This window comes from Mus musculus, chromosome 18 (assembly GCF_000001635.26).
Source record: "Mus musculus strain C57BL/6J chromosome 18, GRCm38.p6 C57BL/6J".
Classification (NCBI taxonomy): domain Eukaryota; kingdom Metazoa; phylum Chordata; class Mammalia; order Rodentia; family Muridae; genus Mus; species Mus musculus.
In genome coordinates, this window is record NC_000084.6 from 52450404 (window position 1) to 52522492 (window position 72089).

At 39.7% G+C, this 72089-nt stretch overlaps 2 protein-coding genes across 5 annotated transcripts in view; one reads left to right on the forward strand and one right to left on the reverse strand.

Moving 5' to 3' along the window:
- The first annotated feature begins 15227 nt into the window (after positions 1-15227).
- Srfbp1 (serum response factor binding protein 1) lies at positions 15228-41530 on the forward strand. Of its 2 annotated transcripts, none has more exons than XR_386008.4 (8): positions 15228-15382; positions 25193-25281; positions 25897-25969; positions 33230-33301; positions 37109-37204; positions 37848-38568; positions 39615-39652; positions 40041-41530. XR_386008.4 is itself a non-coding variant. In NM_026040.4 (8 exons), the coding sequence occupies exons 1-8, from the start codon at positions 15317-15319 to the stop codon at positions 40223-40225; spliced, it is 1326 nt and encodes a 441-aa protein (NP_080316.3). In that variant the 5' UTR covers positions 15290-15316; the 3' UTR covers positions 40226-41530. The 2 variants fall into 2 exon arrangements, 1 of the variants encoding a protein (NP_080316.3); NM_026040.4 differs by having other exon boundaries at positions 15290-15382; positions 37109-37190.
- Positions 41531-65656: 24126 nt separating this feature from the next.
- Lox (lysyl oxidase) overlaps positions 65657-72089 on the reverse strand; it is a 13808-nt gene continuing 7375 nt past the window's right edge. For all 3 annotated transcript variants that reach the window (NM_001286182.1, NM_010728.3, NM_001286181.1), the window contains 3 exons: positions 70840-70935; positions 70391-70506; positions 65657-68830 (listed from right to left, as the gene is read on the reverse strand). In NM_001286182.1, coding sequence (NP_001273111.1) covers positions 68824-68830; positions 70391-70506; positions 70840-70935 — 219 coding nt within the window. In that variant the 3' untranslated portion in view covers positions 65657-68823. The remainder of the gene's footprint in view (positions 68831-70390; positions 70507-70839; positions 70936-72089) is intronic.

Here is a 72089-nt window from a genome sequence, read left to right on the forward strand (position 1 = left end):
ATTGAAATTGTCCAATGTATCCTATCAGATCATCATGCACTAAGGCTGATCTTCAATAACAAAAAAAATAATAGAAAGCCAACACCCAAGTGGAAACTGAACAACACTCTTCTCAATGATACCTTGGTCAAGGAAGGAATAAAGAAAGAAATTAAAGACTTTTTAGAGTTTAATGAAAATGAAGCCACAACGTACCCAAACCTTTGGGACACAATGAAAGCATTTCTAAGAGGGAAACTCATACCTCTGAGTGCCTCCAAGAAAAAACGGGAGAGAGCACATACTAGCAGCTTGACAACACATCTAAAAACTCTAGAAAAAAAGGAAGCAAATTCACCCAAGAGGAGTACACGGCAGGAAATAATCAAACTCAGGGGTGAAATCAACCAAGTGGAAACAAGAAGAACTATTCAAAGAATTAACCAAATGAGGAGTTGGTTCTTTGAGAAAATCAACAAGATAGATAAACCCTTAGCTAGACTCACTAAGGGCACAGGGACAAAATCCTAATTACCAAAATCAGAAATGAAAAGGGAGACATAACAACATTTGGATTCCTGAAGAAATCCAAAACACCATCAGATCCTTCTACAAAAGGCTATACTCAACAAAACTGGAAAACCTGGACGAAATGGACAAATTTCTGGACAGATACCAAGTACCAAAGTTGAATCAGGATCAAGTTGACCTTCTAAACAGTCCCATATCCCCTAAAGAAATAGAAGCAGTTATAAATAGTCTCCCAGCCAAAAAAAGCCCAGGACCAGACGGGTTTAGTGCAGAGTTCTATCAGACCTTCAAAGAAGATCTAATTTCAGTTCTGCACAAACTTTTTCACAAGATAGAAGTAGAAGGTACTGTACCCAACTCATTTTACGAAGCCACTATTACTCTGATACCTAAACCACAGAAAGATCCAACAAAGATAGAGAACTTCAGACCAATTTCTCTTATGAATATCAATGCAAAAATCCTCAATAAAATTCTCGCTAACCGAATCCAAGAACACATTAAAGCAATCATCCATCCTGACCAAGTAGGTTTTATTCCAGGGATGCAGGGATGGTTTAATATACGAAAATCCATCAATGTAATCCATTATATAAACAAACTCAAAGACAAAAACCACATGATCATCTCGTTAGATGCAGAAAAAGCATTTGACAAGATCCAACACCCATTCATGATAAAAGTTCTGGAAAGATCAGGAATTCAAGGCCCATACCTAAACATAATAAAAGCAATCTACAGCAAACCAGTACCCAACATCAAAGTAAATGGAGAGAAGCTGGAAGCAATCCCACTAAAATCAGAGACTAGACAAGGCTGCCCACTTTCTCCCTACCTTTTCAACATAGTACTTGAAGTATTAGCCAGAGCAATTCGACAACAAAAGGAGATCAAGGGGATAAAAACTGGAAAAGAGGAAGTCAAAATATCACTTTTTGCAGATGATATGATAGTATATATAAGTTACCCCAAAAATTCCACCAGAGAACTCCTAAACCTGATAAACAGCTTCGGTGAAGTAGCTGGATATAAAATTAACTCAAACAAGTCAATGGCCTTTCTCTACACAAAGAATAAACAGGCTGAGAAAGAAATTAGGGAAACAACACCCTTTTCAATAGTCACAAATAATATAAAATATCTCGGCATGACTCTAACTAAGGAAGTGAAAGATCTGTATGATAAAAACTTCAAGTCTCTGAAGAAAGAAATTAAAGAAGATCTCAGAAGATGGAAAGATCTCCCATGCTCATGGATTGGCAGGATCAACATTGTAAAAATGGCTATCTTGCCAAAAGCAATCTAGAGATTCAATGCAATCCCCATCAAAATTCCAACACAATTCTTCAACGAATTAGAAGGAGCAATTTGCAAATTCATCTGGAATAACAAAAAACCTAGGATAGCAAAAACTCTTCTCAAGGATAAAAGAACCTCTGGTGGAATCACCATGCCTGACCTAAAGCTTTACTACAGAGCAATTGTGATAAAAACTGCATGGTACTGGTATAGAGACAGACAAGTAGACCAATGGAATAGAATTGAAGACCCAGAAATGAACCCACACACCTATGGTCACTTGATCTTCGACAAGGGAGCTAAAACCATCCAGTGGAAGAAAGACAGCATTTTCAACAATTGGTGCTGGCACAACTGGTTGTTATCGTGTAGAAGAATGCGAATTGATCCATACTTATCTCCTTGTACTAAGGTCAAATCTAAGTGGATCAAGGAACTTCACATAAAACCAGAGACACTGAAACTTATAGAGGAGAAAGTGGGGAAAAGCCTTGAAGATATGGGCACAGGGGAAAAATTCCTGAACAGAACAGCAATGGCTTGTGCTGTAAGATCGAGAATTGACAAATGGGACCTAATGAAACTCCAAAGTTTCTGCAAGGCAAAAGACACCGTCAATAAGACAAAAAGACCACCAACAGATTGGGAAAGGATCTTTACCTATCCTAAATCAAATAGGGGACTAATATCCAACATATATAAAGAACTCAAGAAGGTGGACCTAGAGAATCAAAGAACCCCATTAAAAAATGGGGCTCAGTGAGATGAAAGGATGGACCATGTAGAGATTGCCATATCCAGGGATCCACCCCATAATCAGCATCCAAACGCTGACACCATTGCATACCCTAGCAAGATTTATCGAAAGGACCCAGATGTAGCTGTCTCTTCTGAGACTATGCCAGGGCCTAGCAAACCCAGATGTGGATGCTCACAGTCAGCTAATGGATGGATCACAGGGCTCCCAATGGAGGAGCTAGAGAAAGAACCCAAGGAGCTAAAGGGATCTGCAACCCTATAGGTGGAACAACATTATGAACTAACCAGTACCCCGGAGCTCTTGACTCTAGCTGCATATGTATCAAAAGATGGCCTAGTAGGGCATCACTGGAAAGAGAGGCCCATTGGACACGCAAACTTTATATGCCCCAGTACAAGGGAACGCCAGGGCCAAAAAGGGGGAGTGAGTGGGTAGGGAAGTGGGGGTGGGTGGGTATGGGGGACTTTTGGTATAGCATTGGAAATGTAAATGAGCTAAATACCTAATAAAAAATGAAAAAAAAATGGGGCTCAGAACTGAACAAAGAATTCTCACCTGAGGAATACCAAATGGCTGAGAAGCACCTGAAAAAATGTTCAACATCCTTAATCATCAGGGAAATGCAAATCAAAACAATCCTGAGATTCCACCTCACACCAGTCAGAATGGCTAAGATAAAAAATTCAGGTGACACAGATGCTGGCGTGGATGTGGAGAAAGAGGAACACTCCTCCATTGTTGGTGGGATTGCAGGCTTGTACATCCACTCTGGAAATCAGTCTGGCGGTTACTCAGAAAATTGGACATAGTACTACCGGAGGATCCAGCAGTACCTCTCCTGGGCATATATCAAGAAGATGCCCCAACTGGTAAGGACACATGCTCCACTATGTTCATAGCAGCCTTATTTATAATAGCCAGAAGCTGGAAAGAACCCAGATGCCCCTTAACAGAGGAATGGATACAGAAAATGTGGTACATCTACACAATGGAGTACTACTCAGCTATTAAAAAGAATGAATTTATGAAATTCCTAGCCAAATGGATGGACCTGGAGGGCATTATCCTGAGTGAGGTAACACATTCACAAAGGAACTCACACAATATGTACTCACTGATAAGTGGATATTAGCCCAAAACCTAGGATACCCAAGATATAAGATACAATTTCCTAAACACATGAAACTCAAGAAAAATGAAGACTGAAGTGTGGACACTATGCCCCTCCTTAGAAGTGGGAACAACACACCCATGGAAGGAGTTACAGAGACAAAGTTTGGAGCTGAGATGAAAGGATGGACCATGTAGAGACTGCCATATCTAGGGATCCACCCCATAATCAGCATCCAAACGCTGACACCATTGCATACACTAGCAAGATTTTATCAAAAGGACCCAGATGTAGCTGTCTCTTGTGAGACTATGCCGGGGCCTACCAAACACAGAAGTGGATGCTCACAGTCAGCTAATGGATGGATCACAGGGCTCCCAATGGAGGAGCTAGAGAAAGTACCCAAGGAGCTAAAGGGATTTGCAACCCTATAGGTGGAACAACATTATGAACTAACCAGTACCCCGGAGCTCTTGACTCTAGCTGCATATGTATCAAAAGATGGCCTAGGCGGCCATCACTGGAAAGAGAGGCCCATTGGACACGCAAACTTTATATGCCCCAGTACAAGGGAACGCCAGGGCCAAAAAGGGGGAGTGAGTGGGTAGGGAAGTGGGGGTGGGTGGGTATGGGGGACTTTTGGTATAGCATTGGAAATGTAAATGAGCTAAATACCTAATAAAAAATGGAAAAAAAATGGGGCTCAGAGCTGAACAAAGAATTCTCACCTGAGGAATACCAAATGGCTGAGAAGCACCTGAAAAAATGTTCAGTATCCTTAATCATCAGGGAAATGCAAATCAAAGCAACACTGAGATTCCACCTCACACCAGTCAGAATGGCCAAGATCAAAAACTGAGGTGACAGCAGATGCTGGCGTGTCTGTGGAGAAAGAGAAACACTCCTCCATTGTTGGTGGGATTGCAAGCTTGTACAACCACTCTGGAAATCAGTCTGGTGGTTCCTCAGAAAATTGAACATAGTACTACCAGAGGATCCCACAATACCTCTCCTGGGCATATATCCAGAAGATGTTCCAACTGGTAAGAAGGACACATGCTCCACTATGTTCATAGCAGCCTTATTTATAATAGCCAGAAGCTGGAAAGAACCCATATGCCCCTCAACAGAGGAATGGATACAGAAAATGTGGTACATCTACACAATGGAGTACTACTCAGCTATTAAAAAGAATGAATTTATGAAATTCCTAGCCAAATGGATGGACCTGGAGGGCATCATCCTGAGTGAGGTAACACATTCACAAAGGAACTCACACAATATGTACTCACTGATAAGTGGATATTAGCCACAAACCTAGGATTCCCAAGATATAAGATACAATTTGCTAAACACATGAAACTCAAGAAGAATGAAGACTGAAGTGTGGACACTATGCCCCTCCTTAGAATTGGGAACAAAACACCCATGGAAGGAGTTACAGAGACAAAGTTTGGAGCTGAGATGAAAGGATGGACCATGTAGAGACTGCCATATCTAGGGATCCACCCCATAATCAGCATCCAAACGCTGACACCATTGCATACACTAGCAAGATTTTATCGAAAGGACCCAGATGTAGCTGTCTCTTGTGAGACTATGCCAGGGCCTAGCAAACACAGAAGTGGATGCTCACAGTCAACTATTAGATGGATCACAGGGCCCCCAATGGAGGAGCTAGAGAAAGTACCCAAGGAGCTGAAGGGATCTGCAACCCTATAGGTGGAACAACAATATGAACTAACCAGTACTCCCCCAGAGCTCGTGTCTCCAGCTGCATATGTATCAGAAGATGGCCTAGTCAGCCATCATTGGAAAGAGAGGCCCATTGGTCTTGCAAACTTTATATGCCTCAGTAAAGCAGAACGCAGGGCCAAGAAGTAGGAGTGGGGAGGGGGGGAAGGGTATGGGGGGACTTTTGGGATAGCATTGGAAATGTAAATGAAGAAAATACCTAATAAAAAAATTCATAGTCCATAAAAAAAGAATAATGTATTTTAAAATTCTTTATAAAACCTGTTCTACTAATACAACTGTGAATTGTCACTTACATTACTCATCTAATTTCATCTGAATTCATTTAGTTTTTTAAATAGATATCCTAAACCCTCCTTCAAATCTGAACTCAAATACAACCTACTCTGAAGCCCTGTATTCACATTACTCTTGCATCCCTACAGTGTTGTTTGCATGACTCTTCTTGGGGCAATGTACAGAAATGTCTAGTCACTCCAGAGAGAGCCTGCACAGACAGACCAAAGAAAGCATTCCACCGATGCCCAGCTTAGTTCGCTGGGGATGCTTACTGAAGCAGGAGAAACTTGAAGGCAGCTACCTCTCTAGAAAAGGCCCAGTCCCCCACATGATGGAACCACAGGCAGAGGCACTGCTGAAGGCAGTCCCACAGGCAGTTGTCTACTTCCCACAGTGTCTGGGAGTAGAAGAGACTTGTGAGTCTTCTGGTCATGAGTTAATAGGACTGGTTTCTACATGGTCTCCTTTGGGCGACCACAACTGCTTTATTTCAACCCAGAAGAAACAGCTTCCTTATACTGCACTGTTAGAAAATTATTCTCCTCTCACACATGATAAAAGCTCTCTTAACACCACAATTCTTAAAGGATATCTTTATCAGTTTTTTTATCTACTGAAAAGAGCCAATCTCTTCACAAATAAATGCTTAAAGTATTTAATAAATTGAATCAAAGCCCACTACTTTATTGAAATTGAATTGAAACTGAGCTTAAATGTTTTCTAAGCATTACTTTGGATTACGATAGGCTTTTGTTACAATAATCTTGAGCTTATAGTAAGCTAATGTGTAAATAATAAAAACTACATGTCACATATATGAAGGGATTTACAGTTATTAAATGCATTATGTCTCTAATGGTTGATCAGTTAGTAATTAGGCAGATGAGAAAGAACAGGGTGACATTCACAATTTATTAAAATACTTTAAATGCGGCTAATATGTCTGTTACAAAACTGCCACCAATAACTTCATGTCAGAAGGCTTGAACTACCCTGCTAGCACTATGACCATTCGCTTATTTGTTATTCATGAGACAGGAATCCCTCATATGTCAAGAGCAAGTGTAATGATGAAAATAACAGCTGCTCATACTCTTGAGAAGCAAGCTTTCTTCCAGTGTGTGCTGTGTTTTCACTTGCTCATCACAACCTGGAAGATTATTATGCCCATTTTTGCAAGTAGAAATGTTGGCATACATGATTTCTGAAGAGTGGAGACCAAAGTTGTTGAGAAGTGAAACTGAGGGTTGGCATTTTAATAATCTGATTCCACAGATAAATCACTTAGCTACAATTACTAAGTAGGTGTTGCTAAGTAAGTGTTTGCATCCTCACTTTATATATTGTAAAACTAAGTTTTGTAAAATATTAATTAGCTTTTTCAGAATATTGTGAAATATATCTTATAGTATCGTCAGTAAGACATTTTTAGTTTACCAGCAAGTATAAGTCCACAAACTTAACCAAATTATTCATTACAATTCAAATGAAATTTAAGCAAGAAAAAAAAAAACTTCTGGAAGATGTTAATTTGCAACTTCAATATTTCCTATGCATTAGTGAATTCGTTACTTATTATTTGAGTGTTCAATATATCTAGATGGTTTGCTGAGGTTTTCTAGCTCATGTAAAATAAAAATCAAAATGTTATGCCTTCTAAAATATAGACTCTGAAGACACATCAAGTTTCTTTTTAATTTGGGGATGCTGTTTCACCAATCATCTACCTAGATTTCTTCAGCTTTCCAACTTCAGGTTCAGTGTGCAATTCAGAAAACAATACTGCCACCCAGAGGCTATGAGGTGGAAAGGCAGAGTCAAAAGGAGGAGACAGTTGTCTTACAATCTGTTACTTGGGGATTTATTAAAATAGTCCAACTACCAAAGGCTGCAACTTGCATGTGTAAGAAAAATTATACTATTCTTGATACCTTATGTTTTCGAGTTGTATAGATTCAGCCATCTTCTTGGCCAAAGCCTGTAGCTTCCTAATAGCTGCAAGAGGATACAGAAGTGTATAGGAAACATCCTAAGTCGGCAATGGCAAGAACACTCAGAACACCTAGCAACCCGTTCTAGTCCCACCTACAACAGAGCAGGGATTGGAGAGATAGCTCGGTGGTGGAGAGCACTGGCTGCTCCTGCTGAGGACCTAAGTTCAGTTCCCAGAACCCACGTGGTGGTTCACAACTGCCTGTAACTTAAGTTATAAGAGATTGATGCCCTCTTCTGGACTCCAGAGTGCACCTAGATACATGTAGACAAAACAAACACTCAAACATATAAAACAAACAAAAGAAACTTCTAAAAAATAAACTATCAATCTGTCCAATTCGTTAATTTTGTCAAATATCAATGATGTCATTTTATCTAGTCGTTGCCATATATATTTATCTTCTAGTCATTATTATAAGTATTTTCCAGAGGGAAGGATTTTCTGCACAGGCAAACATCTTACCAGTAAGGCAATCACTTAGTTTTTTCAGTCTTTATAGAATTTAAATCTTCTATATTGGTATTTTCCCTCGAACTCCCAAGGCAGTGTTAACTAATAACAGTGTGTGCATGCCTACCCTGTTCTTGGTTTTAATGTGAATTTATTCAATGATAGAAATGAGAGAGCATATTTAATTCCCATTGGAACAAAACCATAGAAATGTTTTTAAATCTATTTAAGATGTTAATACTCTTGGAAAAAATTAAGTACACAAAGAAACACTATACAAATAATTTACACAAACCTCACCCCTAATTTTCTCTTTTAGGAGCAAATAAGTGGGTATAGCATGTACCTGTATATGCTTTCTAGCTTCTGTAATTTCTGATAAAGTATGATTTGAATGACAAACTATAAGCCAAGTTTACATTCACACAGGCATGATACTGTGTTGCTCTACATCTAAAATACTAATTTGCAAGACATTATATTTGAGACTTGATTTCAGTATTCCAGCAAAGTGATCAAAGAATGGTATAATATATCTGTATAACAAATTGTGGGAGATGAAGACGGATACAGATGTATATGCACACGTGTGCATATGGACACCCAGAGTGAATGTCAGATGATTTCTTCCATCATGATCTACCATATATTTTGAGATAGGGTCTCTCCTTGAATCCAGAGCTTGCAGTCTCCACTACCCATGCTCTAAGATCCCATATGGAATGACAAGTTGTCTTATTTCTATTGCTCTGATAAAACACAATTACGAAGAAAACATAAAAATATGAATTCATTTGGGGCTTACAGTTCCAGAGTGTTGGAGTCTGTAACCACCAAGGCAGTGAGGCATGGCCAGCAGTTAGGAAGCTCTGTAGCTGAGAGCTCACATCTTGGTCCACAAGGATGAGGTAAAGAAAACTAATTTGGTGTTGAGTGGAAGTAGAAAAGGAAGGACTATTTCCAAGTTATTTCAGAAAGTCAATATCACCTTGATATTAAAAGACAAATACCTAACAGCAAAAGAAAATTATTGTGAACATGGATGAAAATTTCTGAGTAAAAGCCTTACAAACTAGGGGAGGCTCGTTGCTGCGAGTGTGGTCTGGTAGGGGCAGTGATGTGTAATGAAAGAGGCTTTGGAAATGTAGAACTGGAAGCCAGAGGTTTAAACAGAAGAAAGTCCCAAGGAGGAAAATGCACTGCCTTAGTGCACTGCCTTAGTAGGAAAACAATGTACCACACAGATGAATATGAACTCAGCGGCTTAGGGAAGAAAGGGGTTCATCCACTGTTGACCCAGCAAAGCTCATCTTGGACCCCTACTTATGTTTTTATGTCATGTTTCATAATAACTTTATCTTGCTTTTTACAGAAAAGTGTATGAACAGTATTTTTTAAAGCACCCTCAAACCCCATCACGTTTCTCTGGCAGTTGCTAAAGTAGGTATCAAGTATATCAGCAACTGTGGGACAGTGAGCTGTGCACAGAGAGCCTGGTCCCAGGTCAAGCACAGGTCTTGAACCCCGGTGGCCCGAAGGGATGATAGGTGTTTGGCCACATCTCCTAGGCCTCTGGCTGCTGTCGCAGCTACAGCCTCCCACAGTGTCCGCTTCACCTTCCATCCCTGCAGAGAGGTGTGTGACCATCAGTCATGTAGACAATGCCCCATGCTCCTGGTATTCTGTCTGGACTCCACCCCTACAGTTACCTGGCAAGATCTAGGTAGATTCAGCCCACTATAAAAGGGGCTGCTTACCCCCTTCTCCATCTCTTACCCTCTTGCTTCTACTACCTTACCCTCATCTCTAGCCCCCTTGCTCCCCCTCTCTTCTCCCCTCCCCCACCCACCCCCAATGTGGCCACAGCTGGCCTCTACTTCTCTACTCTTTTCCCTCTCTCTGCCTTTCTACAATAAACGCTTTAAAACCATGGGCTGCCTCTTCTCATAGGATACGTGGTACTAGAGCAATGGAGCAGTTCTCCCTCTAAAGAGCCTCGTCTAACCTCTGCTGGGAGGCTTCCCTGCACTCCAGCCATGGCAGCTGGCGACCCCCACCCGCCCACCAACCAAGTCAAGGACTCTCATCCTCTGCAGTAATCAGCCAGAGCCTTCCTCCTGCCCTTTTCCCTTCAGCCTTGCTGGAGGGGCCCCTACTCCTTCCCCAACTCTTCTGCAGCATACAGCTGCTAGTAATAGCCTGTTGTTCTTCGCTTCCCATGCAGACCCAGGGATCCCAGCCAACTCCAGCAGGTTCTGTGGGGACCTCAGACTGCGCCTTCCCCAACCCTGGAGCAGAGTCCTGCAGTTCCCTCAGCCCGATGGCCGCCCAGCAGTGCCATGAGGGTGCACACAGTCAAAACTTCCTGTGTCCCTCCTTGTCCAGCAGCCCTAGCCCCAAGCAGACATGGGACCCCATTTTTAACCCACAAGTAACTTGATTATTGCCGTCTTGCAAGTATTTCAGGTCAATACCAAAGAACTTGGCAGCTTTTCTGTCCTGTTTTTAACACAATAATATGCCTTCTCTGATGGTAAATCTACCTATCAAATCTTCACTACACATTGTGGAAAATCAGAGGGGAATGCAAATTACTTTGCTCGGCTTACTTGCTCCTGACAGTCAGGAAGCCAGTTTTGATACTGGCTACAGAGCATCAGGAATCTGCAGTATTGGGTTTGGTGATCAGCGTATTCCTTGATACATCTTCTCAAGACATTTTGTCTGTTTCTGTTGGAATCATCTTATAACTAAAAGTTGATGATTCGTGTGGGTCTGTGTTTCGCCTCGACACTGGGGTGTCAGGAAGCAAGGATCAGAACACCACTCAGGGAGGCGAAACACAGAGGCACTAGGCTATAATTCTTTTCTTGCCCGTGGGGCTCATGTGACATGCCACTGGGGGAGTCTAAACACAGCCTAAGACTGATGCCCCAGCCTGTGTTTCTCTGGATTAAAAAAAAAACAGCATGGGCTGTGGCCGAAGCTGTAGTTCTCAAGCTCCAGTGTCCCCAGACACTGCTGGGAACAACCAAGATTAGGGAACGGGGGCTAAGAGCCTGAGATGATCCTGGCGGGGTGGCCAGGGATCAGGCTTAGCTCAGGATGAGTTCCAGTATTATGGAGAGGCCTTCTGTGGGAGGCTTAGACCTGGCTCTGTATGATGAAGGCCTCCCCCCAACAGCAGTCCTTAAGGAAGAGACAGCCCTTGCTTGTGTAAACTGTTTGTTCATAGTGGAAAAGGTGCGTGTGACTTATTCACGGTGAACCAGAGATTAAATGCCTTTTACAGGAAGGAGTGTCCAGGATGAGAAATTTATTGGCTACACCCCTTGGGCCCATCTAGATATCTCATTAGTATGGAGAACTCTGAGCTCAATGCTACTAACCAGTTGTCGTGATCTTCATAGTGGGGTGTCGTGGTCATAAGCTCCAGGACAGGAATCTGTTCCAGAGCAAACTCAAATGCCTACCATTCTCAATAATGAGAATTGCCCAGGTTTCTTAATCTGCCTGACCTTACAAGTTTTACAATCTGGTGACCCAGTTCCACTTGCCCCACTGTTCAGATTATCTTTGTTAATCATAAAATTCACAGAGAAAAACCAATTCCACCACTTGGGGCCAAATTTAAAGCAACTTTATTAAATATTAAATACTGACCAAGGACAGAACTTTGTTCAACATCATTCACTGAAATTTCTAAGTCTAAAATGGCCCTGAGACATGTGTTGTAATGATTTATAAAGGCAAACCTATACGCCAAAGTATTTTTCCCGTGAGACTTTATTTTCCGAGAACTATAACTCCCAGCATTCCAAGAAGTTGCCTGGTCCTTGGGCAGGTGGAACTTACAGGTTAATTTGGGGCAATACATTCCCTCTTGAAATTGTGTTTCCAGTCAGATTCTTGGCTCTGTGGTGGGTACTTGTTTATTTTTGAATCTCATAACCATTGCTTAATGGTACCCAGATAGGGATTGCTTTTTAGTTAATGCATCCATGTTGTAAAAGCCAGCTGTTATCAGCAAGAAGCAGGAGAACCAAAGACTCCGTGATGGCTGACGTAAGAGTTACTATCTAGAAGGAGTCTGGAAGTGGATGGAGAACCAGGCATTTATTTCAGGTTCCCTTTTTGTAATGTTTCCTGAGTACTAGCAGATTGTAATCCTGGTAGTTTTTAGAGAAACAATATCTCTAAAGCCATATAATAATTTTTATGTTCTGTATAAATTAAGCCAATCATCCTATCATGTTGTAGAACCATTTTAGCTAATAAATCTACCAGCTGACAAATCTAGGCCTACCTTTTTGTTCGGTCAGTTGGCTTGTAGGTAGCCATTTTGACCCCTAGGCTGGGAGTTTCCTTTTGAGTTAGGAACTTATGGAGGTTTCATAACAAATATCCCCACCTCCACAGCAACTGCATCTAATTTTTTCTCTCTGTTAAACACTAACTTTAGTAACTCTTTGCCTGTGTAGTCTCTTCCTGAGCTTGCCAAGGCAAGACCTAGTCTGGCCACTGAATGAGAAAGGCCTTCTGACTGGCATGATTTCTTCCATCTTAACATGTATGCAATCAAAGTAGGGACAAGAGAGCACAATATGGAAACCTGTCAGTGGACCTCAGTAAGGTCAACTGAAAGTTGAGTTTTTCTAGATGAAATCTGAAAGTTGGAGTGAAATTTTTAATTCCACTGAAATCTCAAAAATTTGCCAAGGATGAAGTTTTCTTGGGAGACTTGGTCATGAAGATTCATGAGTTCATACCATGTGGTGGTGGTCTTTCTTTGCATGGGTGTAAACTATGTAACAGTACTTAAAGGATTTATCTTCATAAATCACTATATATCATTATAAACTGGAGTCCACTAAAATACCATCATAGATCTAGCTTATAGTTGTTAAAACATGCTGGCCTAACTGCTTCCTCCATTTTAATTTTGGCATGTTACCTTCAACTCAGATATGGATTTGGTTATGAAGTGAATGCCGGTGGGTCTAAAAGTGACCTACGGAGTCATCTCTCCCTAGAGTACTAATTGCGAAGAGTTTATACCACAAAACTCGTGCTTATAGCAGAAGATACTGACTAGTGAAGTCATTACGTAATTTGCAAAGTTCTTCTCTCCACGTGTGCTTTCCTTCTTCCCCTTATGGTGTGCTTTTGAAAGCAAAAGCTGTGACACCGACTTCATCAATCTATTACTGTGTGGATTGTTATATTTTTGATATCTTAGCAGTCATTGCATAATACAAGGTCATAAGGTCCATAGCCTATGTTATTTTCTGTAAGTTTAAAGTTGTACCTTTTGGTGTATGCTGGATCTTTGGTTTTGGAATGGTATAATTCAAGGGTTTCATACAGATGTTTCCATTCTCTCCCCTTAATTACCTTCACAATTTTGTAAGAGTAAAAATAAAAACTGTTTAGGGATGTGTATCTAGTTTTTTATTCAATTCTGATGTTAAATATCTAGCTTTATATGTGTGTTTGCAAACATGACCTCTACTTTCATGTTGAGGAAAATGATATAATTGACAAAATAAGGCCTAAAGACAAGATTACCTTGAGATGAATCTAGAAGTGTGCCTTCTGAACTCAACCTTGACTTTCTCTACTCTCCATCCATATATTCAATACAACCCCTAATGCGATGTACTTTAGGGATAAAGCATTTGTGGAAGTAATTAAGGCTATATAAGATCATTGCTGTGAGATCCTATTGCAGTAGGATTGGGGATATTAAAAGAGACACTAAAAACCACTGCACATGTGCACAGAATAAAACCCATTTTAGAGGTCAGGCATCTGCAATTGATGAGCCCGGAAACCAACCCTGCTGGCAACCTAATCATGGACTTCTAGATTACACGAGTTTGCAAACTTAGTTCGGTCATGTACTCTTCCCAGCCTGTGGGATTTTGTTAGAGCAGCCCAAGCCAAGCATTCCGTGGGATCTGAGAAATGTTGAACTTATGACAGGGAAAGCGGAGTCTCTGTTTGAGTGCGTTTTTGGATCTTTAGTTTCGCTAAGCTCAGTTCATACTCTGACCTGCCCTAGCTAGTCTGACCAGATGGTTTCTCTATCTTCCTCCTTCAATATCGCCACGTTGCTTAAGCACAAGTACTCGAGTCTCAAGCAGGAATCGCAGACACTTTTAGGGGGCCCATATAACACCTCTGAACCTTGCAGTTAAGAAAACTGAGGAGGAATCACGGTAGTTTTGCATTGTTTTGTCTTGATTTGATTATAAGTAGAGACACAAGGCTGTAAACATTTTCCTGCCATTTTTAAAATCGGGGCTGGTGTTGTCTTTGCATATCTATTTTGCACTGGACCCCATAATCTATGCAGTGGTTCCTGTTCCTGAAGTCTTGTTTGTAGCCAGCCACAGCGAGAGGAGTTTGAACAAACCAGTTTATTTCACTGTCAGGTCTTCTTCTTGTTATTGTTCTTTGTTTTTGTTTGTTTGTTTTATAAAGATTCGATTTTAGGATTAGATCAAGTGAAGCATTTGGCCCAGGACTTCACCTTCTGTAATGGCCTCTACTAAAATTTGTAATTAATAGTTGGTCTAATTCAGACCTGTCCTTTACATTTCTTCTGCCTACAGTTAAGTTCTTCAAAATAGTTCTTAGAGGCAGTAGCAAATGCTCTTTTACTTCAAACATCCCGTTTACCAAAACTCAACCTTTCCACATTCACGCTTCAGCCAGTAGACAACAGAAAAGCTTTGTGGCTCTCATCTTTTTGATGTTTTCTTGAAAGGGCAAAATTTTTCACAAGCGCTAAATTTTAGAATCGAGCAAAATCGGCAACCCAAGTACTCGATCTGTTTCTTTAAAAAAAAAAAAACAAAAACAACAACAACAACAACAACAAAACATTCGCCTCTCCTTAGGTCCTTCCAGCACAAGGGAAGAGTCCGGGAAATTTTTCTTCTCCTCATATCAACTAAAGCAACGCCCACTGCAAAGCGCACTAGCTTGGTTTCCAAGGAAACGCTCAATTCCGGCTAGTCGTACACGCGCCGGAAGTCACCGTTCCCACTTGCGGCACTGCCGGAAAATCCCAACGTTTGGGCGGAAGAGGCCTCCCGGGGGGGCGTGCCTACGCAGCCGCGGTGCAATCGCCGGTGCTCACGTGCTGGAGATGGCGGCTGACCCTCTTCCTCCGTCCGCAATGGTTCAGCCGGGGACTCTGAACCTCAATAACGAGGTGAGCGCGCGGGCCGAGACCGTGGGGTGTGGGGCGCCCTCTCGGCGTCTCCCGCCGCGCGGGCAGCGGTGGGGTGCGGGGCTCCGGAAGGGCGGAGCGCGGCCGCCGAGGGCTGGTCGCCGCGCGGAGACAGGGTCCACGCGGGTCGGTCCCCGGTCTCAGGCGACCGTGGGGAGGTCACGCATTGCACAATCACTTTTAATTGTTCTCTGTAAAATGAATCTCAGGGTAGCATCTTCCTCATAGGGTTGCAAGGTTGAAGTTTTCTGAGATGTTTGCTTAGTGCCTGGCCCTGAGTAAACTTTTCATTTATTAATTGTCAAAAATGAAGGGAAGAGAATTCAAACTGAGGCATAAGTTGTTCTAACAAATTCCAGATCTTTAGCGATCGTGTACGCACGCCCGGCCTCATTTCTTTTTCTCCTGGTACTGTCCGTCCCATTTGTCCCCTTCACAGTTTTTTTTCTGCACTCTTATCTCCGATTTCTCTAACCTGGTTTGGCGCTTTTACCTTCACCACCACCTCCACCGTAGTGTGTTACTGTCACCAGGCCACCTTGAGCTTCGGATATATGTTTTTCCCCAACTTTTATCTGGCATCCTAAAAAAAGTTAAGTTTTGCAGAGCAAGGATCGGAAAGAACATCTCACAACTACAGACATCCAAAGAATTGCCGTCCATATGCAGCATGCTGTCCATATGCAGGTCACTGTTAAGGTTACACAGCCATGAATGATGGTCTTTGTGCCTTTTTTTAAAAATCTTTTCTGGTAACCTATAATAGAAAATAAACAAAGATTCCTATCCCTCCAAAAAAACAGTGCAGAAGTTTTTGAAGGAGGCAAAGTCAGATGTGAGATAGAGTCCTTAATCTTCTTTTGAGGATATATGGGAATTGCAAGCAATAATTCCCTAAGGTAATTGAAGGCCTTATAAACAGAGAAAGGTTGGTGTGAAACTCTGAATAAAAAGGGCCTAGAAGCCGGGCGGTGGTGTCTCCCAGCACTTGGGAGGCAGAGGCAGGCGGATTTCTGAGTTCGAGGACAGCCTGGTCTACAAAGTGAGTTCTAGGACAGCCAGGGCTATACAGAGAAACTCTGTCTTGAAAAAAACAAAGGGGGGGGGGCTAGAAAACTAATGAGAATTAACAAATATGCTACTACTGTCTGCTTGCCAGATTGAGTCTTCATTCAGTAGGAAGTGGGGTATCAAGGAGGTATTTAGAATTTATTGATTTTTTTTTTTCCTCATTTAAACTTCTGTTTTGTGCAAGAAAACTGTTGGTTGGTGTCTTAGTTAGGGTTTTACTTCTGTGAACAGACACCATGACCAAGGTGACTTTTATAAGAACAGCGTTTAATTGGAGCTGGCTTACAGGTTCAGAGGTTCAGTCCATTATCATCAAGGTGGGGACATGGCAGCATCCAGGCAGGCATGGCGCAGGCATTGCTGAGAAGTGTACATTTCATCTGAAGACTGCTAACAGAGTACAGGCTTCTAGACAATTAGGATGAGGGTCTTATAGCCCCCCCACACAGTCCACAGTGACACACCTACTCCAACAAGGCCACATCTTCTAATAGTGCCACTCCTTGGACCATCACTGTGGGGTATTTTTTATTAGGTTATATATGAACTATGAAAGATTAAATTATCTTAGGTTAATTGTCTTTGGAAATTACAGAAAGGGATAGTTACACTTCGGTCCAGTATTGATTTCAATGGTTTTTAATGTCTGGGAATCAGTCGAGTAAGACTCCTATTCCACTTCATGAACTTACAGGCTTTTTTTCAAAAATAGCCTAAATATGACCTTTAGGAAGCATTTACTAATTGATTTGAACTGAATGCGTCCCATGCTGTGACACGCTGTTTCTGTCATGTGCGCATGTGTCTCCTGGAACACTGATATGCGGTAAATGTTTGCTAAGTGACTGGATGAACTTATCAAGTCAGAAATCATACAGATCTCAAGTTTAAATTTAATGTGTCCTCCTAGAGGATAAAGAGGACAGAAAATGGTGGAAATGCTGATGTTACCAAAGTTAGTGAGGAAAGTAGGTATATAAATATAGTTGGGAATCACTTAATGACAACAGGGTCTAAGAAATGTGGCATCTGGTAATTTTGTCTTTGGAAACCTGCAAACAGAAATGACTACAGCATCACTGTCCTTTGAATTATTATGGGACCACTGTCCTGTGTACATCCCTTCAAAGTTTATGAGGCATATAAAACAGCAGACCAAAAGAAGGATTAAAGATGACTGCCTAGAAAAACTCATCAAGCAGACATTTTTTTCTTTAGAAACTTGCCAGAAGAACAACTTTCACATAAAGGAAGCGTATCTGGAAAAGCTAAAATTCACTCTTTCCCATCTCTTCCTCTTTCTTGTCGCTGCTGTTCTAGTGGTCCAGATTACGTCCCCATATCCTCTTCTGCTCTCCTTCTAGTTACCAAATTGACATTTCTTGACCCTTAATTTGGTCATTTTAGCTGCTACTGAGTTATTTCTTCAGCACAGATTTAATCAGGTCATTTCCTTGTTTTAAACCCACGAGTTTGCTTTTGGATAAAATTGAGCAGCATAGGGGCAGCCTGTCTGTGTTCTGTTCTATCCTGCCACTGTCAACCCATGCTCTGTAGCTGCTGGCTTCCTTCTGGCCCCACTCTAGCTTCTTTGCGCTCTGGAATCTCCTCTCCTTATAACTTTTTTTTTTTTTTTTTGATTTTTTGAGACGGTTTCTCTGTGTAGCCCTGGCTGTCCATGAACTCACTTTGTAGGCCAGGCTAGCCTCGAACTCAGAAATCCGCCTGCCTCTGCCTCTGCCTCCTGAGTGCTGTGATTAAAGTTGTGCTGCGCCACCACGCCTGGCTCCTTACTCCTACTTAACACTTTCTTAAGCCCATTGCTAGCTTTTATTGTGTAAGTTCCGGAAGCACCACTTAATGCTTGTCAGTATTTGTAATGGCTCTTACTTGGGACTGTATGTGTGAAAGGTTGTGTGTCCCTACTACCTGTCTTTAAAGTTTTGCTTGTATACTCAGTGTATATTTTATAAATATGTCCTAATTTAACAGTTGTTTATTTTGTATAGGAGTGAGGGTGTTGCACATCTCTACCACAGTTCCCATGAGGAACTCAGAGGATAGCTCCTGGGAGTCAGTTTTCTCCTTCTACCATGTGGTTCTTCGGGATGGGACTCAGTTTTCAGGCTTGGATCTTCAGTATCTTAAATAGTTCTTCTTAAGTTGCTTCAGGGAATAGTTCTGATCTTCTGTATGTGACTGATACGCATGTGTGCAGTGGTGATAGTGACTGGGGTAATTGCTTTAATATTAAGACTGAAAATATTTATAAACCTCTGTGGTTTTGTCTTTGAGATAATAATCACAGCTGTGATTTGATCAGTAACCCTTGTATTATAATTTTAATTTTGGGGGTATATATATACACATATATATAGTTCAATGATAGAGTGCTTGCCTAGCATGCACGATCCCCAGTCCTGTCACAATACATGAATTGTATTAGTATTATGTTAATATTTTAACTTAACTGAGTTTTATGGTGTATTAGATTTACGTACTGTCCTGTGAACAGTGAAACCTACCTGTAGTAGTGCTCCTTAGGCAGTAACTTCAGTGTGTCCCGGCTTGAGAACTTCCTGGCATTGTTAATTGTGAATAGGGACCAATTTATAAAACATATCTTAGCTCCTCATTCTTAAAATACATTTTAAATTTTTTTAGGTTTATTTATTTTGTTTGTATGAGTGGTTTGCCTACATGTACACACACACACACACACACACACACCACATACACCACATGTGTGCCTAGTGACCAGAGAACAGAAGAGGGTATTGGATCTCCTGAACTGAACTTGGAAGTGCTTGTGAGCCATCTAACATACGTGCTAGGAACCAAAACCCAGGTCGTCTGCAAAAGTGAAAAGTGTTCTCTCACCTACTGAGCTATTTTTCTAACCCTCTTGAAATACATTTATTATTATAAAGAATATTAAATTTTACCTTTACTTAAAAAATAATAAGCCAGCTGGGCAGTGGTGGTACACACCTTTAATCCCAGCACTTGGGAGGCAGAGGCAGGTAGATTTCTGGGTTCAAGGCCAGCCTGGTCTACAGAGTGAGTTCCAGGACAGCCAGGGGTACACAGAGAAACCCTGTCTCGAAAAAAATAATAATAGTAATAATAATAATAAGCCATTGCTTTTTACTTTATCTTATCATTGAGTGTTTTTTCCTTTATCTGTTTATAGGGTTTTGGAGAGATTATTCTGTTGGCTTGCTATAACCACTTTTGTAACCTCTAGCATAGGTCCTTGACTAGAAGTAGTATGTGAGCATATACTGAGAAAGTTCATGCCTTCCAAAGTCATGTTAACTGGTGCAGAGATGAGAGGGAGATGGAGTCTCCTTCCATCTCGTTAGAGCTGGAGAAGCAGGGCTGCGCCGTAGACAGTGCCTGTCTGTGGGCATTTAGTGAGTGAAGAATGTACAGAGCTACAACTGGAGCCATGCTGCTCATGTCTTTCCTCCCCAGGAGGTATGTATAAGACTGGGGTTGGAAGTATGACAAGTCTTGTAGAACTTTCTATTTAAAAAGAAAATGTAATTTTACAATATGATAGAAATGTGAGTTCATTAGAACATTTCCTTTGAGCTAGTACTGTAGTGTGAACTGCAGTTGTAGCTTTGGTTTTATTGTTTTGATTATCTGAGATAACAGAAACAACTGATAAGTCTTGTGCTGCCTGCTGTTAAGAGCAGCATGTGAAGCTGTGTGCTGTGTTGCCCACCTTGAAAGGACCCCTTCCTCTGGGTATCTGCATTGTACATTCTACCACCATTAATTGATCCCTGAGCTCTCAATCTCCAGGTGGGCTGTCAGGCATCACAGTGTGAGCAACCCGTAGTTAATAACAGCCATGACGTAGACATTTTCACTATGATGAGCTACTATTGATCTATTCTATTGCTTTTAAAATGTTGTCTACTTTATAAATAAAAAATAATACAAATTTTCTTAGGCATATATAGTGGAAAGAACTCTTACAGGATTTTGAACTACCTGTGCTTTCATATATCCACTTTGGATATCAGAAAATATTCTCCTCAGAGGAGGTAACTTGTAAAGGTAAAAGCTAAAATGCCTAAGGACAAATTTATTTTCCATTATGAATGATAAGAATACCAAAAGAAACCTTTGTGTGTTTATATGAACTTGTAAAACTTTTATGTGGTGGTATTTTTGAGATTGACTGAGGTTATAAATGTGCTCATCCTTGGACCAACCCCAGCCTGCTTGTCCTGGCCAGAGCCTGCTCACTTGTGCTGTTCTCACGAGCTTTGCTAGGTGGTAGCATCAGCTTGGCAGTGGCTACCTTACAGGCAGGCACCGGGGTAGGGTTTTTTTTTTTTTAGAAATTCTTGTTGATTAAAAAAAACAAAAAGCACTCAACAGTGTAACTCTAATAGTGAGTTGTAAACTAAATGACCAACCTAGAATTTCCTTATAAAGGCATAATAATACATATAACTGTGGAATACTTGAAACACATGGAAAGTACTAGGACATAGAACATATGTCCTTGTAACCTACTTTTATTTAAGAATTCTCAGTATTTTGCAGTATCATACTTATTTCTAGCTTAGAGATAATTATTAACGCTTTTGGTGTACACTTTTCTTACCCATATGTCTCATTTTGTACCATTTCTGCACCTAGTGTGTAGTATTGGTGTATATTTTTAAACTTAACATGTGAGATACTGTACTGTAAATGTCCTTCTGTGTGCCCTTTATACATGTGTTTTATGAAGCTAGTGGGTGGGTGGGTGTGGAAAGCATTGTGTGTAATCCTTTGTTGTTACAAGTATACCTTCTAGATGGTCTCTCAGAAGGAGGATTTTTAATAAAGATCGCCAGATTCCTTCCCTATGAACTACAGCAGTGTATGAGCATGCCTGGTTTCCAGTCTTCTCATCAGTGTTTTATGATTTTTATATAGGAAGGAGTGAATCAGTGGAAGGTGTATTCCAAAAATGCAGAGACACTCAGCGTTTGCTAGTAACCATCTATGTTGTTAGAGGTTAGTCTAGTCCAAGTACATGGCAAGGTAATGCATTACTTGGGTATTAGCTGGTTGATGAGCTAGCAGATAGTGAGCAAAAGTCAGCTTAAACCACTTAATTTTGTCTGTAGACCATAGTATCAAAAACTTTTCAATGTTAATCACAAAATATAGCTCTTTTGCTCACAAGCGAATTGTCAGTAAACATTAGCTTTAAAAGATAGTATAGCTGAGTAAAATGGCCCATTACAGAATATGTGACATCTAGAGAGGGCACTCACATAGTAAAACACTGGTATTTTTGTCTGCTGATCACTAGCAGTGGATTATTGAACTGCAGAAAGGGCTCAAGTCCATAGCTAGATAGCCCTTTGGACATAGTGTCTTTTCTTTCATGGTCAGTTTTTCCCTGTTTGTGCTTCCTTTTCTTTGTTTCTCATCTTTGAGTTGACTTTCTGTCTGTTCCTTTTTCACGGGGAGTATTAGGTTTTGACTTATTATATTTTATAATTTATCCAAGAAGCGATCGAAGTTGCCTAGATTCCAGGTGGCCCCTCACTGTCAGCACAGGTTTACTCTGGGGTCTGATCTTTGCTTCTTCTAATGGGTTCTTTGATGTTCACTCTTTCGCTGCTTGGAATCAGGAGCCTGAGTGATGATGAGCTAGAGACTTTTACTTCATTCTCTCTCCAGACTCTCTACATGTCTTTCATTTTGTTTCTACTGTTATTTCTTTACCTATTGTACCTAGAATCTTCTTTCACCCAAACAACATGGAAATATAGTTTTTCGTTCGTGGTCTTTGTTTCTCTGTCGCTCTGTCTTTCTCCTTTTGAGGGAGGGTGCAGTGAAGTTTATTGATGTGAGATGCTCAGTGTGAGGGGCTGAGTTGGGAGATGGATTCTGCAGAAGCCAGGGGCCCCTCTTCCTTTTGTGTCCTTGCTGGGGTGGGTGGGCCAGGGTTTCTTATTCCTTGGCAGCCATATAAACTGTGAGGTCATCCACCCTGTTGCTATAGCTCTATTCTTTGTCACACCCAGGAAATGAGCTTTCCATTTGTCCTTGACAGCAATGCCAGTCTCAAAGATGTACGAGTAGGCACCAGTGTTGGTATAGCCCAGGATGCCCTTCAGTGGGCCTCAGATGCCTGCTTCACTGCCTTTCTGAGGGCAGCTTTTTCTAGGCAGCATGCAAGATTCACTGTGGGCACTTGGGAGGCGTGCCAATGAGTTTTCTGTACTGCTCTGTGCATGCCGACAGCTTTGGCAGCACCAGTGGATGCAGGGATGATGTTTTGACAGCCCCATGGCCATCATGCCACATCTTCCCAGGGAGGGGCATCTACAGTCTTCTGGATGACAGTGATGACAGTGTCATGACATGGACACTGTTCATGAGTCCTACAATGCCAAAGTTATTATGGATGTCCTTGGCCAGGGAGACTAAGAAGTTGCTGGTACAAAAAGCAGTTTTGACAGTCTTGGTGAGTTGTTACACTACTCTTGGTTCACACCCATCACAAAATTGGGGCATCAGCAGAATGGGCAGAGATGATAACCCTTATGGGTCAAGTGGTCTCTAGTAGCCTCCACAACATACTCTGTACAAGCGTCACCCCATTGGATATTACTCACTCCAGGATGATGGGCTTTCCGTTGGTGACAAGCTCCCTGTTCTCAACTTTGTGCTGTTGGACGTGCCATGGGTAGAGTCATACTGGAACACGTAGACCATGTAGTTGAGGTCAATGAAGGAACCGTTGATGTCAACAGTCTCCACTTTGCCAAACTTGAAGGAAGCCCTGGTAACCAGGTGTCCAATATAGCCAAATTCACCCATTCTCTTCCAACCTTAATATTTGTCGCAGGGGAGACTGGCACTGCATGAGAAGAATCCAGTATATCCACCACCAGCAGCCTCAACCTGGGCATCTTGCTGTGTAGTCCATTCTAGGCCCCAAAGTCCACATTCCCCAGCCTGAGCTAGTAAGTGCCAGGACCATAGGTGCACCTCTGAACCCAGAGAATCCGCCCAAGTGTGATGATGCACTCAGTGTGTTGGCCTTCTGCCGCTCACATGAAACGTGTGCCAGCTTCTGGCTTTTTGCCAACAGTGCTGTAATTCCTGGTTGACAAATGAGTTGGTAACTTTTAATGGCCTAACAAAAAGGCTACTAGTAATGTTTTACAAAAATACAGCTAAGTATTTAGAGTAAGCAGTTATGAAGAAAATTAAAATTTCATGTTTATTATAGTGAATGTTGCTATACATGAATTTCTCTGTTGCCTGTACACAGACGCTGAGGAAGTTAGAAAAGAGGACGTGTTTGGTATTGATGTGAGGAGAGTATAGGAAGCATCCCCCTGCTTTGAGAATTCATTATCAAGTGATGCCGAGTATGCCTGTTCTTAAATTGGAGTTTTAAAGTTGGAGACGAGCTTTCCTGTGACTGGAATGTAACCAGGATCCAGCTCTGCCTGCTGTGATTTATTAGCTAAGAGTTGTTAATACTTAATAGTGAGTGGTATATTATCAATTTATAAGCTTGCAAGGGTAAGCCTTGGGTTACACTAACGTTTAAATGTATAAATTGTCACTTGGCAGTACTTTGTTTATAAATGACTTAATTTTACAATCCAGCATAACCTATGTGATTCTGTTTCTCGATTCTTAATTAGTTTGTTTTGTTTTACAATAGTCTCATTCTGTAGCCCAGGCTTGCTACTGGCTACATGGGCCATTTTCCATTCCCTTCACCCAAGCCTTGGGTCCCAGATGGGAGCCACAGTGCCTGCCTTCTGCTCAGGGCTCAAGAAATACAAGACGTGGTGTTAGGGACAGTATTTTTTTTTTCCTCAGAGTTTTACAGCTAAAACAAATTCCAAAGATGTTGCTGTATTCTAGTGGGAAAGAAAAATAGTTATTCTCTTTTAAGCCATCTGATACAGTGCATCTGAGGCGGTGAGAACAGAAGGTGGGCTGTGTTTCTCTGTTGAGCATGATCTATCCACCATGCTCGGTTTAAGCATTTAGAACCAATGTTGAGTAAAATAAGGTTATTGACTTCCATGGAATTTGTCTGGAGGGAACACATATTAATTATTATTTTAACCGAACATAATTGGATTAGAAGTAAAAGACTTTGACTTTTGTGGTAAATTGTAGAGGTACCCTTTAGATGCAGAAAGGATGTTGAGTCATCAGGAAGGATAGGTGCTAACAAGCCCATGGGAAGGCATCTTCCTGGAGAAACTCCAGTAAAAGCTGGGATGGTGAATACTGGCATGCTAAGGCCAAAGAACACAAGACAGCCCCGTAGCATCCAAACATTGCCCGGGACTGTTGAAGAAAGTCAAAGTGTGACATCAGAAATGGTAAATGTGGGTCCCAGATCTCTGAGGACAAAGGGGTTTCTCATTTAAAAAAAAAAAAATCATAATTTAGTGTGTTCCAATCCCAACAGAATATGAGTAAAATGCTAATTACTGGGAAAGCTCTGGCTTTAAAGTCCGAATCCTGACTTGGTTCTCCTTCCGCCCCACACATGCCTGTTCAGCCTTGTCGTATTCCCACAGTATGGAAGAAGCTTGCATTGATCAATCAGAACATGATTAAGCAGACATTTGGTTAAACACAGACCTAAGTGTGCGATAGCGTTCAGAATGTCTTTGTTTCCATTATGAATCTATTTATTGTGTCTTCTTTTTCTCTAAGGTTGTAAAGATGAGAAAAGAAGTGAAGCGAATCCGAGTTCTGGTCATCCGAAAACTTGTCAGGAGTGTCGGCAGACTGAAGTCCAAAAAGTTAGTCCCGGGAAGTCAAAGTGCTGTATCTGATAATGTCAAAATATGTTCACTCTTTATAAAGTGAGAGGGCTGAGTCTGTGCTCAGCACGTGAGTTTCTGTGTATCAGTGACGGGGTGGGAGAGAATGAGCTGTGTCAGCATGCCCTACACTGCTTTGAACCGCTGTTCCTTAAGAGACAGAATGGTTTCTTCCATGTTTAAAGAATCCTCCCCTTTCCTCTTTGTAAAATGAAATTACCATCAGTGTTCTATGTGTGTTTTCTGTAACTAGAAATAAATGATTTCAAGGTGTTAGTAAGTCTAGGATGTCTACCTTGAATCAGTTAGGATTTTATTTCATCAGCCTTTCTTTGGCTTAGTATTTTGAAATTTTCAGTATCTGGAAGTATTTATCAGTTTTTTATAATCTGTGCGATACTTTTGAATAAAAGAATATTTCTCGCTTCCAGTATTAGCCGTGTCCAGTTTGCAGTGCAGTGACATCAGTGTGTGCTGCTGTGGCCTGAGAACAGTGCAGAGTGTAGCGCTTTTCACATGGGCTTCTCTCAAACACTAAATGCTGTTCATCTGACGTGGCTCTGAGCTAACGCTCCCCTTGCTAATCTGTTGTAGGGGCACAGAAGATGCACTGTTGAAAAACCAAAGGCGAGCCCAAAGGTTGCTTGAGGAGATCCATGCCATGAAGGTAAAGGGCTGTGAGTGCATCATGTACTTGTGTGTCTCCTGGCAGCTCGTGCCAGTCAGTGATGCCTCCTGCAGGTCGCCTGAGTCGCTCCAGGCTCGTCCCTGTCACTGAGGTCTATGAGGACTGGCATGTTTGCAGAACTGCACTGTGTGTGTGTGTGTGTGAGCTTGTGTGTCTCCCTGGTTTGAAGTGCTGGACAAATCTGAGTCAAAGCTGCCAAACTAAACTCGTGTGTGTTTCATAGTGTCTCATGCCTGGGGCCTTTATTTCACCATGTCGAGGGCCCATTCTAAAGAAAGGCCAACAGCTAAGTGTCCGTGTTACTTGGGAATGTGGATGCTGATGCTGGGGGCTGACATCATGCTTCCCTTGCTGCCAACTCAATCAATTTTTATGGAGTGCTGTCAGCCTTTTACTGGGTTCTGTAGAACTTAAAATAAGTTTAGTGTTGGACCAACATGGTCCGTATTGTCGTCTTTCCAGCCAGACTTCTCACTGGTGTCATTTTTAGGTTCCCTCTCTGCCCTGTCTTTGTGGAAACTTTCATTTACCAAATGACATACCATTAAATGTCTGGAAGCCTTTTTACTGCAGAACTTAAAAACAACATTTGGTACCAGCAGTTATCTTAATTCCAGGGTAATTTTGTGTATACTTGACTTTTATAATTTGGTATAACATCTTAAGTTCAAGTTTGATAAAAGAGCAAGAGAATCCTCTAACAATATTTTAATTGAGTTAAATTGTCAGTGCTTTTTCACTGTTCCTTTTGGAGAGAAGGAAAACAGGACACAGTTATTCCAGTTAACCTGAGGAGAGGTACAGGAAATGGTTGTTTGTATGCAGTATATTTATTTGCATTTGTTACTCCTCCTATAGGACCATCAGATACATAGAATCCATTTGATAGATTGTTTTCGTGTGATTTCTTCTAAATATTAGTATTTGTCATTTTCGTTAAGCCCAGACTTTGAAGCTCGAGGTGACTGTTGGGTTTTTTGGAAGAAGAATGCAGTGCATACAAGGGGCATGCGTGCCATCTGTAAGGAGTGTGATATGTGTCTACATCCAGTGCGTCCGTGTGTACTCAGCTTTACTAGTGAGGAATCTTACCTGGACATGTGAAGCTTGGTTCTGTTCTTTAGTTTTATCAGCAGCAGGTCAGACCCAGTGCTAAAAAGTTACAGTGTGACTGTGTCTGTCTTCCCTGTAATCAAGACCACTTAATGTTGTCCCAGAGAGCCACAGTTTACTGGCTGTGTAGTGAATTCATACGCTCTATACACATATTTGAATTCCTGGCAGACATTAAAGTATTCTGAGTTTGCTAGCCTGATGTTATCTTGTTGCTTCCTTTAGTTTTTTCTCTCTTTTGACATTAACTCAAACATAGAGTTACATTGAAATACAAAAACTCAGAATAGGAATACTAAGTCAACTCTATGTTTACTTAGCTAAAGTGTTTCATTTTATTTACAGCTCATGTACTTTTACATAATCAGCCTTTTCTGAAATAAATATGTTTATTATTTTTCCAATTGAAAGGTCTTTGATCGTTTTGTAAGGAAGTGTTTCTTGTGCATTTGGGAGACAGTACAGTAGATTCACGGTCCCAATTCAATTTGGAGGAGAAACTCTACTTTGATATTTTTCAAAGGGTTTTTCCCTTTGGCTCATGCACCACTAGGTTTTTATAGCTGTCCTCCGGCCATACTGTCTTATACTCTCTTGGGATGATAACAGGGTATTTGGTTACAAGCTGCCATACTCATGAAGAAAATCCATATATTTTTAGAAATGGGAGTAAGTTCCTTTTTGGTCATGGCTAAGCGGGGCAGGGGCAAGGCCAGGTCTTTAAGGGTCTGTAGAATGAGAGGTTCTAATTTTATTCACTGTAAGTATGAGCCCCATCTTTGATGCTATTGCTAGTAATATTCATACTTCTAAGTGTTAATGTACATACTGGCTTCTGAAGCAGGTTCTTTCTTGTTGAGAGGTAGCTTATGAACCTAAAGACCCCCAAGTTATTTATCTGGAGACAGAAAAACAAAGGTTGAAGCTTTTTGGGGAATGCTGGGGATTGAATCCATGTCTTGGTACTTAATCACTACCCACTAAATCATCCATCTCCCAGTGCCCACCGCCTTTCTCTTCTCGTTTCTAGGTCTAAGAAACTTTTCATTGCACTACCATTCTAGTTGCAAAACTCTCCAGCCGCTCAGTACGGCCCATGGCGTGTCTGCTGTCAGCTTCCCAGCTGTCTGTTTTCATGATCCTACTATAACTCAGGAGGTGTCTTAGGATAATGAGTCAGCCTTCTCGGCTACTTTTCCTGGCATGGAGTGATGTCTTTGGCACATGGATGGCTGAGTGAGTTTTAATGCAGCATTTTTTAAAACTTATGTTGCTGTATTTATAGTATTGGGATTATTCTGAATCCCTAGACATACATAAAACGTTGCTAAACTGTTACTAAAGGGATTATGAAATCAGGTTTTGTTTTATTAGTGTTGAGTCTCAGAAACATAAAGTTCAAAAGCTAGTTCTTCATTGTTTAACATCACCTTAGCCAGTGCTCTAAGGCCACTATATATTTATATAATAAGGTCACTGTATATGTGTGTGTGTGTCTTTGTTTTTTACGTGTTATATATTGATGTGTCTTTGCATCTGTTAGCACATGCAGATGTGTGGAGATCAGAGGACATTGTATAGTCGTTGAATCTTATCTTTCTCCATAACATAGGTCTAGGGGATCAAAGTCTTTGGCCCTGGTGCTGTCTTTCATTTATTAGAAGGCAGAACTCGTCTTGCTTCTTAAAATGGTACAAGGTTCCCTAGGTCTTGTGACCTTTGAAATGGTCCACAGAAAATATTGGTGGAATGTGCATAGATCAGCATATACTGCCTCTCTCACACTCAGGAAACACCATTTGAAAACTATAATCTTTAAGTTGAAATCCCACATTGCTTTCTGGAGTATAATTTCTTCAGTTAAGAATCAGAGCTTTGAATAGGCCCCATTCCTGATCCCTTAATATTGTTTCATTGTAGGTCCTGTAATATAGACATTATGTCAAGCATATGATGGCCTTACCTTACTCTTCTAAATACAAGCAGATGTTGCAAATGTAAGTGGAGTCTGTCCTCTGAAACTTCTACCTATCTAGGGGCAGCAGGTCAGGCTGCAGGACGTATGGTGACTATGAAGCGAGCTGCTCTGAAGGCTTAGGTTACAGTGCACAGCGGACTCTGCAGAGAACTGATCTGGAATTGATCCATCCAGATAAGCCTCCTTCAAAGGCAACTGGGTGGGTTCAGAAGAGTTAGGAGTAAAGAAAGCTACGTGGGGCCTGGGGAAGGCTGTTGTTTTTGATTTTTCAAGTTTTGTAATTCTGGAAATGTGAACTTTTTACCCTGTCAGGATGTTTCCTAATAACCATGAAAGTATCCAAAGTACTTTCAACCATTGATGTAAAAAACTTGGACAAGCAGTACTACCATAACTTCAGTAAGATGTAACGGGTACTTGAAAAAAAAAACCAAAATATTACCAGCATATTTTATAGGAAATAACAGATCCTCTTATAAAATGGGTATGAGCTCAGTCTGGGGGTAAAATGGAAACAGATTTTTAAATGTTTGTTTCTGTATACTTTAAGCTGATGGGTTTGGTCTTTTGTTTTAAGATGTATTTACTTTTACTTTTCTGTGTGTGGGCGTTTGGCCTACGTGTTGTATGGGCCTGGTACTCACAGAGACTCGGAGAAGGCATAGATCCCCCGGAACTTGAACTGTAAGTTCTCGTGTATGTGCTGGGAACAAAACCTAAGTCCTCTACAAGAGCAGGAAGTGCTGCTGAGCACTGAGCCCTCTCCCCATCCCCTACACTGAGCTTTTCAAATCATGTTCTAACCTAAGACCTTTCTCACGAAGGACACAGTGTACTTTGCGCCTACTATCCTGAGTCTCGACGTCCCTTCCTTCCACTAGTCTCTTCTGCTCCTGCTCTGAAATCATGAGGATATATGTGATTCTATGTATCCGTTATTTGTAGGAGTCACAACTGAGAAAAAGCATGCAATAGTGAGATAAATTCATTTCAAATCAATCAATACATTGTTGAATTTTTACGATGAAAATCGCGTACTTTTGTTCTTTTCTGTATGTTAAGGAGCTTTAATAACTTTGCTCATGAAATTAATACTTTGTGGCGGCAAGAGAAGCTCAGTTGTATATCTTTTCCTTGAATGTGGAAGTTTATATGGTCTGAGGAGGTAGCTCAGTGGTTAAGAACACTGACTGTTCTTCGCAAGGACCTAAGTTCAATTCCCAGCATCCACACAGCAGCTGTAACATAGCCGTCTCCAACTCTATCCAGTTCTAGGGGGCGTGGCACACTCCCCTGGCCTTGACCAGCATGCACATGATTTCAAGTTTTCTCTTTCTGGAAACAAGGACTTTTTACCCTGTCAGCATGTTTCCTGATGAAACACCCATTCACATAAAAAAGTATTCCAAGGGGAGATAATTTTAATTCTTGGCAATTTCTAGTAAAGTCGTAGACATTTTCACGTTCTCCCTTTTAAAGGCAGCCAAATCTAGAATCTATCCTCTGTGTGTGTGTGGGGGGGGGGGGGGGGGTCCAGAGAGAAAAACTTTTGTTCTTAAATCCTTATGACTGTTGATGAAATACATTATGATAGAAGTTTCAGGTTTGGGGAGAATTTGTTCTACTGTCATAGTCTGTTTTTTAATAGTATTAAAATCTAGTTTTTAATCAAATTGTTAAAATCTAATTTTAATACTCATATCTGGTAAGTCATAAAATTGATTACTTTAAATTAAAATGAAAAATGTTGGTATCTCTAGAAAAGCTCTTAAAATTCCATAGCGTGGTTTTGTACGTTTTAGTTTAAACCATATGCAGGTTTTGTACGTTTTAGTTTAAAACTTAAGAGAATGTGTACACTCAATTTTTAATTTTGCTATCAGAATGTATTGTTCTGTTAGAAACAAGCGCAGGAAAACAATTGATTAGGTTAGTGTCTAACATGAATTTAGGAAGACTCCACAGAGTGGTGACCCAAACCTAGAACTAGAAAAGTACATATGAAGTACTTAGAAATCAGCACTGTACATATGAAGTACTTAGAAATCAGCACTGTGCACTGCACACAAAGCACAGCGTCTCTAAGTCCATGGCAGGTATGGACTTCTCAGCACTCTGCAGTTATGTTACACTACACTCCGTGGTCAGCTCTTGTCTCCATCTCTAGAAGGGATGTTGTCCTGTCTCAGTAGTTTCCATCTCAGTTCACTGATTGTTCTGTAACAATTAATGTCTGTCTTTAATAAAGTAACTGTCATTGCTGGGCTATGGAATGAGTGGAGATGCAAAGGTCTAAGTAGTGACGAGAATTGCAGGTGGTGTTCCATTTCACAACTTTTTTTTTTTTTTAAATATAGGCACAGCAAAGATTTTTGAGCAATTATGTTTTCTAAAATGGTGAAACTTAAAGCAGAGTAGAAGAATGACTAGCTAGAACAAGTAGATTGGAGAAATAGTGAGTATAAGAGATGGTGGTTTATAGGTCTGACATATGCATGCAAAACAGATATTTATTAAGCCTTTGTTTTTGCATTGTGTTCATGATGGCTTTGGTTATCTACCGTCTTAGTTGGGGTTTCAGTTGCTGTGATAAAACACCATGGCTAAAACAACTCGGAAAGAAAGAGATTTGTTTCACTTCAAGTCCCTCGTCAAAGGGCAGGTCAGGGCAGGATCCTGGGAATAGGACCACTGCTTCCTGGCATGTTCCTTATGGATTGCTCAGCCTCCCTTCGGCACCCAGGCACCACACCAGCCCAAGTGTGGTACAGCCCACAGTAAGTGGAGCCTTCCCACATCAATTACGAACGTGCAAATCAAGCTTGCCCACACGCTAATCTGGAAGGGGCATATTCTCAATTAAGGTTCCTTCCAAAATGATGCTAGCTTATGTCAAGTTGACCTAAAAATCCCATAGTCTTCAAAAGGCTTTAAAATTCCATCTCTAAAAGTTCAGTCTTTTAAACTGTGGACCCCCTGTCAAAATCAACAATAAGTTAAGTATTTTCTTATTTCAAAAGGGAGGAACCCAAGGCACAGATTTTGCTCTGAAGAAAGCAAAATCAATTCCCAACAGTGTAAAGAACTCGGTGTCTAATGTCTGGGCGTCACTCACAATCTTTAGGCTTCTTCAAGGGGCTTGGGTCATTTCTCCAGCTCTGCCCTCTGTTTCCATACCCATCTTGCTTTTAGGCTCGGGCCAGCTCTACTCCACAGCTTCTGCTTGGTGCTGTTCTTGGTGATCGTCCCTTGGTACTGGCATCTCTAAATTGCTAGGGTCTTTTGCAACTGGGCCACACTGTTGACCAATAGCCTTTCTTGGTCTCTGTTCAGGGACACTGATCCTGCCTAATGGTTTATTAATTTTAATCATGGAGATGCTCTGCATGTGAGTGCAGTTTCCTGAAGAGGCCAGAGGTATCAGACACACCTAGAGCAGGAGGTCTAAGCAGTTGTGAATCGCAACTGGAGTGACAGACGGTTGTGAGCTGCCATGTGGATGCTGGGAATAGAGCTGAGGTCCTCTGGGATATTACGTTGTATTGTCTGTCCGTTTTAAATGGTATCCTTTGGACTTCTGTCTGTGTATCTGATGTATAAAATAATAGTCTTCACATCTTTCTGTGTTCCTCTACTTTTTTTCCAGTTACAATCAAAATAATGAGGTTTATCTACTACACTTTAATTCTGTATCGCAGAGGTTATTGCTAACCTGAAGGTTCATACTTGACCTCAAATATTGTTAATAAAGCTACTTTTCCCAGGCTGAAGTTGGTCTTTTAGAGTACCCCTCTACAGAGGCTCGTGTGTACAGTGTTCCTTTAAGTTCAGAACTGTGTTTATTTATTGATTGTATTTATTTTTGAAGACTTGATACTTGAAGGCTTTGTGACTGCGTGTGAGTCTTGGAATTACAGACTATGCTCCTTGAAATGGGCCTGAACCTGATGCTGTGAGCTGCTGGAAGGGCAGTGGACATTTAAAGACATTCCTTGTTAGGCTTTCTAGTATCATGGGAATACCTTTACTGTGGCAGGGATTTATTTTCTAGAACTTAGCTTTTGTATTAAGTTTTCTAAAGCAAGACACAAAAAGAATTTAACTCCCGATGCTCGTAGATTAATTAGAATTGTTTTCCCTCCTCACAGGAATTGAAACCTGATGTTGTAACTAAATCTGCTCTTAGTGATGATATCAACTTTGAAAAAACTTGCAAAAAGGTATGTCTGTGATAGAGACAAGGTAGCAAGGCTGCAGGGGCTGTGGAACACTTTCCCGAGCTTCTCTGTAGTCTGTGATTGTCTCCTGGCACTCCGCTCCCGCGCTTCTAGCTCCATTACTAAATTTTAGTAGCTGAATACATAAAGTAATGGCAAGTATTATAAGAAAATAACTTACACCACTACTAAAAGTTTGGATTTGTTATTTATTTATTCATTTATTTATTTTGGAGTTTTCGGTGCTTAATGTTTTCCCTCTTCCTGTCATTATTGTCCAGTGGCTTTGCTGTATTAAAACAGCATTTTTAGAGATTGTTTTCTTGTTAAAAGATTTATTTTGCCATCAATTTGCTTAAAATTCATTTCAAGTATGTGATGATATGCAGATCAATTTCTACTTTTTGTTATTCCATTTTTTTAATGAATTTACTTTTTTAATGGTTGTTCTTCATGTGCTATATTGAATGTTGACCAGAGACATAAAGACATTCTGAGTTTAGAATGTACCCATTTCTTTTCTTATCTCCATTAAAAAATAGTAATATAATATAATTATAGTATAATAGTAGCAAATGGAAAATTAAATTTGGCTCAAAAATTCAGGGGTTATTGTACTGAGGTGGACTGCTGGGGTATAGAGTTAATTAACGGTGTAATCAATCCTGTGGTCAGTCAGCTAGGCAGATAGATGTGCAGTAGTGTGATGGAGTCTGAGGAGAGTGCAGACAGCATGAAGTGTCTCTTAAGAGAAATTAGAATCCACACAGAAATGGGGGAGTCTTACATTTTCTGACAATACTGGTTTCACAGTACAAGTCTAGAATCAGGTGTTCACATGATTCCCAAGCCAGAGTCGGGGGGAGGTATAGGGAGCTGGAGACTGGTCACTGATACATCCATTGATATAAATTTCCCCAGAGATGAGATGCTGTCACATAGGAGTCAGTTAGCCGGGGACTCACAGACACGGCCTCAGTAGCATTTAAGTGTGTAGAAGGGAAAGGCTGCTGCAGCCACGATTCTGACATTATATTATACTATCCAGCGTCATGGTCCAGACGGTGTGGTAGCCAGGGTTGCTCCATCTGTGGCAGTGGCTTCCCATTGAGGCTCAGTTACATTTTGGTGGATACAGAAGCAGGACAAGCTGGATGTGGGCAGGACTAATCTCCTACCACTTACTTAATTGTACCAGTTAGGCCCTACTTCCAAAGGATCCATAGCCTGCCAGAACAGCTCCTAGAAGGGACCAAACAAGCACCTGGTACTGGGAGACATGTCATATAGAAGATACAACCTAGGACCAGTAAAATAGAGGTTGGTCTGAAACTAGAACTAAGAAGATGTAGCTGGGATTTAAGGATAGACACCCACTCCTCAGTGCGATGCAGTTTTAGTGAGCTCCTCCCTTCCCGGCAGAGAAAATGTGCCAGTAGCTAAAAGTGCTAACCTCCGACTTTTAACAGTTCTTAGCTGGGCAAGGGCAGGCGCACACCTTTGATCCCCAGAAAGAGATGTTGTCACCCAGGAGTCTGTTAGCCAGGGAATCAGACACGGCCTCAGTAGCATTTAAGTGTCTAGAAAGGAAAAGGCGGCTGGGGAAAAGGGACTAGATAGCTTCTTAGGCCTATGGAAAGCTCTCTCTCTCGTCTCTCTACTGTACCCACCAGTGTGCTCCAAACTTGCCTTGACTTACGGTCTTCTTTGTTCTGTAAAACTATAAAACTTCGTCAAACTGCCTCCATGTTAGAATATGGAAATTGGGTAACCTTAATCTGTTTTCTTGGGATCAGGGATCAGTCAAAGCAGCTCCAGACATCAACAATCATGATCTGCTGATTTGTTTCTTTAAGTAGAATGAGGAGTTGAACTGAAGCCCAGTTTATTATTACAAGTGTTAATACTCATATTCTTGCTCTGTTAATGGGTTTACAGTTTGTTGAGGTAACATTTCAAAGAATTAGTGCTGCACATAAGTAATCTTTCTGTTTTAGACATTTAATCCATCCAGAGTGTATTTGAAGAACTGTTTTCAAAATTGAATAACAAATGCCTTTGTGTTGACAATAAATACTCAATACCAAAGTAAAAATTTTCCATTAAAAGATGAGGGTGTTTTCTACTTTTTTGTTTAATTTATTTGAAATGGAAGAAACTGGAGGTGTGTGAAAAACCACAGTTTCCTGAGAATTTTCCATGGCAAACGTTGTCAGTTTTAAATAAGGAAAGCTGTGGTTTCCGTCATCCAGTCTAACCTCTGAGGGCTTTGATGCAGGTGTCAACACTCTTGAGAGGTTAGACTGGATGACGGAAACCTGAGAGACTGCATAGCCCAAGCAGCTGCATAGAGACGTGTCAGTATCTGTCCTCCTGTGTGTCTCTGTGACGTTGTCTCTCGGATGAAGTTTATCACTTTCTGCTTAGATAGTCATTTGTTGAGATCCTGTAACACACCAGTTAGTCAGTGAATGTGCATACAGGACAGTGGCTGTGCAAGGGTCCTCCTTCCTTTGAGATCCTACACTAAACACATGATGTGCACAGGGCAGAGCAGCCAGGACACAGCAAGCCAAGCCTTGGTTTGGGTTTGGCTTTTTCACTAATGCTTTCATCTTTTTACAGAAACACTTAATGTGGACATTAAACAATTTAGTGCAGAAGTAATTCTCAGTTAAGTCACAAATAATTTGTGAATTAGAGGAAAACTTGTGGGGAAGTATTGGACTAAATTCACAAATATGAATTTGAGCTCCAGTTTGTTCCTTAATAGCTTAGTTAAATGAGCTTGAAATCAAGTCTAGATTGTTGGTTTGTATACAGAAAAAAGCTTTTTTCTTATTAGCATTTGAATTTTAAAATTTAAGTGAGACATTGTCTAAGAAAAACATCTTGATGTTTTAGAAGTTGGTGATGTTAAATTTGTTTTCTTAGGAATAAGATAAAAGCAATACATAACATGTTAAATTTTACCTTCTTTGGGACAGTCTGCCCTGGCACTATTTTTATTTAAGGAGTCATGTGGTGTATGAAGGAAGGCAAACTGGTAGCAGAATCTTGACCTGAGCGCCTAGAAGGGGAAACATGCAGGAACATGGAAATGGCTGTAGGAGACAGGGGCTCAAGAGGAGCTTTAAAGATGTCTGCTTAGATGTGCCAAGGGAGATCTATCTAAGCCCCAAGTGGAGCTAAAAGCTAGAAATTTGGAAGAGGTTGAGCCCAGTGGGTATGTGAAGCAAATAGCATGTGCTATGAATTTCTTAATTTGTAAATATAATAAATGCTGCAAAATTACTTGTTCCTATCCGATTATCAAATACTTGTAAAGTGTTAGTAATGAGCTGGGTACTGTGTTGGGTTCTGAGCATATATCAGTAATAAAAGGCATTTAAAATATTTAAAATAGGAGAGAACATTATATTATTTTAGGACTCCATTAAATGAGACTTCAAATGTTACTGTCAATCACAACTTAGAACTAATACAGTAGTTGAGTCTTTCTTTGCTTAGATCATTTACACTCTTTGAAAGTAGAAGATACTCTTTTTCAAATTTATAACCAATCGTATGTAGCACAATTCTAAGTTTTATAGACTGTTAAATGGTAACATTTTAATTACTCAAGATTGGCTATGCTTTTATCAGTGTGATTTTTGTCTTTAGAGTAGATGACATAGGTAACTTATCTAGAGAGAATATTTGCAAATTCTGTGCTCTAATACATACAAAAGATTAATAAGTTGTGATGTGATCATTTCCAGTAGTGGCAGAATAATTTTGATGCTCTGTCTTACTGCTTTCAATCTACAGCCGGATTCTACCGCGACCGACAGAGCGGTTGCCAGATTAGCAGGTCACCCGCTTCTGAAGAAGAAAATTGATGTGCTAAAAGGTCTGGCTCAAATGGTAGTGTGCTTAATTTTTTAGACTGTGTGGTTCTGGATAGTGATTTCATTTATTATAAATATTCATTTTTAATGTGTAGAACTGTGGGCATGTACCTGTAAGTTTGAAAGATGTTTTATGTCATAAAAGGATATTGAATTTGTATTTTTTCAAAATTTTAATATATATAAAATTTATGTAAAATCTATATACATAATCATGTTGAACAGCTGATGTTTTAAATACTGATGCGGTTCAGACTATCACATAATTCTTACGTATCTTTTATAAAATTATTTATGAAATTAAGTGCTTTGTCAGAGATTAATTACTGCTCATTTTGATGTCTGGAAACTTATTCAGTGCACAGGATAAGTTAACACAGAAGGTAGTGTTGCCATTTTATTGTTTCAGCAATATTTTTGCTGTTTTTCATGATTAAAGAGACATGAAGAAAGTAATTTTCTTTTCCTTTTGCAATCTCCATATCTTATAAGCATGGTGTTTAAGTATTGAAAAGATTTCTTTGTGACTTCTTACACACGTACTGTTGATTCCAGTTGTCCTCGTAAATGTTTCCACATAGCTGAAGCAGTACTGTACAGGACAGTGACATTTTGTATGTGCCCATGCTGAAACAAGTCTTGCACTGTCTTGCTTGCAGATGCTGTCCAGGCCTTCAAAGATGCAAGGCAGAGTGCTCCAGCGGCCGAATCATCTGAGAGTACTTCAGGAGAAGGCCGGTGTAAGGACATTGCAAGGTCAAAGGATGATGCACGTGAGTCACAGCATCCTGAGAGAACTGTTGTCAGGGAGCAGAAGGCAAAGGACACCAACACGGCAGCAAAGAATGCAGCAAGTGGTTCAAAAGAAAAACTGGCCAAGACAGAGCAGGCACCCAGAGCAGGGACCACTCCAGGGTCTCAGGGGAGGCCTTCAGGAAAGGGTGCTGGGGTTAACTCTGAACACCAGGGGGCCCCAGCCCCAGGGGACAGCAACCAGGGGAAAGCCTCAACCAAAACCCCGGAGGACAGCGTGTGTGAACCTGCTAATAACGGTGTCAGTGAGGAAGAGGAGAGCGAGGGGGAAAAGGAGTATTTTGATGACAGCACTGAAGAACGGTTCTACAAACAGTCTTCTGCATCTGAGGACAGCGACAGTGGTGACGACTTCTTCATTGGAAAAGTCAGACGGACTCGAAAGAAGGAATCTGGTGTCCATTCCTCGGCCAAGGAACTGAAGCCCCTCCCAAAGGTACCATCTAAAACAAGTACACTTGAAACCCCCTGGGATGTAAGAAACGATAAACACAGGCCAATTCCAGAAGCCAGGAAGTTCGAATCCGTGTTTTTCCACTCGTTGGCTGGACCTAAAAGCTCCAGAAGGTAAGGGCATATTTGTATTCTGACGTGGTTCTGTTCTTTCGTTTGCCACATGGAGTGGCTTCATAACCTCACACTGAGGGAATCTCCTCGTGGACCTGCTGTCTCAGCCACGTGGGCTTTTGGCCTGGTGCTCTCCCTTCACCTTGGTAAATTGTGTCGTGTGTAGACACATACGCAGCAGTAGCACACTGCCCAGCTTCATGGGAAAGGCTACTTTACAGCCCAGTGACATGCCTGACTAACTTAGGGTCTGTTCTTTCCATGATCAGGGTATTGATGCGTGTGTGATAGCGTACCACTACTCCAGGCTTTGCCCACTCCCATGGTTCGGTCTATGGGGCTGCCTTTTTCCAGACAGCTCTGTGTTGGGGTATTACTGTCCATGGACGCCTAGGGACAGGCATTTTTCACAGCTGGTCTGCTGTAGTTTCATTTCAGTTCTCAGTCTTAGATGGTAGAGAACTATGGTGCATTTTAACGTAGAGGCTGTGATTAGCTTTGTTTATAAAGCCAATCTAAATAAATAATCTGAAAATGGTCATTAAAAAAAAAATGACCTTTTTTCTGTGTATTTATTGGTTAGAGATAGTCTTTAATAAAATAATACAGCCAATATTTTTCCTAAACCTGGAGCATAGAGCCTTGAGTGAAATTAAAATATTTACCTATCTGACCCGGTCATGCCCGAAAAGTTTCTAGGTTTTTCTTGGCTCTACACCAAAAACAAAGACTTTAATTTTCATATTATATGTAATCATTGTCCCCTTGAAAACGTTTGAGTTCTTTATATAGACAGTCTGCTAGAGCAAGGGCAAGCTAGCCAAAGTGGATTACTTCTCACTGACCAGAGGTCTCTGTGTGGGTGGAAGGAAAGGGAGGTGGGCTCAATGGATTTAAATATCTGATTAGCTGAGTCCTGGATTAATAATTGGATATTAGAGCGAGCAAGTGGATGATGCATCATGTGGGTGAGTTTTATCTCCCACTCCATCATCAGAGGATTTGTTTTGTCTCTTAGGTCCTAATGTTGTTCTGTTTTCTTTTAGGGATCCCAGAGAACAGGCCCCAAAGAATAAAGCCCCAGGTGTGTACAGACTGCTCAGCCTGCAAGCAGACATTGCTTTGTCGCAGTGAGAGGACAAAAATTGTCATTTCCTAATAGTATTATTCCTGATGTGTGTACCCACACAAGTAGAAATGGGGTGTTGTATCACTACCAGTATCAGTTTTTATTGGTTTTCTGTAGCTTGTTTTGTCTCCCCATATTGGCAAGAGCCTGCATACAATAATTAGCAAATTAACTACTTGTGTAAGTTCTTAATTCGAAGCTGTCTTCTATTGGGATGCAGCTTTAATTGGTGAGATACTGTGTCTAAGTAAAATACGATTTCCTTGAATGCGTAGTGTAAAGAAATGAAAGCTTTCTTTCTGCTCTGGTATAGTTACTTGTCGTTTTTGCTTTCTCTTCCCAGATTTTCCAGAAAATGAACCCCCAGTCAAGAAGCAGTTTACAAAGAGTGCATACAGAGGCTTTGAGAGTGTGAAGCAGACGATGCAGGCACCTCTGCATCCGTCCTGGGAAGCGAGCAGGAGGCGGAAGGAGCAGCAGTCCAAAATCGCTGTGTTTCAGGGGAAAAAAATTACATTTGATGATTGATTTGATACTTGCTGCCTCTTTGCAAGCGTTCTGTCAAAATTTTTGGTTTTGTTTTTAACTAACATGTTATTTAAACTTGCATTTTAAATAAGTCTCTTTCAAAGAGTTATAAAATATATTGCTTGTTTTTCTTTTTTTATGTGAATTTAGGGAATATTTACATAATCTTTTCACAGATCTCTAAATTTATTTCATAAGAATGCTTGCCCCAAATTATTTCTTACATAAAGTAATTTAGATATTACGGAATTTTAGGTTTTCTCATTCATGATTACAAAATATATTTCGCTAGTTAAGCTTTCCCTTTTGCCTTCAAAATAAGGCAAACAGGGCTTAGGAGATGGCTCACTTCCTGGGGCCCGATGGCCTGAGTTTGACCCCTGTGATTCCCTTGGTATGAGGGCAGAACTAATTCACAAAGTCGTTCTCTGATTGCACATACACTGTGGCACATGCCTATGTACATACAAATATGTTCACATATAATAAATGTCATATAAAAAATGTTAGGACATATTTAAAATAATAGTGAGAAAAGAAAGAAATTAGGACTAAAAAATATTTTTATAAGCAAAACAGAAATGGCAATTTTCATTGTGGATATAGAAATAGTATATAAATAAATATTAATTTGTGATAGTTGCAGTTACTTGTGACTTATCTTTGCAGTGTTTGAGCAACTTGCTTATGTGTAGCAACACCTAAAAGTTAAGTTCTAAGTACCCCTGCAATGAGTATTTCCATTCATTGAAGAATGGATCAATAGAGCCCTAGTTTTTCTGTCCATGGACCAAGTCCAGGATATAGTGTTCATGGTACAGAAAAGTTATGCATGGTGTCTAGTCACTTAGGCAAATATTGGAGTACAACACTGGGAATTGAACCTAGGGCCTCATGCATTCTAGGTCTTATACATGCTCTACCACTGAGGACCTTGCTGTGTGGCTCAAACAGGGCTGGGTTTTTACTCTCACAGTACCAAGATGCAGGCATTTTAACTTGTGTTGAAATGTAGAAGAGGAGGGATTGAAGTGGCTAAATAGGAGTTCTTGGACTCCTAAAGAACCATGTACTCCATACAGTAAAGGAAAAGAGGTTTGTAAAAGATGCTTGCCTGTTTCATACAGTGCAGTGACTTGTGTTCAAAGGAAAAGAAAGAGGTTTGTAAAAGATCCTCGCCTGTTTCATACAGTACAGTGACCTTAAAGGAAAAGAGAGAGGTTTGTAAAAGATCCTTGCCTGTTTGCCTTTTATTGCTGTGGAAGACAAGAAAGATGGTTAGTTAATTAAACAGTGCTAACTGAATTCTATGTGGCCTGCATATATATTCTCTTAGAACAAGGTAACGCCTTCCACTCTGCCTTCAAGCGCCTAGTTAGCAAGTGTACGTTCTGTTTTACAAACTTAGGAATGTCAGTAACTAGAACAGTGGGTTCAGTTTATGGCGGAGATGTGGAGTTTTCTTGAATCTTCATTCCAAGCAATTCCCTGTAAACCCCCCAACCCCCCCAAAAAAAAGTAAAGAAGAGAGTGTGTGTGTGTGTGTGTGTGTGTGTGTGTGTACACCTAAGCAAGTTGGAATGCTCTCTACAGTTTTGTAAGTTTGCCTAAGAGAGTTCCTTGGGCCAGGAGTCCACCTAAAAGTTGGAGGCAGACTTTTACATCTACTGCTATAGTTTATTACACGGAGACTTTACAATGGCAATGAACTTGCTGCTGTGCCTCCAGATAGAACAGCTGGTAGGGCATTTGAGTTTCTGGTAACTTTGCCCTTAATGTCTGGAGAGGTTCAGATTCATGAAAGGCACCACAGCAATCGGATATAGTCTAGACATACTAACTCTCTAGCAATAAAGATTATGTTTTATCAGACTAAAATACAACTCAAAGGTTGAAAAGTCCTGGGTTTGTGCCTTTTGATTCTCTTACTATAGTATTGTCCTAGCAAGTCTTCCTGTTATATAGGATCACAAACTGCCTGGGCCTGTGAGTGCCTACACTGTCCCACCTGCTACCTGGTGATTTTTGTCTCTGTCTTGATATATTTAAGGATTGACTTTGCAGCAAATCCTTAAAGGGGCTCTGCAAGTCTTTCTAAATCCTTCCTCCCTGATATTTAGCATCACACGTTCTATTGACGTTCTATCTTACCTCAAACTTTAGTAGGAAGACATACCTGTATTCTGTATTATCTGCCTAAGAGTGCTCTCAGGGTTAGCTGACGCCTCTGAACCAGTCAGCTAGTTAGAGCTTGGTTGCTTCTTTTTCTTTAATCTTCAGACATGGAGTCTCAAAACTGAAAGAAGAAAGTGTCTAAGCTCCTGGAACCAACTTTCTCTGAACTCAGGAGTTAATCAGGCTTGCAGTAATCCAAGGAGAGAGAGAGAGAGAGAGAGAGAGAGAGAGAGAGAGAGAGAGTGTGTGTGTGTGTGTGTGTGTGTGTGTGTGTGTGTGTGTGTGTGTGTGTGTGTGTGTGTGTCAGAAACTACAGATTACTGATGAAACAGTGAGGGTTGTCGGCTTTAATTTCCCCATCCCCTACTCTAGATCTATGGTAGCCTTGAAAGCTATCAGGCTATTACCACAATGAAGACCAGCCTAGCAACTGTTGGAAATACGTTTGCAACATCTGTAGGGAACATTGATTGTCTGAAATGTGTGGTTAGTTCAGTGGAAGCCGCCCACTTGGCAAGGCTGCCTTTATTTGGTGTCAGTCCAAGCTTGCTTAGCTTGATAGCATTTTCCCTTAAGCTGCCTTTTGAGAAACACGGGCAGTTTGACATCATGGCCGCCATAAGCAGCAGAGAGCTGCTAAGGTAGGAAGTACACTAATCACAAAGCTTAGAGGGAAAGCTGAAGAAGATGCTGTCTGCTCACTGGGGCTTTGGAAATTTCTGACCTTTTCTAGAAGTCAGATAATGCACGAGTACAGACTGACTATCACTGCTCAGGACCTAGTTGAAGGAGCCTCATCATTCACCAGGGGTGTAAGTGATGAGAGCATGTCTGTTTAAGGGAATTTGTCAAATTAGGGCAGTGTGAAGCTATGTAGACTGCAAACGGCATTACACATGGAAAGAACTGAACTTCACAAAAGTAATTCAGAAACTATCACTAGCTGTAGACAGGCATAGGGTACTGATTTTATAAACACTTCATTATTTAATGTGTCTAATTTTCAACAAATATATACAAAATGTGACCCAGTGTACAAGGGACCAGCAATAAATAGAAACTGAGGAAGAACAAATGTTGAACTTATTTCAACAAAGACTCCGAGTAAGCTAAATTAAATATTTTCCAATCTGCAGGGCACTGTTTAAAAGAGACAAGAAAGTATACTGCCTGACCAAAAGGGGAGGAAGAGGAATTAGAAGTGGTATGATGCACATGACTGTATTGTAGTGTCAAGACAGATGTAGTAGAATTGAAAATGAGGTTAACCTACGTCAAGAAACAAAATTATAAAGAACCAAAGTCTGAAGTTAGGAAGTGCAATTACCAAGTTAAAAAGTTGAAAAGGGATCTTAATGTCAACTAAGATGATGCTGTTCGAAGAGTGGGAAATAAAAGAACGAGCAGCTTTGCGCAGAGGTTACGACCACTTGCTGTGGGATTCCGAAGACCAGAGTTCAAATTCCAGCACCCATGAAGTCTGGGTATCCTGCAAAAGACCAATAATTAGCTCCAAGGGATTTGACGCCCTCCTCTGATCTCTAAATGCACACAGTCACTTGCACACATTCATATATTATATATACATTTAAAAAATTAAAAACCTAGCACACTTGAAGACCTATGGAGTACCACTTAATGTACCAATTTAGAATAAATGGGATTTTTTTATATAACCAGTTTACAGTCAGCTAACTGTATTTCCCAAAGACTGGGAAAATGTGTTCTCATTAAAACTTAAGCATGGATGTTCATTGTGCAAATAATAGCTACACACTCAAAATACCCAAACAAAATGTGATCTATACTAGAAATGAGGTATATATATATAGCATGGGTAAAAACTATAGCATGGGTAAAACTTGAGAACATATTAAATAAAACCTCTTGGATCAGTCACTGTATGCATGTCACATTCTGAGCGTTGGTGTAATAGATAATAGCCATCAAACAGCTCTTGGCTATCTGGAAATTATGGCAGCCAGTCTGCCCAACGCCTGGTTCCAGTTTTGTTAAGCAAGTTCACTCAGCCTCTTTCGGTTTTCAACAACCTCCAGTTAGCCAGAGTATTCCATTTTCCATTTTGTGTCACCTCTTGGCTTGCATACCCAAAACACCAGCTCAGAAGACAAGAGTGCAAGAACGTGAAAGGGGTTTGGCATATGTCGGGCTCTTTGTCTAAATGAATTTTGTGTGCAATTTAGAAAAAGATTAGCAAATCAACTTCCTGTCCACCAAGATGAGGCTTTAATTGTAGCATAAATATCCATGAACAAAGACTTCAACTAAAATTCAACCAGGAGCTTGCCTCCTCTCGTCTGTCTCTTCTCATGCATGCCCAATGTAGGCTCATCTCCACTAATCCAGAAGAGGTTGTGAGCACTCTATTCTGATGGACCTTGAACTATATGATCTAAATTAGTACCCATTCAGCTGTAGTAATCTATCAAAGAGTTGAGCTGAATCCCTCTAGAACAGCAATTCTCACCCTTCCTAGTGCTGCAACCTTTTAGAACACTTCCTCATGCTGTAGTGACCCCCCCAACCATAAAATGATTTCCATTGGTACTTCCTAACTGTAATTTTGCTACTATTATGAGTCATAATGTAAATATTTTTGGAGGCAGAGATTTGACATATGGGTCATGACCTACACGCTGAGAACCACTGCTCAAGAGCACCCCCATCTCCTGTGCTGTTACAAGCAAGCCCGATCATACACTCTTAGAAAATGACTGAACTTGGCTAGGTCTGCTTTTCCCACTACCTTCCTCACTTCTCTGATGGAGTCAAGAAAAGTTTATTTTTCAATTTATCCAGTTCATACCTTTCAAAGACCTCAGCTTCCTGTGTTCTATGTCCCAGTTCCACTGTGGCTATAACATTTATGCTATGGATATACTTTTTATACGATCAAGTTTATAACTCATTGCAACCTTACACTCTGATTTATGCCTTGCTTAAGAAAGCCCACACAGGGTAGAGGGAAAAAAATCTGTCATAAGCTTTGAGCATCCCTGCCATCTTGTTCAGCATACCAAGGCCTATTAGCTTTTCACCATGTTCATTTCTCAAGCTATTTTTCTGCTGACCCATCACAAGGGATGGGCAATAGCTCCTAGCACAAAATGTTCCTGTTCCTTAGTAACAATCCACTGCATGTGCAAGAGTTGACAGTGGCTCATTGTGTTTCCTCCACAGGACTGTGGACAATATAGGCGTATAGGAAAGGTCAACCATTAGGCTTGGGCTACTCAAACTTTGCACATTCCCAAGATTTGCCTGTCTTCTGGACTGGACCTTTTGGGAAACAAGCTCTGAACTAACATTCCTGCCTGAAAAGAATTGTTTGTATATGTATGAACTTGGGCCATAGAATACTTGTTTGGTCAGATAGTGTGTTTAACAAAGTAACTTACAAATATCTGTGTACCCTGGAGAAACAGGATATGTACCAAACATCAGTCATGAAAATGTGTGTGTGTGTGTGTGTGTGTGTGTGTGTGTGTGTGTGTGTGTGTGTGTGTGTGACTGACCCAATAAAAACCCAAGACACCAAGGCTCCAGTGAGCATGCCTGGTTGGGATGTATCCCATGGACTGTAATATATCATTGCAAGGAGAATCAGCACAGTCTGAGAAAATCCTATTTAAGACCAGACTCACTGGTGCATAGCAAAATATCTTATACTACAAGTTGTCAATGTGATCGGTGAGTTACTGCTAGAAATGTGGTTTGTGTTTAACATTTCTTTGCTCTAGGAGATGTAGGCATTGGTTGTTGAGGTCAGGTTGGCAGTTTGCACCTATGTGACAGATGCTCCATTAAGAAAGGAAGGAAGGACAGAAGGAAGGTGAGAAAGAGAGAGAAAGAGGAAGGAGAGAGAGGAAGGAAGGAAAGAGAAAGGAAGGAAGGGAGTGATGAAGGAAGAAGGAAGGAAGGAAGGAAGGAAGGAAGGAAGGAAGGAAGGAAGGAAGGAAGGAAGGAAGGAAGGAAGATAAAAGCAGACAGCGCTCTGGTTACTGAAATTCAAGTGAACATCTCAGACTGCCATTATCACCTGTTGTGATGTCGTTATATAGAATGTGTGTCTGTGGCTCCACTAAGAGAAGATGCCTACACACTGCACCTATCATCTCTTGAATGTCAAGCAATGCCCCTTCTCCCTGTGCTAATTTTAATGTGTCCTATCATTGTAATAATAAGAGGAGGAGGAAGAAGAAGAGGAGGGGGGAAAGGAGCAGGAAGAAGAAGAAGAAGAAGGAGGAGGAGGAGGAGGAGGAGGAGGAGGAGGAGGAGGAGGAGGAGAAGGAGGAGGAGAAGGAGAAGGAGAAGGAGAAGAAGAAGAAGAAGAAGAAGAAGAAGAAGAAGAAGAAGAAGAAGAAGAAGAAGAAGAAGAAGAAGAAGAAGAAGAAGAAGAAGAAGAAATCACAAAACATTCAACAAGTACAAAAGTACAACAAATTTTTCTGAGTCCTTTGAGTCTAGTGAAGCATTGGGATTTAGGGTAGTCTTCAGGATCAAAATCTCCTGGGGAGCTGGCATAGGCTATTCATGCTGCGTGTCTTGTTTTCACTGTGAGTAATAAAATTACTTGGTTCTGATCCAGCATCTCATTCCTCCACTCAGCCATGAAAATTCTCATGCCCTGTAAAGTTTATGATATCCCCAAATAACCCTGCCATTCCTCCAGTACTTTAATAGCTTCATGTTGAAATGTGTACTCTTAATTCATCTGGAGTTTATCCCTCTGCATTCTGGAAGATTAGCAAGCTACTTAAACCAGTTATTATAGTAGTCAACTAATGTATATTTCTTAGTTTTCACTCTGTGTGTTTGTGTGTGTGTGTGTGTGTATGAGTGAGGTCTCATTTGTTTTTGTTTCTTCGTTGTTTTGTGTTTTTAAGACAGTATCTCGCTTTCTAAGCTGTTCTCAAAAGCACACCCATTCACCTGCCTCAGCCTCCCTATGGCTAACTAACCTCTCTTGAACTAGGTTTGAGTCAAAGAGCTTAAGAATGACACAATTCATGAACAGAAGGAGGAAGAAAATTAAGTCAGTCACTCCAGTCCTTGCCCACAAAACTTCTTTATCGTCTTTCGTCCCACAGTTGCATGTTCCCTCCCTCCCTTCCCTAGGTAGGAGCAGCTGAAAGAACTGAGAGACGTTGATCTCTGTACATTACAGACTCGAGTGTTCATCAAAATGGGTGTTAAGTTAAAGAGAAGGTGGATTCAACGACAGTCCATGTAACATATTCTATTGCAGAATTTGGTGCTGCAAGAGGGCGATCATGTGAGGAAGATAGGGAGACTGCAAAAGACCTAGCACGGTCAGATGAGAACTACTCTGAAGATCTGCAGAACAGGAGTTTTTTACATGTGGCAATTATTAAAGAGGTCATTCACAAGTGCTTGACATTGGACCTATGCCTACTGACCCCTTGTCTCAGGATGACGGTTGAAACTTAGAGTGTTTAATGAATGCTGTTATCTGTTTTCATCAAAGAAATGGAGTTTGGAAGAGACAGAGAGATGAGAGATGAGCTGTGTTAAGAGTTTTCTAGTTTGCAGATAAAACAGAACCAAAGAGGAAAGAAAACTTGATGTTTTAAGTTCCAAACAGTAAGTTAAATTGAGATTTAGGACTACATCCTAGATAATAGGAAAGGTACAGGATTACCTCCTAAATATGTCAGCCTTGAAATATAGAGACAAAGGGATAAACCAGTTGGCAGACTTGAAAGCTGCAATTAAGAAAAACTTAGAGAGGATACTATTTGCAAAAATAATCAACCACCTATCTTTGTACTGAATTATTTGTAATACCAAAAGCATTGCAAGAGTTAACTTTCCCAGCTTTTGAACTGCCTGTTAGAAAAAGTATGCCCAGGCCGGCCACTGCAGTTATTTAAGGACGAAGTATGTGACAAAAGATTGTGTAGTCCCAAAGAAGGGTAGAATTCCCATCATAACCTTCAAGTGTGACCTATGATGGTTAGTAAGCAAAGAAGACCCTCCAAGAGGAGGAAGGCAATAGTGGAATGTCCTCCAAGAGAACCACAAAGAGGAACAAAGAACTACTTTTTTCCTAAAAGCAAATTGAAGTCAAAGAAATGCCCTTCCTTCAGAGCAGAGGACTTCAAAATGCCTGCTCAAGGGGTATGGCTACCTCAGATGTGAACCTTCTCTGTTTCCTTTATTATCTTTACTAGACAGCAGTTATTGTTAAAAATAAACAAACGAACGGAAAGACGACAACAACAACAATAAACCCAAACCCTCTGTGGTCACTCTTGTATGTTGGGGGCTGGGGGCAGTGGCAATAACACTAAGTTGTGCTTGGGCAAGAGTCACTGTTCCTCAAGGGATCCTCTCCAGAGCTGACAGAATCACTCGTGACTCACAGATCCCCCACTTAGAGTTAGTGCCGAGTAACAGGATGGGATTTTGGACTGGCTCCCATGAAAAAGGAAGGAATCATTGTATTCTAAATGTGGTAGGATATTTAATAACAAAACATCTTATAATAGTCTACGAATGACCATTGGCTAAATGTTCATTGACTATTTCCACCCCATCTTGGCGCCTGGTTGAACTGCATTACCCAGCTTCCTTGAATGTAGGCAAATGTTAACCAATGGAATATGGATTAAAATGGTTATGTAGCTTTTACCTGTCTCTCAGAACATCAGAGGAACTCTTTCCTCTTTCCATTAGATATTGCTATTCTGGATCTAGCAATCTTGCAAGACAAAGTTTAAAGGTGGTGAGGTTCAGTTTGTCAGGGTCTTTCAACGATGACATCGAAAGTGTTCTTCTCCCAACCATATCCAGCTGCCCACTGAACTTCATTCACATAGGCAAAAAAGAAGTGGCTGATTTAGTTACTGGGAATATTTGTCGCTTTAGCTATGTTCTACCTCATGTTCTATGTGCAGTTAGGACTTTTTTCAAATGTGAATGCTGTTTTAAGGCTACTGTTGGGTGGGTCATTCTTTCACTATTAATTTGAAGTATCATCATATAATCATGGTAATATTCCTAGCTGGTTTCTGACTGTCTCTGTCTCTTACGCTCCCTGTGTGTTTCTTTGTTTCTGTGACTGTGTTTCTGTGTCTCTGTGTGTGTGTGTGTGTGTGTGTGTGTGCGTGTGCACACACATGGATGTATGGCCATCTCTATCCCATGGGTAATCACAGCTCTATATTTGTTTAGAAACGCAGTATCCTGGCTTACCCATTAGATTAGTTACTCATTAGTGTGACAAAGTGTCTGCTAGAAGCACTTTAAAGCAGGGAGGATTTGGCACATGGTTTGGCACATGGTACAATCCACCATGGTGGGGAAGCCAAGGAAAAAACGTGAGGTGGCTGATGGCTGCAGTCTGTAGTCAGAGATAGTAGTTTACCTGTAGGCTTTTCTCTTTTCACTTCCTCTACAGTGCCAGTCATGGGCACAGCTGCCCACACTCAGGGTGGACCATCTCTTCTCATTTAAAAGTCTCTGGAAATCCCCTTCTAGATGCACTCATTGAGTGTGTTCTCTTAGTGATTCTAAATCCTTTCAAGTTTGTGATGAAAATAAACTACACACCCATAAATCTTTTTTTTTTTTACATAAACACTCCCTTACGTACACAAATGCCTTTTTATGAGTAAAATTTAAAATCCACTTGCCAACTTTATCTTTAAAATTATGCTGGTATGTAACTCTTAGTTAACTTGAGAGATTATTAATAACCTGGGGGGTAACTGCATATCAAGCATGTTCTGTAATTAGTTTCATAAAAACTGAGCCTTCTGTGAAAAATAATAGAATGGAGGAACAAATAAAATGTGTGAAGACATGTTCAGTAGCTGAAGTATGATGTCATCCTGCAGAAATCAAGTAGCCTTAAGTTGGACACTGGAATGTTGTTTGTCCTTGGAACATGTGTTTCTCTTCATGAGTAAACTTGTTTTGAAAGAAAGTCGTTCTCCATGTTGTTTTCAGGATAAAATTAAAAGGATGTTTTTCAGTGAAGACAGCCAAAGCTTAGAGGGTCAATGAAGGGATGTGGGCTATTTGTATTTATTTTTAAACTAAACATGGTATGAATATTCCACAGCAAGTTTTGCTCCCTCTGTCACGGACAGAAGTTCATAGCCTCACGCATGCTAGCAAACAACCAACTGAGGTCATCTCCAAAGTTAAGTGTGAGATAAAGCTCATTGCTTTTGTTTTGATTTTGTCATAGATATCTCTCATGATAAAGGACAGATACTCATTCCTGTCTTAGTTAAGTTATCTGTTGCTGTGATAAAATACCATGACCATACATGAGTTGGTGTTGGGTCAGCGTACTTCACCTTACAGGTTACAGTCCATCGTCCGCAGAAGTCAGGGAAGGAACTCAAGGCAGGAACTTGGAGGTAGGAACTGAAGCAAAAGCCATGGTGGGATGCTGCTTGCAGACTTGGACTCCATAGCTTTCTCATGGTTCTCTGGGCCACCTGCTCAGGGGTGACACTGCCCTCAGTGAGCTAGGTCCTTTCTCATCAATCAGTCAAGAAAATACACTACAGTCTTCCCACAGGCCAATTCGGTTGGGGCATTTTCTCATCTAAGGTTCCCTCTTCCTAAATGACTCTAGCGTCTGTCAACTTGACTTAGAACTAACTAGCACAAGCCTGTTGACTCTGAATCTCTCAAGCATTGTCAGCTCATGATCAGTATGCCTAGAATATACGTTCATCCGTGCTGGACTTTTGTTCTGCATTTGATAGCTAGGACCCCCTTACACACTTCTGTTCAACTGTTAATTGGTTATTTCAATTCCACTTATTTATCACTTGCTTATCTACTTCCAACAGCTTCCTCCAGAAACTTTGTGAGTACAAAGATTATGTTTTCTTTTTCCCCGTAGCCCACCTTTGAAGAGTGTTTGGTATATAATAGGTACTCAGTTAAACTCTTTTTTTTTCTTTTTGACAAATGTTTGCATTCTATCCGTTGGGATTGAATAGCTGCAGCTATGAATTAGGAGCTATTAAAGTAATCTAATGAGAGAGAAGGTGAATTGGAGCTAGTTAACAGCTGTGGAAAATAAAAATAGAAGAGTTAAGTAATGGTGTGAAGGATTGCTGGGCAAAGTTATTCCTGCAGGGACCACCCAGTTGAAGGCTGAGTAATAAGAAGGTGACCCATCACATCAGGAAGCCATTTAAAGTTTGCTATCAATACAATGAAAGTGGTCATCCTGACCACTTCTTTTCATTTCTGTGAGCTGTGTTGTTTTGGTTACTTATTTTGTGTTCTTGATCTTTTTTATTCTTAGTCTGTAGGAGTTTTTATGCTGACAGACTTAACCCTTTTCTTACCATGAATCACTGTCAACTCTCCTGGACTTTGGTTTTTTTTTTTTTTTTTTTTTTTTTTTTTTTTTTGCTTTTTGTTTGATTTTGTTTAAAAAAATTGTTTTTTACTTTTATCATGTCATATATGAGTTTAATTTTTTAACTCTTAAACTGGTTGTTCTTGGTGTATAGAAAAGCTTGGTGATTCTGCAGATGCATAGTGTTCTCACAAGGTTACACAGCTCTCACTTTTTAATATTTACTCAGTTATTAATGCTATATTTTTTAAGATTAAGAATTATATCATCTAAAATATTAGTAATATTGTAAAACCACTTCTAATTTTAAAAATTCTTTCCACTGCTTGATCCAAATTTTATTACATTATAATTGTCTACAAATATATATAATCTCTAAAGATTTTGAAGAAAAACAGAAGAAAATCTTATTTTCTTTAGTACATTTGGACCATTCTGTTTATTTTTCTTTATTATGTTTAGATTACTATATAAAATCAATTTTCATTTTTCTTAAAATACAACTACTTCCTTAATTATGTATATTTTATTTACCCAAATGCAAGCAGTGAAAAAGTTAAATTACCTATGCAGTTTCTCAACTTGTTTCTTTTTAGTCGTTTTCAAATAAACTTTTTTTGTATTTATTGGCTTTAATTTTTCATACAATATACTTTGATCATAATCTTTCCTATTCTCTAGCTCTCCCAGGCTTCACTAATCTCCCTCATCAACTCAACTTCATATTCTTCCTCTCTTAAAAAATTAAAATTCAAAAAGCAGGACAAATAAACAAAATCAAAGCAAATAAACAAAAAACAAAACAAAACAAAAAGCCACCCAAAAAGCACTCAAAATATATGGGGACCATTTTATGTTGGCCGACTACTCCTGGTCATGAGGCCTGGAATGTGGCTGATAAACCTAGTGACACCTCATTGGGGAAAACTGATTTCCCTTTCCTAGCAAATATCAGTTTGCAAAAATCTTCTTGCAATTAGGGGTGGCACTTTGTGTCCACTTCCCCTCTTTAGTGCTAGGATTCCTCTGGTTTGAACCACAGGCTGTATGCATGCTGTCAACAGTCTCTGGGTATGCATATGTGCATCAGCATTGTTGGGTCTGGAAGATGCTGTTTCTCTGGAGTTATTCATTATCTGTGTCCCTTACAACTTTTCAGTCTCCTCCTTTGAGTAGATAGATCTCTGAGCTTTGAAGAGAGGGCTTTTAGGGCTGAGTTCTACTGGACACTGTTCAGTGGTGAGTCTCTGTCTGGCTCTAAGAAACAGCTTCTTTGATAAAGGCTTAATGCTGCTGGGCTGGATGGCTACAGCAATATGTCATTAGGAGTCATTTCATTGCTACGTTCCTTTAGGACAATAGTGATAGTAGGTTTTCCTTTATGCCTATGGTCCATCTTGTCTCAGGTTCTTAGTCACTTTGGCTGTGGACTTTATTCTTATTTTTTCATCATTATCCTTTACATTTTTGTAGATTAATTATTTAACAGTTTTCTTAGGTGAGGAATTCGTTGTTTTCTTTTTTGTTTCAAAACATATGGCATGTTGCTTTTTACTTTTATTATTAATATGAATATAAAACTCACAGATTGATTCATTTTAAGTGCTTCTTCGTGCATTATCTATACCTCATATTATAAAAGTAATGTATTGTGGCACATGTTATTGATAATTATAGCTATTATCTGCCATGTTCCTTACATATCCCAAATTCATTAATTATAAAATGATCTCTTCACCCCCTCTTACCCAGTTCTCTCCATCCATCCACCTCCAATGACTAATTTTATATATATTTTTTGTTAGATATTTTCTTTATTTACATTTTAAATCTTATCCCCTTTCCTAGTTTCCCCTCTGAAAATCCCTTATCCTCTCCCCAGTCCCTCTGCTCCCCAACCCACCACTCCCATTCCCAGTCCTGGCGTTCCCCTATATTGGGGCATAGAACCTTCACAGGGCCTAGGGCTTCTCCTCCCATTGATGACCGACTAGGCCATCCTCTGCTGCATATACAGTTAGAGCCACAAGTTCCAGCATGTGTTTTCTTTGATTGGTGGCTTAGTTCCAAGGAGCTCTGGGGGTACTGGTTAGTTCATATTGATGTCCCTCCTATGGGGTTTCAGGCTGTTCAGCTCCTTGGGTACTTTCTCTAGCTCCTTCATTGGGGACCTTGTGCCTCAAACCAGTCAGAATGGCTAAGATCAAAAACTCAGGTGACAGCAGATGCTGGCAAGGATGTGGAGAAAGAGTAACTAACACTCCTCCATTACTGGTGGGACTGCAAGCTGGTACAACCACTCTGGAAATCAGTTTGGCGGTTCCTCAGAAAAGTGGACATAGTTCTACCGGAAGATCCAGCAATACCACTCCTGGGCATATACCCAGAAGATGCTCTAACATGCAATAAGGACACATGCTCAACTATGTTCATATCAGCCTTATTTATAATAGCAAGAAGCTGTAAAGAACCCAGATGTCCCTCAACAGAGGAATGGATACAGAAAATGTGGTCATTTACACAATAGAGTACTACTCAGCATTAAAAACAGTGAACTTATGAAATTCTTAGAAAAATGGATGGATCTGGAGGATATCATCCTGAGTGAGGTAACCCAATCACAAAAGAAGTCACTTGATATGCACTCACTGATAAGTGGATCTTAGCCCGGAAGCTCATTGTTTTCTTTGTCAACCCTTTTAGCAATAGCCCACAAGCTGTGATTCATTTAGGCTTCTAAGCTAGTAATTCTTTCACTTCATACTTTTTATAACTCAATTTTAAGTTTCTTTCTATGTTCCTTTGCTTCTGTGTCATGAGTGCATTCCGGTTTTTAAAGGATGTATTATCTTAAAATCTAATCTAAGTTCGATTTGATGTATTTTCCTCAGAAATATCTCACCACATTTTCTCCTGTGTTCATTTGTGTCAACTATTTTTTAAATTTTATCTGTTAATCATATTTTACCATTACTGCTTTATGAAGTCAGTATTAATATAGATTTAAAGAACTGCTAAACTTCTATCAAGTTTTCTTAGTCTCCAGCCTTCATTCTGCAGTTTTCTTTTGACTTTGGCTTTGAATATAGTGACAATCTGTTATTGTGAAGTCCTTTTACCTTGATCTTTCAGAGCATCACCCATATTTTAATGTCACTCAACACAACACTCTTATCCATCACTATGAGTATTCATTTTTCTGATTTTCTTTCTTTCCATTAAGAAATAGTCCATCGATCACATTGCCATTTTTTTCCTACTAAGACCTTCTGCATCTACAGTGATTCTCTCATAAAATTCAGAAATTCTGCCACTTATTAGGGACTGTATTTATATTTGTGATACTACACAGATACTCAGTTGCTTTAGAATAAATATCATCAGACTTTCTGTGAGAGATGAGATTGTAAGTATTCTTGGCATTTCAAGATAGAAGATCTTGGCAGCTCCTTGATGTTATTATAGAGTACAAAGGTGACAAGAGACAATATGTAGACCTGTGAGTGCAAAGAGATTCTGCAAACTTGACCAAAGCAGGTGAAGGCCTGAATTTGTCTTTAGCTCATTTCTATCAAGGTCTTCTCTAGACAGTATTTTCTTTGTGCCTCTGATAAATAATTATTAAATTAATACAGCTTTTCTTCCTCTACAGTTGTTTTCCACCATAACAAATGTTATTCTTCTTGAATTTTTGAGTTTTCAGGACAGCCAGTGCTGCACAGAGAAACTTTGTTTTGAAAAACTGCAAGCAAGAGAGAAAGAGAGAGAGACAGAGAGAGAGAGAGAAACAGAGACAGAGAGGGAGGGAGAAAGGGAGGGAAGGAGGGAAGGAGGGAGATGGAGACTGAGGAAAGAGACAGAGACAGAGACAGAGACACAATAGGGTGAGACTCCTCTAAGAGGCAGATGCTTCACTCCTGAGGGTCAGGTCTGAGGGAAGCAGTCAGTTGTAGTCAGTGATGTAGTTATGTTGCACTTGAGTGAAAACCCAGGGAAGCCTAGTTGGTGGGTGTGACAGATGAAAGAAGACCTTGAGTGCTATCCCGGGTGCTTGAAAATCAGTTCACAAGGAACTGAGGAACCAAGTTTAAAATAAAAGATTTGAGAAAGGAGAATGCTATGTAAAGAATGCAAGACAGCCACCTTGCCAAGTGTCCTCAGCCTTCCTGTCTTTCCAGTAACCAACCTTTCTTAAAATGTTCTAGGTCAAAATTTTCCCATGATATTTCAAATCAACAGATAAATTGCGGAAGGTTAAAGTTACTCTTGACCATCATGAGGGAAAAATACACATGCACAGGGGAAAAAAAACCCTCCAAAAATAATGTTTTTGCTTTTCTTAGGAAAGAACACTGTACCTTGCAGGTCTTTCATGAGCTTCCAAAATGCTCTTAAATTACTAAAAGGAACAAATAGTTTATTATCAGGTTTACATTTTAAATACTATTTTAAATTTAATTTAAATTTAATTTAAATTTTAAATACTATTTAATTTAATAAATTACATTAATGAAAGAAATAAATGTGAATTGAACATTTATGTGAATTGAACATTTATGTGAATATGCGAATTCATAAAAAAGGCAAATATGACATTATGCAACATTTTAATTCTTTAAAAATAACACTAATTATGATAATGGATAGAATGGATAGAACAGTGTTCATTAATAACTAACGAGATAAGTAGGTAAAAATCTGATGTAGAATTTTATAATGGATGGGTCAAACTCACATCCATCAATGGACCCAATAGTCTTAATATCACAGCAAGTCAGATATATATATATATATATGCAGTGTTTCTTTGTACAATGCAGCTGCCTTCCTTACCGTTTTCATCTTCTTAAGCCTCTGGATTTGTGCTTTCATAGGCCTATGGAAAACTAAAGGCTTTGCTCAAGAGTACAACAGGATATAATTAGCAAAAGATATAACAGAGAATACTATAAGAAAAACAGTATGTATTTTCCCAGACACTATCAGCAAGAAGAAAAAGAATGGAGAATATATATAAAACATATAGTCAATAATTTTGATGTAAGGACATAGTTAATTCTTAGTCAAACAAGATGACTTGACAAATTAAAGTAATAGCTTCTAAAGACAATGGGAGGAACATATATTAACTAGGTATTTGAAAGTCTTAGGGAAGTGTTCATTTTTTAGGCAAGATAATAATATGGTATTTTTTAAATCTTCCTAACCATAAAAAGCCATGCACTGAAGAAATGGATAAAAACATGGAGTATCATAGGTTTATTTTGTGATAATAGAGTGGGCAAGAGCTTTGAGAAGTAAGGAATAAAAGGAGCCCCTGGGGCCCTGTTTTGATCATGGCTAATGGTGACACTCATGCCGATGGAGACTTGTCACACTGTTCCTTCTAGTCTCTTTTACATTTGAAATACTCTGATAGAAAGTAGTACAGACCATAACTGGAGGCAACCTAGAATAGGGAAAAAAAGCTTTAAAGAAAAATGCAAAACCTTTATTTTTTCCAAGATATCAGAGTAAAGCTCTATTTTTGTATGACATTTCCATCTCATTCACCGTAAGTGCATTCAGCAGTCCCATGGTATAAACCTTTAGGGTGTAGCTACTTTCAGATGCAAAGGTCATTTTCTCAGCACGCCAAATTTAAAGTAGAATCCTTAGAGGTCACACCATAATTCTTGTTATAGTAACCTTAGAAAGTAAGACTTATTTGCATCAATTCTTTCTACGGGTTAACTTTCTCTGCTAATGATTCATAAGTCGTTATTTTTAAGTCTTATTATTCTATGCAATCCTGAAGTGGAAGAGATATGTAGGTCCTTGTGCTCCAAGATAATCACTGATAATCTCAGTTTAGAAACTGAGAATGCTAGACACACAGGATTGACTCTTCAAAGAGAATGTGCATAACCCACTTTTCACCCAGAAAGCTGGCAACAGATATGGCTAATAACCTGGTAAGCTTTGCACTAGCCAAGTCACACTGGCTCTCTCAGACCCTTATCATGAACTTGTCTACCTTGAGCCTGTTTCCAAAGATAATCTATAGAATCTATCATTATGAAAGGTGTCACTTGTACTGAACATGGGTTTTCTGTGTAGTCATGTCTTAAGCTTCACTGTGCACACAGGAGTGACTCAATTATCACCAGATATTTTCTCCCCAGTTGTGGTGTTCTTAAATATGCCTAAAATAAGCTTGCTAGCATCCGACTCTTAAAGCTTGAACCAGCACTGGCGAGTGAGTTGTGTTTAACAGAACTGTCTTTTTATTTCTGCTGTCCTGGGTGGTCACAGAGACCCCTCCCTCATTTTAGTGTAATTAATGCACAAGAGCATTTACATTTCTTGAAATGTATGATCATATTCTTCTCACTTCATGGGTTACATTATAAGGGAATGTTATTTAAATAACTATATGTAGTACTCAGTCTTCATATAAATTAACTAGTATGCTCTTTTGTTCAACGGATAATTTGAGCTCTCTTCACATAAGCCTGGTTCCAAGATTACTCCCAGGTATATTATAAATGTGATCCTCTGCAAAAGGTAGTCATGGTTCCTAACCAGGGTGTTCGAGCATAGCAAAGGATGCTGAATCTTGTATCTGATTAGCCCATTAGATCTATACTGACTCTCATGTGTTTATCCTATGTTGTGTTTAGAACCTAAACCGTGACAGCCTCTTGGAACCTTTTAGTAATCAAGAAAATCAAGAAAAATAATAATTTTCTCTGTATAGTTGTAAGAAGACAATAATTCAATGAATAAATCTATGTATAGAGTATGGAAAGAATACTTCCAGATATGTAATATTTACTATACTTCTGATCTCTGTCATGAAAGATACCACACTTTAGATAGCTCCCCAAATATTGATATTTGCTATCCTATGTGAGACTTCCTTTGACAAAAGCAGGCTGCTTATACTATAAGAGCACTTGACTTAATATTTTTGGAATTCCCTAAAATCAATACTATATAGTTCACTTAGGAGCATAGCTACTCCAATGAAGTAAGAGTTATTTGTTGATGACAGCCATCTAAAGTGATCTCAGTAGAGCCAAGATAAAAAGTCCCGATTTTGAGTGATGATCCAGAATATTCTCATGGGATGAATCTAAGTTTTGAATTTTGAAATTAATTTTAATTTTGTTTTTATTTTTTAAAGCAAATTCAAATGACAGGAGTGCTTAAGGTTAAAGCACTCCCACTGGGCAGTGGCTGCCAGGACATTGAGAAAGACAGTCCCACAGGATTTCCTGCAGCCACATTGTGCAACTCCGTATGTGAGGAGAGAGCAAAGGAGAATGTGTACTTTTTCCATGCCTCCCTTAGAAGTATTCCTCTGAGGAAACCACAAGGGTGTTGGAGGGGAAAGGGCATCTGGGTCTAGCTGCTGGTAATCATTCGCAAAATCCAAAATAATAACAGAGTAACTCCCTAATGACTAAAAGGCATCTCTGGCCAGCTTAGACCTTTGATGTATCTTACCTAGTTTGCTATCCTTTGAAGAGCAAGTAGCCTAAGTTGGTTAAGAAGGCACACCATGTATGCTTTGCATTTAATCCTTCTGATAACATCTCCTTTGGGCTGTAGACTGCAAGGTGTGTTCAAAGCAGATACTAATTCTCTTGGACTTAGTTTCAGAAACATTCAGGGTACATGGGTAAACCTTGAGTACTGTCTATCTCATTTCAGAACCAGCCATGAGTAAGATTTCTTGCACCCAGAGTTTAAAGAGATGGAAGGGATACCACAGAGAACCATGGCAGGGAGTGGGGGAGAAATAGATATAGCTGACTATCAACTGCTCCCACTTGAGCTCTCTGTAACCCTACAGTTTCATCAAAACTCAGCCATGTTGCTTTGGTTGTCTCAAAGTATTGCCTTCCTTTCTTATTGTACATTTGGGCTACAGCCACTCCACAGGATCTGCAGATAGGCTGAATACACTGTAAGAAGTAGAAGGAAAGAGTAAGACACGGACTAATGCATCCCTTCAGATAAACATTAGGAAAGGCATAGGAGTCGGTGGGGACAGTGCTAATTAGAAGAGCAAAGGCTTAAAGAATCTCCTCTTCTTCCATCCTCTTTCTCTTCTCTTTTGATTGACCCTGGCTTTTGGAACTCCAGTGGGAGCGGTTGCATGAGGACAAAATGAAATCTGCTCTCAGGTGTAAGGATGGAATTCCTATCAGAGATGTTCTAGTAAGCTTCGGTAAAACAAGGAAGATGAGATGGTAGCAATCAAAAGATTTAGATCTGTCAGCAAGAGAAGCACACAGTGGAAAACAGGGAAAGATGCTGGATAGAAGATGCATTATCGTAGATCTTTAGATCAAGGGATTTCTCTTAACAAAATCCATCTGATTGAGCAGACTAGAGGAAAAGGCTTTGATCTGGGTTATAAAATTAGTATTGTATTGATCTTTTCATTAAACACAGACCAAGTACTTCTGGCATGGAAGAACCTTCTTTACCCACTTCTGGGTGACAATTGTCCTCTCCACCACTTTCCCTTACAGCCATGTCACTTGGGTGGAGACCATCAGTCTCTCACTTCACCCCACCTCCTTTTCTTTGGTGGCTCTAAAAGCTAGATCACGACTCCATCCAGGCCAGTCGTCGAGTCTATACACATTGTGTCAATGGTTTCCATGAAACAGACAAAAATCTACTAACTGCCTTCCCTGGACTTTTATAGCTGAAGCCACAGATTAATGGCATTTACTTTTTGGGTAACAAGCATACCAAGACCTTCAAGTACCAAGATTATTTGCCTGTATTTGTTTCATTTTTTAAAATTGTTATATATATGTGTATATATATATATATCCATACATATATATGCATATGTGTTTGTGTGTATATATACATATAATAGAGATAGAGATGTATATATGTGTGTATTGTGTATGCATGACATGAAAATATAATTTGTTTACTCCATATAATGTTACTTGTATGTACATGATTTCATGGCCAATTGGTGTTGGATAACCAATTAGTGGATTCACTTCCAAGGAAGGCTTTTCATCCCATTCTCAGCATCTTTTGACTGTCTGTGGTTATTTGATTAAGGTTGGGAACCTCATGAGATTTCCCCCTTTCCATGTTAGCATGTCTGTTGGTGATGTATTTGTTTAGGTCATGCTTAGGCAGCCATATTGTTGCAGTATCATGGATGAGGCTTTCGGCTGGAGTTGGATACCACATGATCATTTATTCTCTCCATCTTAATCAGTTGACATTTCGTGTAATGGTCTCCTACTGTTGCAAAGAGAAGTTTCTTTGATGAGAGGTAAGAACTACATTCATTTATGAGTATAAGAAGAAGTATTTAGAATGCAGTTAGAAATTATGCTGGTTTGGTAAAGTGAAAATTGTAGGTTCTACTATAAGATCTATGGGTAGTTGGTTATTTCTAGGCCCTCCTGTTGAGTGGGCCTTCAGGTCCATTAGCTAGCGATTGGGTACCACGAAGATATGTGTGCCACTATTGTACATTTAGGGATATTTTACCATGCTAGTCATTGTTGTGAATTATAGGCTCACAGCTGGGTATTGTTTGCTTGTCTCCATGGGAAGCTTGCATAGAACTTTCCAGTGCTGAAATAAGGATTACTTGAACCTACATACTGTAACCAATACTGGTAATCAACACTCTTTTCAAGTGACTCAAAGACAAAAAGCACATCCAATGTAAGTGTGCTGGAAGAACGCGTGTTCTGTGTCTTGGGAAGGAAGAAACAAGAATGCATGACATTTCACTATGCTACTTAGAATGTGTATAATTTAAAACATATGAGTTGTCTATCTATGGAATTTCACATTTAATATTTTTGGACCATGAGTGACCACAAGTAACTGAAACAAAGAAAAAAGAAAAGAAAGGAAAAGAAAAGAAAAGAAAAGAAAAGAAAAGAAAAGAAAAGAAGAGAAGAGAAGAGAAGAGAAAAGAAAAGAAAAAAGTAAGACTATGGATGTAAACACACATATCCTTCTCTCCAAGTCATTCATTCCAATCTCCCCTTTCCCTGCCTCCTCTAATGACCACTCACTTTTACTTTAAATTCACTTAATTTGTACTATTATGTACAATGTAAAATAGTGAATGTACAAAATGAAAGAAACATGAAGAATATAATTGGTTCACTATGTGTGCTATACACAGTTAATATTTGAAGAGGAAGACATTTTAATACAGGCTCCCAAAGCAGTCAAGTCATCTAATAAACAGAGTGATTTATATTTCTTAAGAAGAAAGATAGTTTAGATACTGTAGTCCTTCCCACTGAAGAGGTCCTACTTGTCTACAAAATTTTAGGATACAAGACAAGTTACAAATTGATAAGGTTCAGAGACCTACACCCACAGTTCAAATGCTCTTAGCATTGTGTATTTATTTTAAGTAATTTACAAATGATTGTATATGTGTAATTAAAATTATTTAACATGGGAACTCTGACACTCTTCTAAACAAAAATAGTGTAGTGGAATAAGTGTTATAAAATACAAAAAATAAAAAATAAACCTTGAGAAATGATGGTAGAAATAAGTCATGTCTTTACTGCAGGGCTTTGAAGAATTTTCCATATAGTAATATATACTAAAACCTCCACTAGAGAGATAACATGTGCCAGATGTGGTTTGTTAAGAAATTTCTTTTGAGTTTGGGATCTTGTGAAACTGAAATTTCCATACTGGCATGCTCTACATGCCCACACTCAACAGAATTCAAATGGGAAATAAATGAGTCTGTACTGAATTGCTACAACATAATCTTCTTGTCATGATTCCCTACATACTGCATCACAACTGCTATGTACACAGCATTCACATTGTAGTATGTGTTAGGGACACACCTGAAAGGAGGTGTGCTTTCATTTCTGACCACTACAATAGAGCAAGTACCGCCATCAGGTGTGAGTCACGTATCTTGGTTTCTCAATGCATATAAAACTATCTTTAAAAAGGAAATATCTTATATAAGCTATAGTCTATGAAATATGCATTATGTCTAAAGTACACATAACTTAAAATTTAAAATACTTTATTGCAGAAAAGGATTCTAACACTTTTTAGCTTTGAATGGGCTGGAAATAATATTTCATAGTAGAAGGTCCATGATGGTAGTTGCTGACTGATCACAGTGGAGATTGCTGAAGATGAAGCTGATGGTAGAGATTATTTAAAATAAGGCATCAGTGACATATAGCCTGACTCGGGTTTATGAATGATTTTTCTGTAATATACAATGCTATTTCATAGCATCTCACCCATTATATGACCATTCACAAACACTGGAATTATATTTGATGCCACTTTTTTTCAATCGAGTTTATTCTTTGTTGCCATTTCAACAATGTTCCCAACATCCCCACTAGCAGAAAACATTACTCCAAGATGCCTACCATCTTCCATCATCCATCCATTCTCCTCATCTGTTAATATCTCCTCATAAAACCACTCCAATGTAGTCACATCTCCAGGCATCTCTTCCAATTCTGCTTCTTGCTATTCCTACATCTGCAGTTTCAACGAAGCCTTGAGTTCTTGGGAATCACCCAAGAAGTTTGCAGTCAACTTCATCCAGAATCCTGCTGAGGTTATTTTGACCTCTCCTGTCCTTAGGTTGGAGTTATTTTGACCTTCTCCTCACAAATGCCCTTAATGTATCTAGGATGCTGAAACTTTTTCACAAGACTGTCATTTTGTACAGGGCTGTCAGATGATTCAATGTCTATAGCAATGAGAGCTTCAGAAACATTGCTTAAATTGTGCTACTTAAACATTAAAACTCTTCCTGATCCATGAGCTGCAGGATGTAGAATGTGCTCACAAGCACAAAGACAAGTTCAGTGCACCTCATTGCATATTATCATCACAGCACTTGGTATGTTGCTGATGGGGAGTGACATTTTTGTGGGAATTCTCATTTCTGAGAACTAGCTTTGCAAAGTGAATTGAAGATATTAGGTAAGTCATGTTTCAAACAGATGTGCTGTTACCTAGGGCTTATTGGTGCACTTATGGAGTATAAGGATCTGAGATTTTCAGAATGGTAAGGGTACATAGGTAAATGTTTCAACTTTAAGTTGACAGCTGAATTACCCTCATCACAAGAGCATCATCTGTGCTTTGGAGTTTTTAAGCCAGGCATTTAATTCCCTTACCTCTGCCTCATAAAATGCTAGATGGTATAAGGTTATTTATTTATTTATTTTTGTCTAGATGGAAACTGTATCACTACTTTAATGCCTTACATCAGCTAGCTTGAGTGGGCTTTATAAGGTACCACCTCTTATACACCATTACTTTCTTGAACTTGTGATTAGTGTTATAGAGACATTGCCTACTCTTAAACCTCATAGGCCAACCTTTGCTACCTACAAACTCTCCTTCTGTGACTTCCTCGGCTCTCTACAGACTTGGAATTGACCTGAAGGTCCCTTTCTGAGAGCTAGCTTTTATGGAGCAGAAGGTACCTTGCAAGCTTCCAAGGGAGGAGCATACTACCCAGCTATCATGGCTATGAACTACAACAAGCATCACGGCATAATATCCTTAAGGTTACTTGGCAGTAATCATTAGCGCCCACTCAACATGAAGGAAACCACGTCTTGTACTGGAAACCTAGCTAACTGCATGAGACTAGTGGAGTCATGAATCTTGAAGAATGATACCTGTCATTTTACCAAACCAGCACATTTTTTAAGTACATGGTAAATATTTATCCTTATACCCACACCTAAGTATAGTTCTTGGCCATAAAAGAGTAAACTTCTCTTTGCATCAGATGAAGACCATTACAGAAAACCACCACTGACCAAATGCAGAGAACAAGAGATCCTGTGATTCCCAGTCACAACTGATACATCTACAACACAATTTCTACAATACCCAAGGCTTAGGGATCACGGTGGGAGAGGGATTGGAAAGACTGTAAGAGCCAGTCAAAGGAAAGTGGAGTTTTGTTTTGTTTTGTTTTGTTTTGTTTTGTTTTGTTTTGTTTTGTTTTGTTTTGTTTTAAGTTTGTGTCTCCTAAGCCGGGCGTGGTGGTGCAAGCCTTTAATCCCAGCACTTGGGAGGCAGAGGATTTCTGAGTTCAAGGCCATCCTGGTCTACAAAGTGAGTTCCAGGACAGCCAGGGATACACAGAGAAAACCTGTCTTGAAAAACCAAAAAAAAAAGATGTGTCTCCTAGAAATGTTAGAGATGTCACACCCATTAAGCTTTATCAATATGGCTGCCAAAGCAAGAATTGAACAATGCTAACACCAATGGACATGCAAACATGGAAGGGGTAATACTTGTGGAGGCCAAATCCTAGAGAAAGAGCAGCTGGGGAATGCTGAGAGTGGAGAAATGTCTTCCACAGTGAAAAGCTCCCAAACTGATTAGCCAATACCAAGTGGTCTCCTCTGAGATTATATACATACAGGTAACATCATATGGACTAAGCGGGTTGTATTTATATATTTAGGAGTGTGTGTATATAACACTAACAAATTAAAGAAATTTAGACCATGAATTTAAGAGAGAGTGAGGGATGGGTTAGAAGATAGAAAGGGAAAGGGGGAAACTATGTAGTTATATGATAATTTCAAATATAATATTTACTATAAAAAGACACTTAAACAAGAATATCAGCCATATACATGACTCTACTATTTTAGCCAAAATGAAATTCAGTTTGTTAGCAGCAAACGACCATGTTAGAAGCTGAAATCATTTACTCAAGGCATTTTTACGTAGTCCTGCAGTTACAGCATATGATAAACAGGGTGTGAGAAGGCCCTACAAAGCCTGTGTCTGGACACTGAAAATCAAAGCTCCTTCAACAAGTTATAAGTGTGTTTACAAATACAACCAAGAAATGAAACTGGGAGAAACTGAACTTTATTTTAGACAATTTAACACCAAATGACATGTCCCCTACTACACAGCAAGCAGTCATATATTAAATGTGTGTATCCCATGAGCTAAACCTTAATCCATTTTTACATTCAAGTTAAGACAATTCAGCACCGTTTAAACTTGAAGGCTAACAAAATCTGTGTTCAAAAGCTGGCTAGGACGTTGGGTAGCTGGGAATAAAATTTAAACCGTTGATTTTTTTTAAAATTGTCTATGTGAATTTAAAAATGAAGCATACATAAAGTGGGTAATTTTATTACTTAATATATTGTTAGCAAAATTATTTCTAAAGTAGTTCATGACTAAGGGCTCAGTATTTTCATAAAACCTGCTGAAGACTAATGATCAATGGGGAGAGAATGAACACAGGGAATGATGTCCACACGTGTCTAACATCAATATTTTAAAGAGCACCACACTACTGTTACAAAGAGTGCCTAGCGAATAATTCAATGGAACTTGTAATTAAATAGTTATATAAAATGTGAAGAAAATTTCCTGGAACTAGGAAAGCTAGACCACGGTCCCACTGAAGATGGAGTCTGCAGTCTCCATGTCATGATACAACTCAGATGGCAAAGAGTAGACTTAACTATGCTGTCTTCCATTTCTTCACGGCCGTTGTTAGTGTAAAGACAATCTTTGATGATCTTTGTGTCATTCTCACTTAGTACTTTTTTAAAAATTTAGAGTTTGGTTAGACTAGCTTGGGATTTCTTTTAAAATCATTATTCTACACCAATTAAACAGAGAACAGATACCCAAAGGTCAAAAATACAAAGTGGTAAGTCAGGATTTAAAGTCAATTGGAAGTGTTTTTAAATCGTGGAAAGGAAAGAAATGTTTACAAATAAATAGCTACTTAAATGAAAAAAAAATCAAGCAAAAAGGTCAAATTACATTTAAAAGCCAGACATTCCATGGATTTGAAAGGTATTTTAATTATTAGAAAAACATACATGTATATAATCAATGACATTAATGACTTTTAACTTAATTTTTGGAAAATAAAATATAGCCATGACAACTAATAGTGCTTAAATTTTAAGTTCTATAGACTTACTTTTAGTAGTTAAAGATGAAATAAGGCTAGCCTAATTTTCATACTTACTTAGGTTGGGGACAGTCGTTTTATTTTCCAATGGGTAGCAGGTAAGTGCATGGCTTTTACTGTCCCTAACATAATGTTCAATAAAGAGATAAGGGTCTCATTGAAATTAGTATCCTATATGTCTAAAAGCCATATTATTTTTATACAGTTAAGAATCTTAGTAGGACAAGATGTTAAATCTATATATGCCAGTCTGGCTCAGTATTCATACTGACAGTAGTTTTTTGTTTTGTTTTTAAAAGCATGTATATTAAAATACCTCTATCAGAATGATTATAATTTGAAAGGATCGTTCTACAGTATCAAAACTGAAATGCTAGCTAGGGCAAAGAGGTACATCGAAGAAGCAATCCTGTGGATCAGAAACCAGCTCAATCAGAGTTCTGCCTGCATTTGCTTATGGGTAAGTGTGCTTTCAGGCAGATGAGAATTATGTGTACCGCGCTATCCACCCCTGGCGACTGCCCATCTCTGGCCCCTCCCACTTGCTCTGCAGCAATGAGTCTACAGCGAGATGATTAGAGACTGCTGCTCTTACAAGTCTATGACACGTGAGTCAGGATCCCAGCTCACTTAGAAAGCTCTACCTGACACGTTCTACCACAGGAGGAGATGCCTTACTTGAGATTTTAACGCTGGTAAATGAAGTACGACTTCGGCACAAGCACCAGGAATTTAAAAGTCTAACTTGATTTCTTTCTGCACCTTCTGAATGTAAGAGTCTCCAAATCCCACTGCTACACACAGTTTCACAGTTTTACGTAAGGTCACAGCGGTCTCGTTGTGGTGCGTGCTCCTTGGTTTTTGCAGGAAGGCTCTGCTTCCCTCTTGTTCGCCAACCTCTCAAGTATACAATGCTATGTGCTTCGCTAATTTGGGTTGTATTTTGTAAATACACAAAAACGTATATACCCAACTCCTGAAGAGTCTAAGATGATGGTGCTGCATTGCACACAGTAGGTCATCTATTACGGATGGTTTTATATATATATAAATTCAACATTCTCCTTAATAGCTGAACATTTCAGAAGTGTAGTAGAGTTGAAAAAAAAATCTAAAAGGTTTTCCAGTATTTTCTTTTGACAGTATTTGAAAGATGATTGTGATGTTAGAGATTCCTTGTATAATTGCTGTGTCAGCAGTGACTTAATTCTGGCTAACAGTAAAATATGCTGCAGGGCATGTTAGCTCTCCACTGATCACAGCTGTTGGTCATCGGAATGATTTCCCTATGCCGTGAAACCTCACAATGGGGATGTGCTGATTGTCACATTAGACATTTCTGCCCACAGAAAAGCTAAGCAGCGTGGGATCGAATAGCAACAAGTATCAAACAGGATCTTGGAATTTTCCAATTCATTCCAAAACAAGTTGACTCAAGTCAGAGTGAAATTAAGCAATTAAGAGAAAGGAAATTGTCTAGTAACTCTAAAATGTAAACATAATTTTATATAGGGATGTAACTATCTGAATACATATATCGCCATCTTTCTGATTATACTTCATGACAACAATAGTTAGATGTTTGGCCCTTCCTCAGCACCAAGTGTATCCATTTCTGTTTACACAATAGGGACACCTTTTTAAAAAATCAATCTAAGTCGAGGCAAATATAGGCTCATCATCATTGTTTCACTGGTTTCAGCACTTTAGAAAAGAATCCGTTCAAATTGTGGCTCACTCATTAAAATATCAATTTCTCATTTGCACTATAATTTCAAAAGAACATAAGAAATTCAGAGTTCTTTGAAAGAGCCCACTATGCACCCACAGAATTGAAACACTGCTAATTCACAAAATAACATGAGTAAGGATTTAAAATTTGCCAAATATTGTTGGTTTAAACACTCAAAATCCAGTTATGTCATTTGTTGCGAAAGAGTCCAAACAAAACCTCCTTTGTTGTTTACTGTTTGTCTTTTAAAATATGTAAGTCCTTCCTACTTAAGCTAATCTATAGTTTCCATATGTCCAAACACCAGGTACGGCTTTATCCACTGGGAACTGGGCTTCTTTCTAATACCTAGGTTGAGAAAACACAATGGGACAGGTTATCAGCAGGATAATATCATGAGTGCGCACAACAAATAACATTTTAGTCAGCCTTTTCAAAACTTGATGGAGCAATGTCTCTCTGCCCTAGCAACTATCACCTTGTAAAATTACTATTAGAACATGATCTCACAGTGATCAGAGGGAAGGAATATGACAATAATATGAAGAACATTGCCTGATGTCCACAGCCTGAATGTTTAAAAGGCAAAACAACCAAATAAGTAAGTAAATAAATAAAAATAAAATTGAAACGAGAAAAAGTCAAGCAGGACTCAGGGATCCAGCAACCAAGCCGGCAAGCTCATTCTACGGAACAAGAGTGATACATCTGCCAGGAGGCACAGTCATGGCCTCTGCACCATCTTGCATTTTCCCTTCTCTGTCTCCATGGTTTTTTGGGCCCAGAATGACACATTAATGGGCAGAGATAGGAACAGAGACAGAAGTAGGTATCTTTATGTTGAAATATTGGTCATCATGCAAGGAAGAATCCATTTGGGTGCAAATCATTAACTAGAAAGGTCTGTGAGGAGAAAGCTTTGCAGAGGTGGAAAAGGCCTGACACATCTGGGAAGACTGAGGGCAGAGACTCCAGGAATGGAACACACCAAATTATTGGGTAGATTTTACATCACACCAGAATGGTTTCAAGTATCTAACTGGCATGCAAAACAATCGGTACTAAACTAACAGTGACATGTCATTAGAGGTGGGGAGGGGGGGCCTGTAATGACAGCATGAGGTCACACACAGGTGGCCATCAGACTGTTCACATAGCTTCAGATGCACTACACTCCTGCTCAAAAAAAAAAAATGTCAGATTTTTCATGGTCTTTGGAGAGAAACTCAAAATTCTTAGTTTGCTTTTCAGTTGTTCTGTTGATCAGAGCACAGCTGACAAACCCAACTGGAAGCAGCCTTTGCAAACACTGCCTGCAACTCACTCCTGCCCTGCAGTTGCCCACGAATCTGACCCCTACAATGCAAGCTCCTTGTCAACTCTGCTTTTGTACTTTTTGTACTTGAGAGCCCTCAAGGCTAAACTCACATGCTGTCCTAAAGGCACTCTCCAGTCGTGTTCTAAGGAACACTTTCTATGGAACTTGGAGGTGAAAGTCAGAGTAAGAGGCAAGTATGATTGCCCTCCAGGTAAGGGCTTTTCCTCTTCTGAGCATTTCTTATTTCTCACTCATAGATTAAGTAGGATATTTATTTTATTAAGAATAATTAACTTTGCTTAACGTTATATTTCCATCTGATCAATACTGCTTGTTAAAAATCAAGTACGAACCTCCTTGTAAGAAAGAAAGGAGGAAAGAAAGAAAGAAAGAAAGAAAGAAAGAAAGAAAGAAAGAAAGAAAGAAAGGAAGGAAGGAAGGAAGGAAGGAAGGAAGGAAGGAAGGAAGAAAGAAAGAAAGAAAGAAAGAAAGAAAGAAAGAAAGAAAGAAAGAAAGAAAAAGAAAGAAGGAAAGAAAGAAAGAAACGAAGGAAGAAAAGAATATCATTTGGCTTGCCAAATAATACTCACGGTGAAATTGTGCAGCCTGAGGCATAGGCATGATGTCCTGTGTAGCGAATGTCACAGCGTACAACATTGTTAGTGTAGTCTGATTCAGGCACCAGGTAGCTGGGGTTTACACTGACCTGAACAAGAAAAATAGCACCGTGTGAAAGATTTTATACTTAATGGATACTGTTCTTCCCTCCTATTTCTATAATGCTACAGTGAAATTACTAACAAGGGACTCATCTACATCAAGCAAGAAAAGGAGTTTAGGTGAAGAAGGTAGTTAAACATACTGGAGATATTACAAAAGGAAGTTGTGTAGATCTCCCCAAGTTCTTTAAAAAATCATAACGTAGATTGCTTAACAATTGTTCTGAAAGTTGTCTAAGTACTTTCAAACAGATGGTTATTTAATATTTGAATCCAGAAAAAGAGAGTGGTGGTAAATTACACATCTTCAAAGCCCCTACCTTTAGAATGTAGTTTCCAGGTTGTACATCTGTAATATCAATCCACTGGCAGTCTATGTCTGCCGCATAGGTGTCATAACATCCAGGACTCAATCCCTGAAATCAGAAAACACTTCAAAATTAAACTATAGGATGTGACCAGACTGATTATATGATATTATCTATCAATGAAACCTTGAGTTAGTACCCACAAGAATTGGACACAAAAACCAGAACACACTTTAGCCCATCTTATAATATCTAGTTATTCAACAGCTGCAAGTTTGCAACATGAAGAAATGTGCCCTACTTCTAAAGTCACCAGTAGAAATAGTCCTAAGCAACAAATTAGGCCTCCAGCACCATTCAAAAGTAGCAAACATATCAGGAAGAAATGTCTCACAGTAATTCATTTGCAGTGTCCTATTAGCGAGATTCCCTGCAGTGACCTTCCTATGTTCTGGATGACAACGATATTTTGTCTTGTGTAGCTTTGTAGCATCTATTCTCTTCTGCTTTATATTAAAATCATATTATATAAACCCCTTAAGGATAGGTACAGTCTAATTGCATTCTTGAATAGCTAACATTTATTATTTAACCAAAACCATATATAGTCAGTTCTCACAACTCCAGAACTCAGGTGTGTTTCTGTCTCCATTTTATGGTTGAGAAACCCAAGGCATGCTAAGACCAAATGACTGATTCAGGGGTAAAAGCTGAGCAGTGACTGAGCTTGTTTCAGGATTATATAAACAAGGTCCAGAATACCTTTTCTTAACTATCACATTCCCTCTCTCAAATAATCAGTGAGATCTTTGTGGAGTCAGAAGGACGGATTTTTGCCCAAACTGGTCAAAGCCATATCCGTCCACTTGCTAAGACATTTCCACCAGCAAGTCAATGGGTGTCTCACAAGGCTGCCAGGAGAAAAATGCCAAGAACATACATATGCTTCTTGCTATCAAGAGTCTGCAGAAATTTCCTTCGGTTGGGGCATGGGCATTTTCTTATTTCCACATGAGAACTTTTAACTGTAGCATTTCCATTCTGATAATCCAAAATTGATTAAGAAGCGTATTGCATACCCTAGCAAGATTTTATCGAAAGGACCCAGATGTAGCTATATCTTGTGAGACTATGCCGGGGCCTAGCAAACACAGAAGTGGATGCTCACAGTCAGCTAATGGATGGATCACAGGGCTCCCAATGGAGGAGCTAGAGAAAGAACCCAAGGAGCTAAAGGGATCTGCAACCCTATAGGTGGAACA

What these genes read in the sequence shown, in the direction of transcription:
- Srfbp1 (NM_026040.4), top strand. Translation starts at nt 15,317, where the DNA reads ATGGCGGCTGACCCTCTTCCTCCGTCCGCAATGGTTCAGCCGGGGACT. An exon ending in CTCTGAACCTCAATAACGAG is followed by an intron (nt 15,383 to 25,192) that starts GTGAGCGCGCGG and finishes TTTTTCTCTAAG; the next exon opens with GTTGTAAAGATGAGAAAAGA. An exon ending in GGACCTAAAAGCTCCAGAAG is followed by an intron (nt 38,569 to 39,614) that starts GTAAGGGCATAT and finishes GTTTTCTTTTAG; the next exon opens with GGATCCCAGAGAACAGGCCC.